The following is a 72,089-nucleotide window of genomic DNA, read 5'->3' as shown; positions in this document are numbered from 1 at the left end:
ACCATCCCTTCCTTCCCACCTCCACAAGTACGCTGCCCTGCCCCCACCCCGCCTAAATTGTAAAGTTCGTTTTTCAACGTACTGTCTTGTGCATCACATTGGTGCAATGGGTCATACTGTATCCTTATTTAAGCATTTTGTTTTTTTCCTTTTCCATACCCAAATTAGAGAAGTGTATATACAAGATGGAGGTACACCAACATCAGATACAGTGAAAACAGGGGTTTAACTGTGGGGGATGCACATATAAAAAAATCACATCGTACATTATAAATACATTAGAAACAACAGAAACAAATAAAAAACCACTTGTGTCCCTATCTTGGGGTTCATTTACCTTAACATCATCTTATCTAGTCATATGCACATGCCTTTGACCTTTTCTCTTTTTTTAATTGTGAAAATATCATACAGAGGAGTTACAATTACCTGGAAAAGGTAATGAGTACATTTCTTATCAAGTATTGTTGCCTCCTCCTTTTTTTCGCCTTACCATACCTTCTTTGTTTATCCCAGACATACATTAGTTATTGCAAATAAGGGATACCATAGGACCTATGCTTCTTTTTTTTATTGTGAAAATAGCATACAGAGGGGTTACAATTACATGGGCAAGATAATGAGTACATTTCTTATCAAGCATTGTTGGCTCCTCTTTGCTTCCCCTTCCCATCCCTTCCCATACTCCCACACTTCCCCCACCCGGTCCTCCTCCCCCCAAAGTTGTAAAGTTCATTTTTTTACATAATGACTTGTACATCTAATTGTTGCAATGGGTCCACCTGCATCCCTAGTTAAACGAATTGGTTTTTTTTCCCTTCCCCTCCGCAAATTATACCAACATCAAATGCAGTGAAACATGGGTTATACCTTGGGGGAGGGGCATACAAAGCAACATAGAAATCTTCTTATAAATATGTTAGAAAAATTGCATGAAAGGAAAAAAACAAAAAACAAAAAAAACATTTGAATACTTATCTTTGGGTTCATTCCCCTAACATCAACTTATCTGAACTTTTCTGCTTGTATCAGACACATACTAGTTATTGCAAATAAGGAAAGCATGGGATCTATGTTTCCTTGGGCCTGGCTTACTTCACTTCTTTGGGCCTGGCTTAATTTACTTAATATAATTTTTTCCAAGTCTTTCCATTTCCTAACAAACTGGGTGATGCCATTCTTTCTGATAGAGGCATAGAAATCCAGTATACACACACACACACACACACACACACACACATTTTCTTGATCCATTCCTTTAGTGTGGGGCATCGGGTTTGGTTATGTAGCTTAGCTATGGTAAATAATGCTGCAATGAACATAGATTTGCTAGTAGATTTAGTATGGTCTTGTTTGAGATCATTTGGGTGAATGCCCAAAATGAGATTGCTGGGTCTTAGGGGTGCTCTGTGTAGTCTTTTGAGGAACCTCCATACTACTTTCCAAAGCCTTTGAACAAGTTTAAACTCCCAACAACAATGCATTAAGGTTCCTTTCTGTCCACATCCCCTCCAGCATCTGTTCTTTTAAAAATCTGGAATGCTTCACGAACTTGCGTGTCATCCTCAGTCAGGGGCTATTCTTCTTTTTATTGTTCCAATGTTAGTGTATGTGCTACCGAATTGAGCACAGAACATTTTTTATATATAAAGTGTAATTGATTTTCTTAAACTTGACAATTCCACAAAAATTAAATTCAAAAGAATTGTCGTGAAATTTTAGAACAATGTATTTCTTACATAAGAACACTTTTAAGAATAAAGTCAAGATTGACATGTCAAAAACAAAATAATTCCAGTTATTTATTGTTCAACGGATGTGTAGGGGGAGGAATTCAATTATTCTGTACAAGGAACCTGTCATAATGAACACTATAGATAGTGTTAAGGTTTGTTAAAAGTTTTAATGTTTTCAATATGTTTAATTGTGGGAATTTGCTCATATATGCCAAAATTAAGACTATTTAGCAGATTGTAAAACATTTCCATAAAGCATTTAAGATTCATGGTAGCAGTCATATACTACTAAGTATGTACATTTCAGAGTTTATAGAAACTTTACTAATGAGAAGTTGCAAAGTGTTTGTGTAAAGAAGCAGAGTGAAGATTTAAGATATTAACTTCACAGTTTCTGTCAAAATTTAAGGGCTTCCTTACTTTATATGTTAGTGAGGAACAAATGATGGTAGAAGCCATATACAAATGATGAGATGAACCATAAATAATAATCTTATTGGATAACTTTAAACGCTACTCATAGCCTATAAAATTCTTGTTGAACATCATAGACTTAGACAGTTTTAAATGTACAGCAATATAAGAAAATAATAAATCGAATATGTAGTACATTTCAAATACTGGAAACAGTGGTAAATGTTTTGTTTTTTATTTTATTAATCATTAATATTTATGTATTGGTTTTCCTTATTTGTAGCATTGTTTTCCTTGTTGTAATATAATACAACTTTTTGTAAGCCATCATTAAGAAGTACTTTGAGAATGTTATTGAGATGGCCACATCGTTTTTTATAGATATATGTGAATTTACAATGAGCAAAATTAGTAAGAAAAAAATATTGATTAAAATTTTATCAATTAGAATCTGAATCAGGAGTGTTGATAAATGTCCACACCTAAAAGCATAGCCCTAGACTGAAGCACTAGTGTTACAATCTTGAGCACACAAAAGTGAGACTTTGTTTTGGTTTGTTTTTCTTTTGTTTTGTTGGTTGTGGGGCTTGAACTCTGGGTCCTGGTTGCTGTCTCTCAGCTCTTCAGCTCAAGGCTAGTGCTACTACTTGAGTCACAGCACCTCTTCCATCTTTTTCTGCTTATGTAGTGCTGAGGAATCAAACCCAGGACCTCATGCATGCAAGGCAACACTCTATACTGAACCACCTTCCCAGCACCTGAGAGACTGTTACAAAAAAATCATCTAAATAACATTTACTTTCTGCTTTGGGTTATATAATGAAATAAAGAATATCTTTTTATGTTTTCTGAATGGCCATACTTCTAAATTTATATTAAATTCAGCCACTTTTTCCTTTTCTTTTTTCTTTCTTTTTTCAATTTTTAAATTTTTTATTGTGAAAATACTGTACAGAGGGGTTACAATTACATGGGCAAGATAATGAGTACATTTCTTATCAAGCATTGCAGCCTCCTCCTTTGTTTCCCATTCCTATCCCTTCCACTTTATCCTTCTCAAAGTCATGTAATATCTCTGAGAGTTTGCTTCTGTAAATATTGTTTTTGCATTGATAATTTATTCTGAGTCATTTTTATTTTTTTTATCAAAATCACTTTATATTTTATGGTTTTTATTTTTTTTTAAGTGTGAAAATAACAAACAGAGGGGTTACAATTACATGGGCAAGGTAATGAGTACATTTCTTATCAAGCATTGTTGCCTACTCCTTTGTTTCTCCTTACTATCCCTTCCCATCTCACCCCGTTTACAACCCATTCCCCCTCCCCTTTCCCCAACCCGAAGTTGTAAAATTCGTTTTTCTACATAATGTCTTGTATATCTCATTGGTGCAATGGGTCCACCTGTATCCATATTTAAAAAAAAATTTTCCCTTCCCCTCCACAAATTATACGAACCTCAAATACAGTGAAAACAGGGGTTATACCATGCGGGAGGGACATACAAAGTAACAAAGAAATCATCTTATGAATATGTTAGAAATAATTGCAGGAAAGAAGAAAATTTTGAATTCTTATCTTGGGGTTCATTTCACCTAACATAAACTTATGTAACAATTTCTGCGTGTCTCAGACATACACTAGATATTGCAAATAAGGGAAACCATGTTTCTTTGGGCCTAGCTTACTTCACTTAATATGATTTATTCCAAGGTTTCCATTTCCTAACAAATGGGGCAATATCATTCTTTCAGATACAGACATAGAATTCCATTGTGTATATATACATTTTCTTGATCCATTCATCTACTGAAGGGCATCTGGGTTGGTTCCATATCTTAGCTATGGTAATGCTGCAATAAATATATTTGTGCTGGTAGCTTTAGTATGGTCTTGTTTGTGATCATTTGGGTAAATGCCCAAAAGTGGGATTGCTGGATCATAGGGAAGCTCTATGTGGAGTCTTTGTAGGAACATCCATACTACTTTCCAAAGTGGTTGAACAAGTTTACACTCCCACTAACCACGCATTAAGGTTCCTTTTTGTCCACATGCCCTCCAGCATCTGTTGTTATTAGAGTTCTTGATTATAGCCATTCTAACTTGGGTGAGGTGATATCTCAATGTTGATTGATTTGCATTTCTTTTATGGCTAGGGAGGTTGAGCATTTCTGCATGTGTTTTTGTTCACCCTCCTTTCCTCTTCAGAGAAGTTTCTCTTTATGTCTTAAGCCCACTTATTTATTGGGCAGTATTTTCTTTGAGTATTTGTGTTGGGGGATTTTGATTTCCAGGTCTCTTTTAGATATGAAACCTTTGTAGGTTGTATGGCTAGTGAAGATCATCTCGGATTCCCTGGGTTTTCTATTGATCCTGCTAGCTATGTCCTTTGCCATGCAGAAGCTCTGCAATTGCATGCAATCCCATTTGTCCAACCTTTCTTTCATTTGTTGTGTTTCTGGGTCTCTATTAAGAAAATTTCAGCCTGTGCCAAGGAGACCTATGGTTTCTCCTATTCCATCCTGTAATGTTTTCAGAATATCTGTTTTGACTCCGAGGTCTTTGATCCATTTGGAGTTGATCCTGGTACAGGGTGATATATAAGGATCTAGTCTTAATTTTCTACAAGTGATTAACCAATTTTGCCAGTGCCATTTACTGAACAGCCTGTCTTCCTTCGATTTTATATTTTTAGATCCTTTATCAAATATTAGATGATTATGGGTCTGTAGGTTCATTTCTGAGTTTTCAATTCTATTCCATTGTTCCTGAGTTCTTTTCTTGTGCCAGTACTAAACTGTTTTAATTACTATGGCTTTGTAGTAGAGTTTGAAATCTGATATTGATATTCCTCCAACAATATTCTTTCTGTTAAGGATGACTTTTTGCAAATGGGGGTCTTTTGTTGTTCCATATGAATTTTTGGATTGCCTCTTCTATTTCCTTGAAGAATGCGGTTGCAATATTGATAGGTATGGCATTGAACTTGTAGATAGCCTTGGGAAATATTGCCATTTTCACAATGTTCATCCTTCCTATTGAGGAGCATGGGAGGTTTTGATTTCCTTTTTCAGATTTTTAAAGTTTTCATCAGAGAAGTCCTTCACTTCTTTGGTTAAGTTAATTCTTAGGTATTTTATTTTTGTGGGGCTATTACAAATTGAAAAGCTTTCTTGATTTGAGCCATGCTTTTCTCATTGTTGGCATACAGAAAAGCCATTAATTTTTGAGGGTTAATTTTATACCCAGCTATTTTGCCAAAGTTTTGAATCAGCTTGAGTAATTTGGGAGTGGAATCTGTGGGATTTTTTAAGGACAAGATCATGTCATCTGCAAAGAGGGACAATTGTACTTCTTCTTTCCCTATTTGCATCCCTTTTATTTTGGCATATTGTGTTATTTCTGTAGCTAGGCATTCTAATATTAAATTGAAGAGAAGTGGAGAGAGTGGGCATCCTTGTCTTGTTCCTGAGTTAAGAGGAAATGGCTTTAGTTTTTCACCATTAATTATAATGCTGGCTGTAGGTTTTCCATATACAGCTTTTATTGTATTGAGGAATATTCCATGGATTCCTAATTTTTCCAGAACCTTCATCATAAAGGGGTGTTGGATTTGGTCCAATGCTTTTTCTGCATCTGTTGAGATAACCATGTGGTTTTAATTCTTGCTCTTGTTGATGTGATAAATTATATTAATAGATTTGTGTATATTGAACCAGGTTTGCATCCCTGAAATGAATCCTGTATGATAGTGGTGTATGATTTTTTGGATGAATAGTTGAAGTCGATTGGCCAAAATTTTGTTGAAAAGCTTTGTATCAATATTCATCAATGAAATGGGTCTATAGTTCTCTTTCTTTGATGATTCCCTGCCTGGTTTGGGCATGAAGGTTATGATGGCTTCATTGAATGAGGTCGGTAGTGAACTTTCTCTTTCAATTTCATTGAAGAGTTGGAGGAGTACTGGGTGTGAGCTCTGTTTTGAAGCTCTTGTACAATTCCGCTGTAAATCCATCTGGTCCTGGGATTTTCTTAGATGGGAGGTCTTTTATTGCTGTGTCTTGATATTGGCCCCTTAAGATGTTTTAACTCATCTTGGTTTAGTATTTGCATGTTGATAATTGCTAACAAAAGGTCCATTTCTGCCAAGTTTTCAAACTTATTAGCATAAAGGTTTGAAAATATTCCTTTATAATGTTCAGAATCTTGGTTGTTTCTGTTTCGATGTTTCCATTCTCACATCTGAGTTTATTTACTTGGGTGTGTTTCTTCTTTTTCTGATAAGATTTGCTAATTGTCTGTCAATTTTGTTAATTTTTGCAAAGAACCAAATCTTTGTTTTGTTGATTCATTCTGTTTTTTCGTTTATTCTAATTTGTTTAATTCTGATTTAATGTTAATTATTTCTTTACATCTATTGAATTGGGGTTTATCTTACTGCTTTTTGTCTAGGTGGTTCAGATGTCTCATTAAATTGTTGGTTTCAGATCTCTCTATTTTGTTGGTGTAGGAACTCAGAGCTATAAATTTGCCTCTGAGTACTGCCTTTGCAGTGTCCCAGAGGAGCTGGTAATTTGTGTGTTCATTTTTGTTGAATATCATGGACATTTGAATTTCCTTTCTAATCTCTTCCCTGAACCCCTGTTTATTTAACAGTGTGTTGTTCAGCCCCCATGTGAATCAAGACTTTTTTTTGGTGGCTTTTGGTGTTGAGTTCTAATTTTATTCCCTTGTGGTCTGAGAGAATGCAAGGTGTAACTTGGGCAAGTTTGCTTTGTGACCTAAAATGTGATCTCTTTTGGAAAATGTTCCATGTGCTGGAGAGTAAAACATGTATTTTGATGCTACTGGGTGAAATATTCATTCAATAGATGTCTGTTAAATCTATTTGCTCTAGGCAGTTGTTTAGATCTGTGGTTTCTCTGTTAATTTTTTGCCGATTTGATCTATATAGTGGGCATAGTGTTGTGTTAAAATCCTCAACACTTAATATCTTTGGATCTATGTGAGATCTGAGGGAAAATAGTGTCTCTTGGATAAATTTGGGCACTCCATTGTTTGGCGATTCCATATTTAGAATTGTAATATCCTTCTGAAGTAGAGAACCCAGAAGTCATATGTAGCGACCTTCTTTATCTCTTTACACTAATTTTAATTTGAAGCATATTTTATCTGAAATTATTATTGCAACTCCTTCCTGTTTATGGCAGCTGTTTGCTTGGTAGATTTTATTCCAGCCTTTCATTATCAAAATGTGTTTGTTTTTATGGGCAGGGTGTGACTCCTGAAAGCAGGAGATAGAGTTATCCTGCTTTTTAATTCAACTAGACAGACTATTTCGCTAAATTGGAGCTTTAAGTCCGTTAATGTTGAGAGGTAGGACTGAGAGGTGTTTGGTAGCTCCTGCCATGCTATCCATCTCCTTGGGGGTTGTGGAAACTTGGTTCTTCCTATGGTTCTTGGATTCTCAGTTTGGGTGGTTTCTTAGCCATTATTGTGGTCTTGTTGGTTTTCTGTTTGTAGGTCATCTTTAAGTATTTTTTATAGGGCTGGTTTGGTGGAGATATATTTTTCAGTTTTTCTTTGCAATGGAAAGTTTTTATTTGACCTTCGGTTATGAAGGATAGTTTAGCTGGGTACAGTATTCTTGGTTGAAACTTGTTTGTCTTTAAGGCATGGCATACAGCCTTCCAGGCTCTTCTTGCTTTAATTATCTCTGCTGAAAAATATAAGGTGATTCTAATTGGTTTTCCTTTATAGGTGATTGATCTTTTCTCCTTGACATCTTTTGGCAATTTTTGTTGGTCTGAATTGATCCTGTGTGGATTAGAATGTTCTGGTCTGGTCTATTTGGGGTTCTACAAGCATCTTGTATCTGAATAGGCCTATCTTTTTGTATGTTTGGGAAGTTCTCTGCTAGGATTCTATTAACCAAATTTCCTAGACAGTTAACTTCTATGTCTAGGTGTTCCTCTACACCAATTGTCCTCAGAATAGGCCTTCTGATTGTGTTTTCCAAATGTTGAATAGATCTATCATGTTTCTTGGATTTGTCTTGGAGAGTTGTATGTTCTTTCTCTATAATACCTAGGCTGTCTTCAATCCCTGAGATTCGATCTTCTGCATGGTCGAACCTACTGTTAAGTCCTTCTACTTGGTTTTTTATTTCTTTTCCTTCTAATTGGTCGGCTTTGATGGCTTCAAATTCTTTGTTGGAGCTTTGTTTTAGATCTTGTATGAACTTCTTTACTTCTTTAATTTGGTGTTCTCAAATCACTTAGTTGATTGGTTATGGTTTACTTGGACTTCCTTTCCTCCTGTCGTGCTCCATTCAGCATTCCCTTTGTGGTCTTTCTGAATCCTTTCAGCTGTTTATAGATCCATGAATGCCTCTATTGATCTTTGTTTATTCTCATACCACTTTCACAATTCCTGTGTTACTCTTTGATTAACTTCCTGTAGTTCTCTTTGACTTTTCTTAGCCTGCTCACACAATTCCTGTCTCTGTTTGTTCTCTGCCTGCTCACGCAATTCCTTTCTTTCTCTTTGACTCTTCTCAGCCTGTTCACGCAATTCCTTTATTTCTCTTTGTTCTCAACCTGTTCAAGCAATTACTGTATCAATCTTTGAGTAGTTTCCTCACAGTCACGAGATTTCTATATTAATGTTTGGTTTGCCTCCTCTCTCTCTCCCTATCACGTTCAAACTGAGTCCTTTTCTAGCTTTCATTCTTTTCATTCACCAGGTTTACCAGTAATGTTTGTAGTGCTTTGTGGGAACTCTCCTCTGGATTATTCATTAACTGTTGTGTCACTGGATTATCATAAATGAGAGTTGAGATAACCACACTTGCCATTTTTCTCGTGTTTTCCGGCTTGTTCTGCACACTTGATAAGAAAGTGAGACCAATTTTTTGCTAAAACACTATTTTAAGGCAAGAATCATCCAAAGTCCTGTAGTTGCACAGTCAAAATGGCTGCAGATACAACCTAGTTCAACAGATACCATCTATTCAACATCAAATAACTATGCATTATTGGGCTAAGAACACAAAGACGAATTTTTCAAATCAGAAATTATTATGTTTAGGGAGAAATGTGGGGAAAAATAGGATTAGAAGTATGTGGAGAGGTTAAAGTAAATTTAACCAAGTCCTAATCTCAGAGAGGGAAAGGGATTGGACAGAATGATAGGAGAGAAATTAAAAAGAAGAAAATCAAAAATGTAAAAATAAAAATTTAAATTTAAAAAGTGAAACACTTAAAAATTATGTAACTTTAAAGAAATGATATTGAGAGAAGAAAAGGATAGGATGACAGGAGGGGGATGATAGAAAGGAGACATGAAAAACTAAAAAATAAAAATTCTTAAACGTATTTACTTGAAAATTATGTGGTACAAAGATATAATACTTCTATTAAAAAGTTAAGCCTGGGGCCGGGGATTTAGCCCAGTGGAAGGGCGCCGGCCCGATGCACGCAAGGCCCTGGGTTCAGTCCTCAGCCCTGGGAAAATAAAAGACAAAAAAAGTTAAGCCTAAAAGTTTGTAAATTAAGTAATACATTTCTAGATTAATTATGTACACAATGGGGGATAAGTTCTAACAATCGTTGATGGGTATTTATCTGGGGATTAGGCAAAACAGCAATTAAGTCACGCAAAAAAAAAAGAAAAACAAAAAAATGAAAAGAATGAAAAAATTAAAAAAATTTTAAAAGGACCAAAAAGACAATAGTGATTTTTTTTAAAATAAGCAAACACACACACACACACACACACACACACACACACACACGCACACACATCTAAAATAAAAATTAGGAGAAGAAGAAAAAAAAAGATTAACAAAAAATTTTTTTAAAAATGGTACCAAAAAGAGTTCTTTAATTTTTTTTTGGTGAGGAGGGTGAGGAATGGGAAGATCCTGTATCTCCCCTCTGTCTGTAACCAGTCTCTTCGTGGAGTCAGTGGTCTGCTTGTGGTGTTTGGTTTTCCTGTGGCTTGATTGATTTCTTACATCAGTTTGTTTGAGCAGTCAATAAAATGCTCTGCTTTATCTAGGATTTTTTGATCCTCCTTCAGGCAGTTCAATGGGAGGGAGATCTGCTTTGAGTATCACGAAAGAGAAAGATGACTGTTTCCTCTAGTTTGGAAATGTTGTGATGAGGCTAAGTTCTGGGTAGGGTTGAGGCGCTTCAGCAAACAGTAGCTTTTCCCTGAGGGGCTAGCTCCTGAGACACTCCCAGACCCCAGCCTAGAGCCATTCACAAGGTTTATTTACTGAATTTCAATTGATTGCCTAGGCTGCTGTAGGTAGGGGCAGCCTCTGGTTCTGTTAACCCAGTGAAGATAGTCACTCCTCTGTGTGGCAGAACTCTCTCTGCTTGGCCTAGGTGACTTTCTCCTGGGTGGATCTGAGCCTGGAAGCTCAAGTCAGATTCCTATGACCTGCTAAATGACTCTTTTGTTTTCTTCCAAGACCCTGAGTTGGAGCTAGTTGCTCAGCCTGGCCTTTCTCAGTATCAAAGATGATGTCTGGTGGAGGGGAGGGGCAGCCTTCCCTCCTCTGCTCCATGAGAAGGAGTGAGGATGTCAGGATTCTACTCAGACAGGAGTCTTTGTTCCTGGGTATCTCTGGTCTGTGATCTGCAGGATAAATTTATCTGCTCCTTGTCAGTTCTTGTTGGTGTTGAGTAGAATCTGCTCACCCACTGCATATGACGCCTTTGTCCTGGACTCTCTGTTTTAGATATGGTGGTTATGGGTGCCGCAGCTGCTGCCCCAACCGTGGCTACTGGCAAGTGCTCAGATCTGTCTTCTTGCCTGGATCTTCCCTCTCTAGCCAAACTCTGTGTACAGTGATGGCACAATTGGTGTGATTATCTAGGCTAGTACTGTTCACTGGAACACTAAAACTGCTTTGTATGTGAGAGCTTGTTTAGCCTCCATGTTCTCCTCTACCATTTCCTCCGACCTCCATGAAACTCTATATTTTATGTTGATTGGTTATTATACAACAAATACCTTCAAATGTACATGTAGTATCTAAAGATAGCCATGTGAATATTCTCATACAGCTCTTATTTATCTGTTATGCACTTTCAGTATTATTATATTTCTCGCTCTCTTATGCTCTCTCTCATTCCCTCACTTTCTCTTTCATGCTTCATGTCTCCTACTTAGAATTTCTGGTGGTCTACTATTATCCTTCAGGATCCACTGGTTTGTGGGAACATGGTAATACAATCAGTTACCCTTGCCTTATTTAAGAGTTACAACTGTGATGTGTTATTATTATATGCCATTCTAAATAGTAAAACAACAGATCTAGGAATTCCTTTTCACTTTTATTACTATTATAAATTTTATCTCCCTAGGAATCATTGGGATGGATAAGATACTTTTAAGCTGTGACCTAAAAGTACTTTTTCTTTTACAAACAACCTTTTACTTTGAGTATCAGTGAGTAACTACATGTAATGAAACAAAGCTATCCTATGGAAAGTAGACTGAAGTTGTTCACAGGGATGAAAAACAAGATAATGGGGAAGTGAGTACATCATAGAGCACAGATCATCAGAGCAGTTTATCATGTATGCTTGTGAGAATGACAATATGTTAGGAACTATAGATTAAATCACTGAACACTTGATATATATATGCAAATATATTTATATATTTCTATTTGTTTATATATGCATATATGTATGTGCCCTTATATATGTACACATGTATGTTACTATCCTCACAAATACACACATACATATACTCAGGTATACATGTAAACATGGAGAAAGACACATAGTTACAGTCAACACAAATTTCACTAGTTGTTGAATATGACTTAGACGGAATGCTTGGAACCAAATATGTTGAAGATGCATTTGTCTCTAAGAGTTCTTTTACCATTCCTCTTACCTCTTAAAACTGGTACATTTTAACACATGAGATTCGACTTGCAAAATGCAGTACAAGTGATAGCAAGTCATTCGGAAATCTCAGTAACTAAAGGTCATATGGTGTCTCCCTGCTCCCTATGGAATGCTCGCTCTTGTAGACACTCTCAACAACCAAAGTAGCAGAAGAATATCCTATCAGAGTATATACTATCAGTGGGGGGTTGGAGGGAGGATTTGGGTGATGTGAAAGGAAGGGATGCTAGGGGAAAAACAAAGGATTGGGTAACAATGCTCAATAAGAAATGTACACATTACCTTCCCTATGTAACTGTAACCCCTGTGTACAGTGTCTTTACAATAAAAATATATATTAAAAAAGATACAAGGAAAACTTCTGTACTTATGTGAAGTTGTATTTATCACTCAATATCAGTAAGGTATTGGTTTTAGGACCACAGGCATAGTAAAATTTTGGATCCGCAAACATTTTACTTGAACACAGTATATTATTTACATTAGAATGTGTCCACAACCTAGTTCAGTGTAATTGCTATGAAACGTTTTACTACATTTTATGTTTGAAGTGGAAAATAAAAGTATATGCACTATCAACAGAAACAATTTTTTTCAATTTGTTTTGTCTTTTTGCCTGCATTTTGTGGATGGAATTGGGAGAAAAATTTTGAAAAGCTCAAATTTCATCACCAAGAGCTGTCTGCAAAATATAAAAGGATCTAATACAGCATATTGAATAATATGGAACTCTAAGGAGAAGTACTTGAATTGAGACATTATCAGAAAATCTAACCACGCAAGGACTTTTAGAAGTGTTGCTGCTAGATTTCTAATGGAGAGCTTTCATAACCCTTTGTGAAAAACAAGTCAGAATCTCATTGAATTGTAGATGGTTTTCCCTCACCTTTCTCTCAAGCTCAGTCATTATCAATCAACATATAGTTAATCTTGAATGATCCTCTAATAACAAAATGTTGATGGAATGGTCATATGCAGAAAACCTGGGAAGGCAAACTTTTTCCAGTTAAGACAATCTGTATTCTATGCTCCAGAAGAGAGAAAACTAGGTAAGCATCCATTTACAACCTTCTGAATAGTTCTGATTCTGCCCTCATCAGTTATTTATCCATACCTGTGATGGAGTGAGAGGATTTTAAAAGAATTTCATGATCTAAAATTTAAATTTAAATGTGGAATGAAATTAGTTCCAATACATTACATTAAGATATTTAGAAGCAAGTGAAAACCCTAAAGGTCTATAAGTTTTTATTGGAAGTATAAGGATATTGGAATTTGGTTCTCCATATTTTAAGCAATTTGCAAGAAGAATTGGCAAAATACAATTTACATTTGGAGTAGACTTGTCACACTTATTTTTGTATATTGAAAGGAGCAAAAGCCTCAACAATATGTCAATGCTATCCTCTTATTTATCTCTAAAGCTTTATGCACCTGATCCATTAACATTAAAATTTCAAAAAAATAATTTTTAGCTAGTTGTCCAAAGGGGTTTTGCTTCATCATGTCAGTGTTGAATAGAGTATATGTGCATTTCAATGTACAATGCATCTGGGTCATTGTCAACCTTTCCATTTTTCTTTCTTTCTTTACCCCAAACCAACATATCCCTTCAAGTTTCCTAATTATATTCTCACTTATGTATATTGAGTTATATGACTGTATTAGTCCACCATTTCACTCTCCATTCTTCTGCCCTACTCCCTATATGCTCAGCTCTCCCTTTTAAGACTTATTTCATCTTCATGGGATTTTGTTAAATATCTCTGCCCTTGGTATGTGGCTTTGGGTTTGCCATATGCTCTCTTCCACGTTTGACCTACATAAATGAGGATATTTCTCCATTTTTCTAACCTCTGAATGCCCGAAATAGGTCATTAATCAGGGTATCTATTTCATTTTTTAAATTTCAAATATAATATAAACTTTGTTTGGACTAGTCATTTTCTAAAAATGAGTGATATTCATCAACATTAATATTTTGGTACCTTTAAGTAAATTGAGACTGTAGTAACCTTGATGATAATAGTAACCAATCTATTTTAAGTAGATTGAGATGTAACTAAAGTATTTTCATTATATTTATTTCTTAGTGATCATTCCTGTAATGACTAAATGAGACTTTTCCATCCAGTTTAGGTTAAGAGCGTTAAGTAATGGACTAGATCGCAAGTAAATCCGAAACTGTTTTAGGCTACAAGGATTCAGGAAAAGGTAGGATCAACGCATACTACAGTATTTTTCCTGATAAGAGAATTTGAGGACAAGTTATTTTATAATGGTTCATGTTATGGAACCAATAACTTCAGAGGAAGAGTCAGAAAATTTGTGGGAATCAGGGCAATCTGAAACTCATTTCCAGAGTGCAAACTGATTAAACTAGAGCATTTTTCTTAAACATTAGAATTGGTCTATCATTAGGGTGAAAGTTAGGTTTCAGTTGCAGCTGTGGTTAGTGTTAGCATTAGGGCAATGGAAAGTTTAGGGTCAAACTGAAACTATCTTCGAATAACAAGTCATGTTAGAATTAGGATGAATGTGAAATAGGAAACTGCTAATTATATTAAGATTAGGATATGGTTAGTGTGAATGTTAGCCTCAATATTCCAGTTTAGGTTAGAGTTACAAAAATGGCAAGATAATGAGTAAAACTACAAACTTTTTTTAGAGAGATAAGTTGAATAAAGGTAGAATGAATAAATGTAATGTATTTGTATGGCTTTTAGAATCCAAAGGCTATTAGTTCTATGGTTAGGGGTACAGTTCTAGTTCAGGTTAGACTTAGGCTTAGGGAAGGGTAAGCTTTAAGGTAAAACTGAGTTTTCTGCTAACATTTTCAAGGAAAATAAGTGTGAAATTTACCAAAAACTACAGAGTTTTCCTAATATTCCTATTCAGGGTTCAATAAGGTTAAATTTAGAATTAGGTTTCTAGTAAGGTTTAGATTTATAGTTAGAGTTAGGAACTAGAGTATAATTTAAGTAAACCTGCAACTTATTTTTGGAGATAGAGGAGTTCAGTAAAAGTTAAGATTAGTGGAAACTATGATAGTTTTCATGATATGAACATTTGAGGTTAATATTCATAATAGGGAACGATTTCAGAGTCCAAGTCAGGGAATCTGTAGGATTTGGAACAAAGTGTAAATAAATCATTTCAAAGACAATGAGTACCTGTTAGTATATATTTTCCATTAATTTTAGGATTGGGTTAATATTATCATCAATGTTACTCTTAGGGTTCTGACCAGGATTAGAGTGAGGATTATGGAAATGGAAGGTTGAGAACTTGTGTGATTTACTTCCTTCGTGTATGTATATGTCCTATTCTAAGGCTTGAACTCAGCGCTTGGATTCTATCCCTGAATATTTTGCTGTAGGCTAGCATTCTACCATGTGAGCCATGATTCCACTTCCAGCGTTCTTTGGCAGTGAATTGGAGGTGAGAGTCAGTCTCACAGATTTTCCTATCCAAGCTGACATTGAATTGAGATCCTAAGATCTCTGCCTCCTGATTAATGGTAAGATTAAACTCACTTCTCTTCAATCTAGTATTAGCATGCCTAGCTACAGCAATAAGGCAAGATGCAAACATAAAGGGGATCAAGATGAGGAAAGAAGAAATAAAACAATCCCTCTTTGCAGATGACATGATCTTGTATTTAAAGAATCCCATAGACTCCACTGCCAAATTATTCTAGCTGATTCAAAACTTTGGCAAAGTAGCAGGGTATAAAATTAACACCCAAAAATCAATGGCTTTTCTGTATGCCAACAATGAGAAAAGTGTGGCTGAAATTAGGAAAGCAACTCCATTTGTAATAGCCCCACAAAAAATAAAATACCTAGGAATTAACTTAACCAAAGAAGTGAAGGACCTCTATGATGAAAACTTTAAAAACTTGAAAAAGGAAATCAAAACAGAACTTAGAAAATGGCAAAACCTCCCATGCTCCTGGATTGGAAACATTAACATCGTGAAAATGGCAATATTTCCCAAAGCTATCTACAAATTCACTGCAATACCTATCAAAATTCCAACCTCATTCTTCAAGGAAATAGAAGAGGCAATCCAAAAATTCATATGGAACAATAAAAACCCTGAATAGCACAAACGCTCCTCAACAGAAAGAAAACTGCTGGAGGAATATCACTACCAAATTTCAAATTCTATTATAAAGCCATAGTAGTCAAAACACCTTGGTACTGGCATAAGAACAGATGTCAGGACCAATGTAATAGAATTGAAATCTCAGAAATGAACCTACAGACCTATAGCCATCTAAACTTCAATAAGGGCGCTAAAAAAATAGAATGGAAGAAAGACAGCCTAATCAGTAAATGGTGCTGGCAAAATTGGTTAACTACTTGTAGAAAACTAAAGCTAGATCCTCATATATCACCCTGCACCAGAATCAACTCCAAATGGATCAAAGACCTCGGAGTCAAAGCAGACACTCTGAAAACAACACAGGATAGAATAGGAGAAACCCTAGGTCTCCTTGGCGCAGGCCGAAATTTTCTTAATAGAGACTCGGAAACACAACAAATCAAAGAAAGGTTGGACAAATGGGATTGCATGAAGTTGCAGAGCTTCTGCATGGCAAAGGACATAGCTAGCAAGATCAATAGAAAGCCCACGTATTGGGAGAAGATCTTCACTAGCCATACAACAGACAAGGGTCTCATAGCTAAAATATGCTAGGAACTCAAAAAATTAAACCCCCCAACAACAAATCCTCAAAGAAACAACTGCCCAATAAATAAGTGGGCGAAAGGCTTAAAGAGAAACTTCTCTGAAGAAGAAAGAAGGATGGCCAATAGACACATAAAGAAATGCTCAACCTCCCTAACCATAAAAAAAATGCAAATCCAAACAACATTGCAATACCACCTCACCCCAGTTAGAATGGCAAAAATCAAGCACTCTAATAACAACTGATGCTGGAGGGGATGTGGACAGAAGGGAATCTTACTTCGTTGTTGGTGGGAGTTTAAACTTGTTCAAACACTTTGGAAATCAGTATGGAGGTTCCTCAAAAGACTTCACATAGAGTTCCCCTAGACCCAGCAATTCCACTTTTGGGCATTTACCCAAATGTTTACAAACAAGACCACACTATAGCTACCAGCACAACTATGTTTATTGCAGCATTATTTAACATAGATAAGATATGGATCCAACCCAGATTCCCCTCAGTAGATGAATTGATCAAGAAAATGTGGTATAGTAGGTCTGGGAAATGGTGTAGGAGAAGCTGGAGTCTAAGTAAGCTCTCGCATAGAAAGCCGTTTTAGAGTTCCAGTGAACAGTCCTAAGCCAGAGAATTACACCAAGTGTGCCATCACAGGTCAGAGATTTAGGGCAGAGAAGGAAACCTAGGCAAGGAGACACTTCTGAGCTTTTGCCAGCATCTGCCGCAGCGGCGGCTGCTGTGGCCACGGTGGGCGAGCACAGAAGCCATACCTGAGCAACAGAGAGTCCGGAACGAAGGAGCCAGATGCAGCAGGCGAGCGGATTCTACTCAACACCAGCAAGAACCGACAATGAGCAGACATCTTCATCCTGCAGTTTGCAGACCACAGACGACCCAGGAACTAAGACTCGGTGTGAGTAGAAGGCTGACGTCCTCACTCCTTCTCAGGGAGCAGAGGAGGGAAGGTCACCCCTCCCCCCCCCCCAGCACCAGTTATCTCCATCTTGGATACCGACAAAGCTCGGAGGAGCTGCTAGCTCCAACTCAGGCCTTGGAATAAAACAAGTCATTTAGCAGGTCACAAGACCTTAACGGCGGCGTGACCTGCCAGACTCAGCTCCACCCAGGGAAAATCACACAGCTCGGGCGCCAGCCCTAGGAGTGGGTTTCTTCACTGGGTAATCAGAGCCAGAGGCTGCCCCTCCCTCTAGCGGCCTGGACAATCAATTGAAATCAGTAAACAGAAACCCTGAGAATGCCCCCAGGCTGGGCTCTGTGAGGTTTTCACAAACTAGCCCTGGAAAAGCTACTGTCTGTTGAAAGGCCTCAACTCTACCCAGAACCTAGTCTCATCACTGCATCCCCCTCTTTTGTGATACTCAAAGCAGATCTGCCTCCCAATGAACTAGCATGGGAGGAGGATCGCCAAATCCTGGGTAAAGCAGAGCATTTTTCTGCCTGTTCGAACAAACTGACTTAAGAAACCAACCAAGCCACAGAACCACAAGCAGACCAGAGACTACAAGAGGCTGGTTAGGGACACAAGGGAGATACAGGATTTTTCCCACTCCTCCCAAAAAAAATCAAAGTTTTTTTTTTTTTTTTATTCTCTTCTTCTTCTTCGTCTTCTTTTTTTTATTTATTTTTGGTACCATATATAAAATTTTTTTTTCTTTTCTAAAACTTCTTTTAATCTTAATCTTGGCCTTTTTTGAAAAAAAAATTGTTTTCCAGAAACTTTTTTTTTCCTCTTATAATTTTTATTTTAGAGATACGTGAGTGTGCGTTTTTCTTTCTTTTTTGGTCTTCTTTCACTTTTTTTTCTTTTTTTAATTATCTTTTTGTTTTTTGTTTAGCTCTACTGAACTTCTCATCTTTCTCTTCTTCCTTTCTTATCCTTTTCAACTTCTCCTCTCTTTCGTTCTTCTTTATGTGACTTAATTCTTGTCCTGCACATCCTCAGATAAACCCGTAGTTGAATATTAGACCCTATCCCCCATTGTGTACACATTTAACCCACAAATTTATTACTCAAGTCAAAACCTCTAAGACTTAAATCCCTTAATAGCAGTACTACCTCTTTATACCTATATAATATTTTGACAATTTTTATTTTAAAGTTTTTTCACATCTCCTATATATCCCTCCCCTTCTCTCAATAAATTCACCATCTTATCTAAATAGATGGTTATCAATCTACATAATTTTATTAATTTTTACCTTTCTATTTTTTCTGGTCTCTTTTCTTTTCCCGTTCCCTTTCTTCTTTTTTTCTCTCTCTCTACTTTCATCCTATCCAACCTATTTCCTGCTTTGAAATTAGGACTAAGTTAACTCTCCCTGAGCCTCCCCACATCACTCTATTCCTATTTTTTTTTTACCAACATCTCTCCCTAACCCTAATAATTTCTGGTCTTCCAAATTCTTCTTTGTGGTTCGTAGCCCATTAACGTATAGTTGTTTGATGTTGAATAGATGTATCTGTTGAACTAGATTGTATCTGTAGACTATTGACTGTGCAAATTCAGACTTCGGTTGATGCTTGCCTTAAGATAGTGGTCTAGCACATAACTTATGCTATTTTCATCTCAAATGGGCAGAGTAAGCCGGAAAAAGAAAAAGAAAAACGGCAAATCCGAGTATCTCAACTCCCAATCTTGATATTCAGTGGACAGAACAGATAGTGAATAATCCAGAGGAGAATTCCCAAATAGCTCTACAAACACTGCTGGCAAACATGATAAATCGAAGATTGAAAACATACAAAGGACTCTGTATGAGCGTGATAGAGAGAGAGAGGAGACAATCCAAAAGTTTATACAAGAATATCATAAGTGTGAGGAACCTACTCAAAAACTGATACAGGATTTGCATGAGCAGCTTGAGAATACTCAAAGAGAAAGGCAGGAATGGCGTGAACAGGCTGAGAACACTCAAAGAGAACTACAGGAATCCTATGAACGGGAGGAAGCTAATCAAAGAGTAATACAGGAATTGAGAGAGCAGGAAGAGAATACACAAAGATCACTAAAGGCATTCATGAGATCCATTAACAAAGAGCAGAAGGAAGTCAGGGAGACCACAAAGGGAATGCTTAATAGAACCCAAGAGAAGGAAGGGGAGTCCAAGGAAACCATAACCAATCAAATAAGTGATCTGAGAATAATCACTGAACCTCAAATTAAGGAAGTAAAGAAGTTCATACAAGATCGAAAACAAAGCTTCCACAAAGAATTTGAAGCCATCAAAGCTGAACAATTAGAAGGAAAAGAGATAAAAAACAAAGTAGAAAGTCTTGAATGCAGGTTAGACCATGCAGAAGATCAAATCTCAGGTATTGAAGACAGCCTAGATGTTATAGAGAAAGAACATACAACCATCCAAGACAAGTCCAAGAAATATGATAGATCTATCCAACACTTGGAAGACACTATCAGAAGGCCTAATCTAAGGATAATGGGTGTAGAGGAGCACCTAGAAACAGAAGTTAATGCCCTAGGAAAATTAGTTAACAGGATCCTACCAGAGAACTTCCCAAACATGCAAAAAGATAGGCCTATTCAGACACAAGAAGCTTTTAGAACTCCAAACAGACCAGACCAGAATAGGACATCCCACTGTCACATTATAATCCACACAGGATCAACTCAAACCAAGGAAAAGATCCTTAAAGCTGTCAAGGAGAAAAGATTAATCACCTATAAAGGGAAACCAATTAGAATCACCTCAGATTTCTCAGCAGAGACAATCAAAGCAAGAAGAACCTGGAATGATGTATGCCATGCCCTAAAAACAAACAACTATCAACCAAGAATACTGTACCCAGCTAAACTCTCCTTCATAACTGAAGGCCAAATAAAAACCTTCCATAGCAAAGAAAAATTGAAACAGTACATCTCCACCAAACCTGCCCTACAAAAGATTCTTAAAGATGTCCAACACGTAGAAAACCAACAAGGCCAAAATAAAGGCCAAGAAACTGCACCCAAACTGAGAATCCAAGAAACATAGGAAGAACCCAGTTTTTGCAGCCCCCAAGAAGGTGGATAACATGGCAGGAACTCCAAAATACCTCTCAGTCCTTTCTCTTAACGTTAACGGACTTAACTCTCCAATTAAGCGAAATAAACTGTCTCGTTGGATTAAAAAACAAGACCCCTCTATCTGCGGTCTTCAGGAGTCACATCTTGCCCGTAAAACCAGCAAGGCTGGTTCAATATACGGAAATCAATTAATATTATTCATCACATCAACAGGAGCAAGAATAAGAACCACATGGTTATCTCAATAGATGCAGAAAAAGCGTTCGACAAGATCCAACATCCCTTTATGATGAAGGTTTTGGAAAAATTAGGAATCCATGGAATATTCCTCAATACAATAAAGGCTGTATATGGCAATCCTACCTCCGGCATTATATTTAATGGTGAAAAACTAAAGCCATTTCCTCTTAACTCAGGAACAAGGCAAGGATGTCCACTCTCTCCACATCTCTTCAACCTAGAGTTAGAATGCATAGCTACAGCAATAAGACAAGATGCAGACATAAAGGGGATCCAAATAGGGAAAGAAGAAATAAAACTCTCCCTCTTTGCAGATGACATGATCTTGTATTTAAAGAATCCCATAGAGTCAACTCCCAAATTACTCAACCTGATTCAAAACTTTGGCAAAGTAGCAGGGTATAAAATTAACCCCAAAAAATCATGGCTTTTCTGTATGCCAACAATGAGAAAAGTGGGGCTAAAATTAGGAAAGCACCTGCATTTGTAATAGTTCCACAAAAAATGAAATACCTAGGAATTAACTTAAGCAAAGAAGTGAAGGATCACTATGATGAAAACTTTAAAAACTTGAAAAAGGAAATCAAAACAGAACTTAGAAAATGGCAAAACCTCCCATTCTCCTGGATTGGAAAGAATAACATCGTAAAAATGGCAATACTTCCCAAGGCTATCTACAAATTCAATGCAATACCTATCAAAATTCCAACCTCATTTTTCAAGTAAATAAAAGTGGCAATCCAAAAATTCATATGGAGCAATAAAAGACCCCGAATAGCAACAATGCTCCTCAACGGAAAGAACACTGCTGGAGGAATATCAATACCAAATTTCAAATTCTACTATAAAGCCATAGTAATCAAAACAGCTTGGTATTCGCATAAGAACAGACCTCAGGAGCAATGGAATAGAATTGAAAACCCAGAAATGAACGTACAGACCTATAGCCATCTAATCTTTGAAAAGGGAGCTAAAACAATAGAATGGAAGAAAGACAGCCTCTTCAGTAAATGGTGCTGGCAAAATTGGTTAACTACTTGTAGAAAACTAAAGCTAGACCCTTATATATCACCCTACACCAGAGTCAACTCCAAATGCATCAACGACCTCGAAGTCAAAGCAGACACTCTGAAAACTTTACAGGATGGAATAGGAGAAACCCTAGGTCTCCTTGGCTCAGGCAGAAATTTTCTGAATAGAGGCCCGGAAACACAACAAATCAAAGAAAGGTTGGACAAATGGGATTGCATGAAGTTGCAGAGCTTCTGCATGGCAAAGGACATAGCTAGCAAGATCAATAGAAAGCCCACGTATTGGGAGAAGATCTTCACTAGCCTTACGACAGACAAGGGTCTCATATCTAAAATATACTTGGAACTCAAAAAATTAAATCCCCCAACAACAAATCCTCAAAGAAACAACTGCCCAATAAATAAGTGGTCTAAAGACTTAAAGAGAAACTTCTCTGAAGAAGAAAGAAGGATGGCCAATAGACACATGAAGACATGCTCAACATCCCTAACCATAAAAGAAATGCAAATCAAAACAACATTGAGATACCACCTCACTCCAGTTAGGATGGCAAAAATCAATTACTCTAACAGCAACAGATGCTGGAGGGGATGTGAACAGAAGGGAACCTTACTTCATTGTTGGTGGGAATGTCAACTTGTTCAACCACTTTGGAAAGCAGTATGGAGGTTCCTCAAAAGACTTCACATAGAGCTCCCGTATGGTTCAGCAGCTTCTGTTATTATTACTTTTCTTCATAATGTTCATCAAACTGGGGGGAGGTGGAATCTCAATGTTGCTTTTATTTGTATTTCTATGGCTAGAAATGTTGCATATTTCTTCATGTTTCAATTGGCCACTCATATTTCTTCTTCAGAGAGGTCTCTCTAAATGTTTAGCCCACTTATTAAGAGGGTTGTTTCTTTGAAGATTTGTATTTGGGGGCAGTTAACTTTTGGGGCTCTAAATATATTTGAGTTGTATGGCCATTGCCTGTTGCAGAGTAAGTAACAAACTTCTCCCATTCTGTGGACTTTCTATTTATCTTTCTATCTATGTAAGTTCTCTTCTTAGATTTGGTAAGGGTTTGTCAAGTTTGTTAATTTATTGAAACAACCAATTCTGTTTTGTTGATCTTTTTATGTTTTAGTTTGTCTTTATTTAGTTATTTCTGATTTATTTATTTTTATTTATTTCTGTCTTCTGCTTTGGGTTTGACCTTGTTCCTGTTTTCAAGAATTTTCAGGTATACAATTAATATACAGACTTCAGATTTCCCCAATTGCTTGATATAGGCACTTAGAGCTATAAATTTTCCTCTAAATACTGCACTTACTGTTTCCCAGAGGAGTTGGTATTTGGTGTGTTCAATTTGTTAATTTTCAGGAACTTTCTGATTTTCATTCTAATGTATTCAGTGCCTCACTGGTCATTCAGCAATGTGTTGTTCAGTCTTCATGAGTTTGGGATTTTTTTTTGCTTTAGCTTTTTAATTCTAAGTTTATTCTGCTGTGGTCTGACAAGATATGGGAATTCAAATATTTTTTCTTTCAATTTGGATAGAATTTCTATGTGACATAGGATATGTTCTATTTTGGAGACGCTTCCATGAGCTGCTGGGAAGAATGTGTATACTGATGCTGAATGTATATTCTGTAGATGTCTGTGAGGGCTAGGCGTTCAATGTATTTATTTAGGTCTTCAGTTTCTTGGTTGAGTTTTTCCTGGATGAGCTATCCATGAATTTCAATGATGTGTTGAGATTTGTTTTTAGGCTAAGTAGTTTTGGGTTGATGAAGTGGGGTGCTCCAGGCATTGATACTTAGACTTGATATGGAGATGTACCTTTATCAATATATAATGTCTCGTCCTAGTAATTTTATTTTGAATTCTATTTTATCTTATGTTAGTAATTTTACTGTGGCCTGTTTATGGTGTTCTTTGCTTGAAAATTTTCCTTCCAGCCTTTCAGTGTGAGTATGTGTTTGTTTTTGTCAATAAAATGTGTCTCTTGTAGATACTACATGCATGCATCTTGTTTTATTATACTATTATTTAGTCTGTTTTCTAATTGGAAAGTTAAGTCCATTAATATTGAGAGTTAAGTCTGTGAAATATCTCATAAGTCCTGCTATGTTATTCACCTGCTGTTAGGCTCTGTGTCTCATCTACTCTCAATATATTTACCTTGTTCACTGGTAGGGAGCATTTTATATAACCAGTACCTGTTCTTCATGATCTTCTCTATGTAGGATATATTTGATTAACTTCTATCCTGCTGATTTGGTGGAGATATATTGTTTCAAGATTTCTTTGTCATGAAATATTTTTATATATACTTTTAATGTAAAGGAGAGTTTGGGTTGGGACCATATTCACAGTTGGTAGTTGTTTGCCTTTAATGTTTGTCATATATAATGCGAGGCTCCCCTTTTTACCATATCAGCTAAGAAATTTGTATTTATTCTGACTGTATATCCTTTATAAATGATCAGTCTTTTCTCCTGACAGATTTAAGAATCCCTTCATTGATGTCTAATGATCCTGTAATGGATTATGATGTGATGGTGGTTTGTTCTGTTCTGGTATACTCTGTTTGGTGTTCTAAAGGCTTCTCTTATCTGAATGAGCCTATCTCTGTGATTTCCCTGTCTTACAATTGGTTATTGTTTTAGGGCTTCTATCTCTTTAATAAAGCTTTATTTTAGGTCTTGTATACCTTCCACGCCCCCACCCAATAAACAGATGGGTGGGGACTTGGGAGGTATGTGTTTTAGCTGTGTCTTCTCTCATATCTTTAATCTAGGCATCCATTTTTCCATTGGACTCTCTTGCCTTCTCAGAATTTGTTTTTCTTTGTGTTTGGAGTCTCCATGAATTATTTTACTGATCTTTGCTTGGTCTTATCTTGTTCACAAATTTCCTTGTAGAGGTTTTGTATCTTTTCATTAATCACATTTTTCAGCAGTATTTGTAATGTATTTTGAAAACTATCTTCTAGGTAACTGGTTGTTCTAATGCCTGTTTATTTACTGTGTGAGTTGTATTACCTTGGCATGACTTTTCTCATATTTTTCTGATTTGTTCTGCTCATTTGAAGTATTTCTTGGCTTTCATTTGGGGGATATATGATCTTAATAGGTGACTATCTATGTTCTTGGATGATTTGCCAGGTGTTGCTTTGGTCTTCTGTTGTGATTTGTTTCTCTGTAATTAGGTTTTTGTCTAGACCATTAAGTGTAGGTAGAAGAGATCAGTTGTGAGAGATGTTTTCAAATTAATACTTGTGGTTCCAACGACAATTCCGATTATCCAGTGGTAAGGTGAATTGTGTCTATGTTTATATGTGACTGTCTCTGTTCATGATTTTTTTTTCCCATGTGGCCCTTTCATTTCCACACTGCAGTTGTGTTTTTGAATATGTTGGCCAACAGAGTCACAGCAGTCACCTTCCTGGTTGGGTAACTTCATAGATTTCTGTTTTCTTGTGAAGACAGTATAAAATATTCTTTTGAATTGAATATCTATATATAATTATACCTAACTTGGTGTGACACTCTAGAAATGGATTACCTTCTAGGACTCTAAATCTCTGTTTCATTTGAGAAATCTAGGGTAATTTTCTGTTGTTATTCTGCCACTGTTTTTCCTCTTCCTCTGGTTCATTTATTATATTGTGGATTTTTTTTCACATAATTTAGGATTTGTGATGGTTGTATCAAGTTATTTTTGTTTTTCTGTTTGTGTTACTTTGAAATAGTGATTTCAGGCTTGTATGAATAGACAGTAATAATATAAAATGTGAAGAGCTTAAAGCATAATGAGGCACAATGAAGTCCTAAGTAACTTCATTACAAGCTAGCAACCATCTTGTGAGGTATGAATTATGAAAATAACCATGGGTTGGACCCAGAAATGACACAAAAAGAAAATCAATTCCTGAACAACCGAGACATAAACAATCCTTGGGAAAGCCACAGGAATTTTCTCCATATGCATTGACCAAACATTGGGTGGCCATGCAGGACACGGTGACCCAGTGGCCAGACACTTCCTGTCAATAACACCTCAATGATATTAGCCAATCATATATGTATAGCTTAGTTTGCTTAAAACGTTAATCAATCATGTACTTTCTCATGTAAAACTTCCTTAAAGTTGTTTGTTCAATACTATAAAAACTGTGCTGATTCTATGCTAGGGGTCTCTTAGTGTCATGGGTTACCGATTGCACAGAGCTTTGTTTTTATTTGCAGCCTGGAACTTGCAAATAAAAGACGCCTTTGTTATTTGCATTGGTTGAGGTCTCTGGTGGTCTTCGGGGGATTGGAGTTTAGGTAAAACAAATGTAAGTTATTACATTGAAAGAAAGAGTGTAGACATTTTAACCTATTTGCTACAAGTAAATTAATATTAAGCAAAGCTAATTAACTCTTATTTATTCTTCAGAGGATGAGTATAGTACTCTTGGATATCTTGGAGGAAAAGACTTTAGACTGATTACCGCTGATGCCTTTCACTGAAATTACTGGCTAAACATTCTTCTTCAGAAAGGCAAATGATCCATTTTCTTTGTATTAGTATTATGAAATCATAACATCTGCATGTTGAATTGTTTTCCTCTGCTATTTTCAATACCATTCTTCATCCATTAGGTATCTAGGGCTTGGAATGACCCATTCCTTAAAATACCTATATTGCTTATATTGTGATATAAATCTCAGTAATATTAATATGAATTTATCTCTGAGTCTCATCTTGAGCTACATTCATATGTAATTTATGCAGTCTCAAGCAAGAAACCTATTTTACTCTTTTTTATTCTTTAAACAATAAATCTATTATCTTTAGAAATACGTTCTAAAGAAAATATGTTCTTTTATATTGTTCCAGTAAACATCATTTATTTCTAGTACTTTTACTGAAATAAATATAAAGTATGGAACATGGAGACAACCCCCCCCCCCCCCTTATCACTTTAAAGTATATCCTTAGGGACTATTTTATATATAAAAATAAAAAAGTGCAATGCACATGTTTATACATGAATCATCTAATGGTTAAGTCAATTAGACACAAGAACTATCAAAACCACATCAAGTCTCAATTTACTTAAAGGCGCCAACATATTAGTGTTCATGAATATCACTCATCTTTAGAAAATGACTAGTCATAACAAAGTTTATATTTCAAATTTAAAAAATAAAAATTACACCCAGATTTGATGTGAATATCCTGTTTTCAGGAATATATTTATTCAGCAAACAGGGAAACAAAAAATAAGGACTTGTCATATAGAAAGGAAGATGTAAAATCATACTGTCTTTTTTTAAGATGATACATGCAAATCGTGTCATTTATTCAAAGGTACTATAAAAATTCATGAGCGGATTTGTGATCAGAAGTGATAGGTAAGCAAAGTAACTGGAAAACTGTACTTGTAAATAGTGATTTCAATATATAATGACGTTTTCAATAAATAAGCCTATAGATGATGATTTTGTATCTGTAATACACATCCAGTATTCTCCATTTTAGACATTCTCCCATTCTCTTACCTCAGTTCTTGATCAATATTCTTCTACTTTCATGATGTCAATTGCTACTATAGTAACAAGGTGGGTGTTCTCTTGGTTTCTACATCCAATAAATTTTAGTATTTTGCAACGGTGTATAAATTCATGGAGTTTGACTTGGATGTGAAGTTTGAAGATACTGTATTGAGGGTATTAATTGGCCTGAAGCAGCCAGGAATCTATTGTGAATACACAGACACACAGTATACTAAGAATTAGGGACCTGATCTCGGGGAAAGATAAAGGTCCAGGGAAGTTCTTGAAGCTGAGATAAAGCAATGCAGCAAACATCAATCAACTATCATTACAAGGGAATGGAACATATCTCTGATGTGTCTGGGTGGCAGCGGTGTGTGTGTGTGTTGTTTGTGTGTGTGTGTGTGTTTGTGTGTGTGTGTGTGTAGAGAGAGAGAGAGAATTTTAGTGTGGCTTCTATATTTCCAGTCCATAGAGCATTACTTGTTAAGGAGAAGGTGCCCTTAATAGAGCTCTGATACCACTGTCATCACTTTCTACTGCAAAAACACACTTGCTTAATCTCTAATTAAAAAGGGAAAAATAGACTTCCGGACCAAGATGGCGATGGGGCAGTAGGGAAACGCCACAGCTCTCTCCAACCAAAAAGAGAGTTCGAGTTCCAACGTTTAATCTCCCCAAGAGACCGACAACAACAAAAAGACGAACACTCAGAGAAAAACCAGAGGTGGAAAATAACAAAAAAGAAAGAGAGGAAAAGAAGAAACTCAGAACAGAGACGAGCGAAGACCCCTCCCCCAACCTTTACTGGCCGCGCGGCAGTGCGTCAAGCCGCCGGCCAGCCGGCCCGGCGGGGGCTGCCGGAGCCACAGAGACACAGGGGGCTGCTTGCAGATCACTAGGTACTGGATTGCAGAACAGCGGATCGCCAGGAACAGAGAAACCTACCAGCCGGGAGTCTCCACGAGGATCCCACCCCCACCCCTCACTCTCCACCGGAGCGGAGAGGCTCCATCCCTCCAAAGCCGCCCGGCAACAGCAGCGCGACAAAGGGACCTGTCGGCAGACCACCCGCCCAATCGCGATCGCAACTACTACTGGCCGTCCAACCCAGCCCGCAACCACCCCAACTGAACTCGGATTGCAACAACAACTGACGACCTACAGGGTGAGTACCCCACAGGGGATAGTGAATCCATCAAGGGAGACCAGAGCTGGAGGGAATCCCCAGACCCTGACCTAGACTCCCTACCCCAACACCCGGACCACAGGACCCACTAAAACTGGGAACTGTTCGAGAGCTCCACCAGCCGGTGGAGCACACTCTGCTGGCCAGGCCAGAGCAAGAGTGCCCCTGGAAGGGAGCTTAAATGCCCAAGCCAGGAACAGCGCCCCTGGGTCAAGACTACCAACAGTAGAAGAAATTTGAACTGTGTCCTCCAGGCTGCATAACCTAGGTGGTATACACATTAGCACAGGCCTAACGAGCACGCTCCAGGCTGGGGCCAGAACCAGGCCTGGGGACCGGCGCCTGAACAAAGCAAAAAGGGTCAGAAGTGGTGCTGTGGCTCAAATGGTAGGGTGCCAGCCTTGAGCTGAAGAGCTGAGGGACAGCACCCAAACCTAGAGTTCAAGCCCACAACCAGCCCAAAACAAACAAACAAAAACACATCAGGAGCCCATAGCAGACTCCAGTATTTGGGAGAGTGCATCCAGAGCATCTGATCTTCCCAAGAGCACCCGCAGGAGCAAACACAAGCAGTCTAGGCTGCTCAACCCTTCCAAAGGCGGGAATTGCCAGCAATCTACAGCAGAGAGCTGAGAATCCTAAGTAAGTCAGAATAGCAGCTGGAAATGGGCTCCCAACAGAATCCAGATCAGGCACAGACTCTCTCTACCAATACAGAATCAGCAACCAAGTAAAGACAGACACACCAAAACAAGATTGAAGAGCAGTCTCCTGAACCCCCATGCAAAAATCACAGAGAAAAATCACAAGGTTTACCACTACCCAGGACAGCAAGTTCACCTCAAAAGCCAGCAGCCAAGCAGGGGAGAGCCCCAGTGGGAGCAAAGCAGGAATGGAAGACAAAAGCTACATCCAAGGGTTGCTGGAGGCAGTGACTCAAGAAATAAAGCGAGAAATGTATCAGAAATTGAAAGAGCACAAGGATGAACTATCAAAAGATATACAGGATATCAAACAAAAGTTGGATGCAAAAATAGAAGCTGCACAAACCTCAGTAAGAAGTGAGATAAACGCCAAATTAGAGGTAATGCATACTGATCTCACCTCACTGAGAGGTGAGATCAGTACTCTGAGAACCAACATTGAATCCATAAAGGGATCCATTTCCACCATGCAAACCACAATAGAAGCCACGGTCAACAGAGTGAATGAAATGGAAGGTAGAGTGTCAGATACAGAAGACAGAATACACCAACTGGACTAAAAAGTGACAGATATGGAAAAATCACTCAAATTAAACCAAAGGGAAATTCAAGAGCAAGCAGATAATGCTAAAAAATTTAACCTTCGCATAATCGGAGTGGACGAAGGTGAGGAATTCCAGAACAAGGGAATGCAACACCTATTTAACAAGATAGTCAATGAAAATTTTCCCCACCTCAAAAACGACCATCTTAACTACATCACAAAAGCTTATCGAACACCCAACAAGCAAGATCCCAGGAGAAACACTTCTAGACACATTATAGTAAAAATGATGGATCTGAATAATAAGGAAACAATCCTGCATGCAGCAAAAATGAAGAAGGAGCTATACTACAATGGGAAAAAAATTAGAATCACTGCAGATCTCTCCACACAAACAATGAATGCAAGAAAAGCCTGGGAAAGCACCATACGAGCCCTGAGAGCCAATAACTGCCAACCCAGACTGATATACCCGGCAAAGCTAGCATTCACATTCGATGGAGAACTGAAAACTTTTAATAGCAAAGAAAAACTAAATGAATACATAAACATTAAGCCAGCATTACAAAGAATTCTAAGAAGGGGGACACAACCTGAAGAAAGCAACCAGGAACTGGGACCTGCCCCAAACAGGCATTACTCAAAGTCTAACTGAGCAAGCACAGGAGGAAAGGAAAGAAGAAAAACTTAGGAAAACGGAATGGCAGGGACAACAATGCATCTCTCTATACTTTCTCTTAATATAAATGGGCTGAATTCGCCAATTAAAAGAAAACGAACTGAGGACTGGATCAGAAAACAAGACCCATCCATCTGTTGCCTTCAGGAGACCCACCTCTCAGCCAAACATACAAACAAACTCAGAGTGAAGGGGTGGAAAAGGATCTACCAATCAAATGCCTCCAATAAGAAAGCAGGTGTAGCTATCCTGATATCTGACAAAATAAACTTTTCATTAAAATCAGTACAGAAAGACAAGGATGGACACTACATATTAATAAAGGGAACAATCCAAGAGGAGGATATAACCATCATCAACTTATATGCCCCAAATATTGGTGCACCCAGATATGTTAAACAAATGCTCTCAAACTTACAGAATAAAATAGATCCCAATACGATAATACTAGGAGACTTTAACACGCCACTCTCACCAAAGGACAGGTCTACCAACCAGAGGAGTGGCAAAGAAGCTACCGAATTAAGTGAGGCCATACTTCAAGCGGAATTAACTGACATCTACCGAGTATTTCACCCTAAAACAACACAGTACACATTCTTCTCAGCAGCTCATGGAACTTTCTCCAAAATAGACCATATCATAGTTCATGCAAGGAACTTAAGCAAATACAAAGGGATCGACATAATCCCCTGTATGCTATCTGACCACAGGGGAATCAAGCTAGCTCTCAATAACAAAGCATACCGCAGAAATTTCTCTAATACATGGAAATTGAACAGCACACTCCTTAACAAGGCCTGGGTAACAGAAGAGATCAGAGAAGAAATAAAGCATTTCCTACAACTCAATGAAAATGAAAACACCTCACAAAGAAACTTGTGGGACACAGCAAAAGCAGTCCTGAGGGGCAAATTTATTGCCCTCAGTGCCCACATCAAGAGAATGGAGACAGACCAAGTAAATAATCTCATGTTGCAACTAAAACAGCTAGAAAAACAAGAAAAAATGGGACCTAAAGCTACTAGACGAAGCCAGATAACCAAATTGAGAGCAGAGATTAACCAATTAGAAAATCAGAAAACCATAACCAAAATAAACCAAACAAAAAGCTGGTTCTTTGAAAAAATAAACAAAATTGATGGCCCGTTGGCAAGATTAATTAAAAAAAGAAGAGAGGAAACCCATATTAATAGGATTAGGGACGCCACGGGAAACATCACAACACATACCCAAGATATCCAAACAATTCTAACAGACTACTTTTAAAAGCTATACTCTCTAAAGGAAGAAAATCTGGCAGAAATGGATGCATTTTTAGAGAAATACAAGTTACCCAAACTGAGCAAAGAAGAAGTTAACCTATTAAATAAGTCAATATCCTATAATGAGATACAGGAAGCTATCAAAAGTCTTCCAACAAAAGAAAGCCCAGGACCAGATGGATTCACAGCAGAATTCTATAAGACCTTTAAAGAAGAATTAATACCCATACTCCTCAAGCTCTTCAGAGAAACAGAGAAGGAGGGAGCTATCCCAAACTCATTCTACGAAGCCAATATCACACTCATTCCCAAACCAGGCAAAGACCCAACCAAAAAGGAGAATTGCAGGCCAATCTCCTTGATGAACACAGATGCAAAGATCCTTAACAAGATTCTAGCTAACAGAATCCAGAAACACATAAAAAAAATAATACACTATGATCAGGTAGGCTTCATCCCAGAGACACAGGGATGGTTTAACATACGTAAGTCAATAAATGTAATCCAGCATATCAACAGAGCCAAGGTCAAGAATCACATGATTATCGCCACAGATGCAGAAAAGGCCTTTGATAAAATTCAACATTCATTCATGATAAAAGCTCTGGAGAAAATAGGAATAGAAGGAACATTTCTAAAAACAATAAAAGCCATTTATGACAGACCAATAGCCAATATTATACTTAATGGGGAAAAGCTACAACCAATCCTCCTAAAAACAGGAACAAGGCAAGGATGCCCACTGTCTCCACTCCTCTTCAACATAGTCCTAGAACCCTTAGCCAGGGCAATAAGGCAAGAAAAAGACATTAAAGGAATCCGCATAGGGAAAGAAGAAGTTAAACTATCCCTTTTTGCAGACGAAATGATACTATACCTCCACGATCCCAAAAACTCCATCCCCAAACTTTTAGAAATCATAAGTCACTTCGGCAAAATAGCAGGATACAAAATAAACCCACAAAAATCAGTTGCCTTCCTATACACTGATAACGCACAGGAAGAGAGGGAAATAAAGGGAGCAACCCCATTCACAATAACCTCCCAAAAAATAAAATATTTAGGAATTAACCTAACCAAAGATGTAAAAGAACTATTTAATGAGAACTATAAAAAGTTAAAGAAAGAAATTGCAGAAGACACTAGGAAATGGAAAGACCTCCCATGCTCCTGGATAGGTCGACTTAATATAGTAAAGATGGTGATACTTCCAAAACTAATATACAAATTCAATACAATTCCTATTAAAATCCCAATGACGTACATCACTGAAATACAGAAAACAGTCCAAAAATTTATATGGAACAACAAAAGACCTAGAATAGCCAAAACAATTCTAGGGGATAAAGACAATATGGGAGGGCTATCCATGCCGAACTTCAAACTCTACTACAGAGCTATAATAACAAAGACAGCATGGTACTGGCACAAAAACAGACCTGAAGACCAATGGAACAGAATAGAAGATCCAGATATAAATCCACAGGCCTACAGCCAGCTGATATTCGACAAAGGAGCCAAAGACATACAATGGAAGAAACACAGCCTCTTCAACCGCTGGTGCTGGGAAAACTGGGCAGCCACATGCAGAAAACTAAAAGTGGACCCCAGCCTATCACCATGCACCAACATCAACTCAAAATGGATTAAAGACCTTAACATTAAACCTGAATCTCTGAAACTACTGCAGGACAGAGTAGGAGAGACACTTGAGCTAATAGGCACAGGAAGGAACTTCCTGAACAGAGTCCCAGGCTCACAACAAGTTGGAGAGAGACTCGACAAATGGGACTACCTTAAAATAAAAAGCTTCTGCACAGCTAAATCTATCGCAACTAAGCTAGAAAGACAACCAACTAATTGGGAAAAAAATATTTACCAGCAATATATCAGACAAGGGGTTAACATCCTGTATATACAGGGAACTCAAGAAACTAATCCCTCCCAAACCTAACAAACCAATTACTAAATGGGCAAGGGAACTAAAGAGGGACTTCTCAAATGAAGAAATAAAAATGGCAAAGAAACACATGAGGAAATGTTCATCATCCCTGGTGGTGAAGGAAATGCAAATAAAGACAACCCTAAGATACCACCTTACCCCAGTCAGAATGTCCCACATCCACAAATCAGCCAACGACAAATGCTGGAGGGGATGTGGAGAAAGAGGAACCCTATTACACTGCTGGTGGGAATGTACACTTATACAACCACTTTGGAAAGCAGTCTGGAGGGTCCTTAGAAAGCTAAAGATTGACCTCCCTTACGACCCAGTCATACCACTTCTAGGCATCTACCCTGAACAACAGGAACCAATATACAAGGACAAATGCACCTCCATGTTTATTGCAGCACTGTTCGCAATAGCTAGGATATGGAAACAACCTAGATGCCCCACCACAGATGAATGGATCCAAAAATTGTGGTATCTATACACAATGGAATATTATGCAGCCATTAGAAATGACAAAATAATGGCATTTGCAGGGAAATGGATGGAGCTAGAAGGAATCATGTTGAGCAAGGTAAGCCAAGAACGAAGAGACAAACGGTACATGGTCTCCCTGATAAGTGGATGCTAAATCCAAAAGGTTAGGTGATTCGACAAAACTAACAGGACTTAAGAAACAAAGAACTCCTGCTCATCTGGTTGAACCACTACTAAATATCCCCATGCTGCTGATCACAAATATGGTATATAACATGTGAACACTGTTATATATTACAGACTGTGGTAGACAATTTGCTCCAGGGAAGTTAGAATGAACTTGTGACTTTGAAATTATGTAATCATTTAATCACAATCAAAAAAAAAAAAAAAAAGAACCTCGGGGAAGGATGGTAGGGGGAAAACAATGGAGGGGGTAACAATGTTCAAGAGGAAGTGTACTCATTGCCTCATTCATGTAACTGTAACCCTCTGTATAGTAGCTTTACAATAAAAAAAAAAGAAAAAAAAATAAATAAAAAGGGAAAAATAAACTAACATCTTACATGATTGTTTTGAAAATTAATTGGCACATTGAAGGCCAAAGGGAGAAATTGGAGATTAATATAATCTTTTTCCTCACTTCAGATTATTAAACTGCAATAGCTGTGATTTTCAGGAATCTCCTGTAATGTACTTACTGCTCAATTACTAATATATTTAATAATATGAAACATATGATAGAGAAATAGATCAGCCAGCAATCACAAAGAACTAGTGATAAGATCCAGCTTTTGAACAGGGTTGCCACATCTTTTAGTAATGCAATTCCTTCATATGAATTTCAAATTTTAATGTCTTTTCCTGTGTGATTAAAAGGTAAGAAAGTACTGTAGAAACAAAAATTCCTGTTCAGCCAAGTAGAAAGTGCTCATGTTCCCATCCTCATGTTGCAAATTTCCACTCCATAGATTCTTTGTTAGAGTGCTTTCATTTAATATACTTTAGCACATCATCCTTCCCTGTTGGAGACAGGAAAAAAAAGATAATTTTGTTTGAATATTTTCTTTCGTAAGTTAGTGTGTATTGGCATGATTTGTATAATTACAGAAGTTTGTATAAATATAAGTAGGGATCATGTCACAACTATAACATATAATTAAAATCACATAAGACTAGAAGTCACAGAATTTTGTGCATGAAAACATATATTAGATTAGTTGCAGAATTTCTATTTTGAGACAGACTTTATTTTAAAGTATAAAGCACTTTACTAAGGGTTGAAACATTTTATTGAAAAAAATATTTCCTAGAGATATTTTTGCTTCATATTTTAAGAAGAAAAATGGTCCCAAAGTAATTATTTTTTAAAAAATTATCTTCCTCTTTCCATGTGCTTAACCTCCAAATTAGAAATCCAGATATTTAATTTAATTTAAATTAACCAAAATATTTATTGAGTATAAGAACCTTCTGCGCTCTACATTCTTCACACTAACTTTACCAAACATGATGAGTCTGAAATAATTAGTCTCTTTGTGATCCGTGTTGATATTATTTACAATGTGAACAAAATGTTTAAAAAGTAGTATTTAGTTTAGCTTAATTGCTCTGAAGATATAATAAATGATATAATCAAAGTCTAAAAATGATTAGATTTAAAATTTAGAATTCAGGAAATGTTTTTGACCACACTGGTTACTGGAGCCTTTGTAACAACCTCATGAGATAATTTATATTGATGAAGCAAAAATCCCACTGGTTAGACATTTACGAATACAAAAATCGTGTCACCCTGAATATGTAGAGCTACGTAACAAACATCGAAATTTTAGCTTTTAAATACCTGAACATACTAATACATTTAATTGCAGGGTAAATACTTCTAAAAGGAGATAAAATTGCATTTATTTTGAAAAGTAAACCTAAGTATTCATTTGAATGAAAGACAATATTTAAACATCACTCATTAAAGAAACAATATGTACATTAGTCGTTTTTCATGCAAATTATGTTCTCTAAAATAACTAGATTAGTAAACCTAAATCATTGCTTCATAGGGAAATAGAAATTTAGTTTCCTAAAATTCATGAATATAACTTTTTCTCAAACAATTGCTAAAACAGTGTTTTATGTTTTTTTCATGGAATCTCATTTGATATATTCTTATTCATTAAGTTAAGTAATTGACCAATAACAATATAAAATATGCATGAACAAAGTTTATCTAACACAAGTATTTTATTCACAAGACATATCATGGCTCTCTTAAAAATACTAAACGGCAGTGTGTTCTTTATTAATTTTTAGTTATTTTGTTAATGGTTATTAATAGTCAGAAGTGGCAATTCCATAATATGTTTAAAGCATTTGATTATACTCCCTCCTTCTATTTTCTTTTCATTACTTCTTCTTCCAAAGATCTTCTGTATTTCACATAAAGTTATGTCTTTATATATGCACATATAATCTAACTTGGAGAAAAAATTAAACTAAACTGCAATTTATTTCAAGTTGTATAGTGGATTAACAGCATGAATAAAAACTTGAATATTTTTGTTAACTTCTGAATTTAGCTATCATTTTTATTATGGTTAGGTTTAGGATCCCAGACAGAATTAGAATTAGGGTTAGTGAAATAGGTTCAATACAGGATGACCCATTGCAACAATGATACTCAGAAGACCCTATGTTCAAAATGAACTTTACACCCATGGCGAGGGAGGAGTAAGGGAGGTGGGGTAGTAGGAGAACAACAAAGAAGAGTGTAACAATGCTCAACAAAGAAATATACCCATTACCTTACTCGTGTAACTAATCTGTCTTTAAAGCATCTTTACAATAAAATAAAATTTAAAAACATGATGAAGATGGGCGTTAGTGGCTCACGCTTTTAATCCTAGCTACTCAGGAGGATGATGTCTGAGGATCAGAGTTCAAAGCAGCCCAGGCAGGAAAGTCTTTGAGTCTCATATCTCCAATAAACCACTATAGAACCATAAGTGGCGCTGTGGCTCAAGTGGCAGAGTGCTCGCCTTGATCTGAAGAGTGGGGGACAAAGTCTAATGCCAGAATTTAGGCCCCATGACCGACCAAAAAAAAAAGAAAGAAAGAAAAAACGAAAAAGAAAACCTGACAGGAAATAGAAAGGCACTTAAAAAATGTAGGCTCAAAATGCAAGTAAAATTTAGACCTACACGCTGGGCAAGAGAATAAAAGTGCAATAGAGTCTTGCTATTAACATTATGATTCGGTTACATGTAGGTTTAGGATTAGGCAAGGTGTTCCAGTTAGAGCTGGGTTTAGCATGAGAAAAAGATGTAAGATATAAAAAGGTGTAAAACTGCAACATATTTTAAGAAGAATGAATGGCATCAAGGTTAGAATGAATGAAAACCAGTGTCTGTGTTACTTTAAACATTCAGACATAATTTGGCTTAAAGGGTGAATTACATTTTGTTCTCATTAGGTTTAGGGAAGGATAAGCTTTAGTATAAAATTTAGTTTTCCAATAAGAAGTAGAAGCAAAAAAATGTGTGGTTGACTAGAATCTAGACAATTTTCCTTACAGTAACTATTTGGTGTTAAATCAGATTGTGATTAGGATTAGGTTTCTGGTTAAAGAGGGTTGAGAATAGGATAAAGAAATTGGTTAAACTAGTTTCTCATGCCTATTATCTAAGCTAGTCAGGAAGCTGATTTCTGAGAATCGCAGTTCAAAGCCTGCCGGGGCAGAAAGTCCATGAGACATTTATCTCTAATTAACCACCAGAAAACCCAAAAGTGGTGCGGTGGCCATGTGGTAAAGTGCACACCTATAGCTAAAGAGCTGAGGGCTCATGACCTAGAGCTCAGGGATCATGCCCAGGCCCAGAGTTAAAGCCCCACATTGGACAAAAAGAAAAAGAAAAGAAATGTGTTAAATGTTAAGTAAATCTGAACTTATTTTAGGTTCTAGGAATTCAGGAAAAGCTTGGATATTGGAAGTACAATGTATTTCATAATATCAGGATTTGAGATCAATGGACATAATGATTCCTGTTAAGGAACAAGATAGATTCAGAGTTAAGAGTGAAAAAATGTATAGGGTTTAGGAAAACCTGCAATTTATTTCAAGAATTACAGGTGGAATTTCAGTAAAGAATGACACAAAACAAGCATTTTTCATAAATTTTAGAAGTGAGATACCATTAGTGTCAAGGATATGGTTAGGATTCTAGCCATGATTGGGTTTAGAGTGAAGGAAAAAAAATGAGAGTCAAATTGAAGGTAAATTTTAGAATAAGCCTGGCAGGAATTAGAATGAATGTGAACTAGAGTATTGCTATTAATATTAGAATCTACTTGCATTTAGGGTTATGGTTATTCTCAATGTTCCAGGTAAGATTAAGTTTAGGGTTAGAAAATGACTAAGATATTGGAAAAAAAGTTGAAACCAATTTTTGGAAGGCTTATTTGAATCAAGTTAGGATGAGTGAAAACTAGTGTACTTGTGTTAGTGTTAGTATTGATATATAATTTGGATTACCATTAGGGTCAGTATTTTGTTCTGATTATGAATAGTGTTATGAATAGGAAAGTTTTTAGTATAATATTCAGTTTTCACTAACAAGTGGAAGCAAAAATATGAGTTTGAACAGTAACTAGACCATTATCATTATATTTATTTCTCAGTGATCATTCTTGTAATGATTAATGAGAGTTTTCCAGCCAGGTTTAGGTTGAGAGTTAAAGTTAATTAATGGAATTGATGGAAAGTAAATCTGATATTGTTTTAGGGCACAGGGGTTCAGGAAAAGGTAGAATCATTGGAAACTTCAGTATTTTTCCTGATAAGACAATGTGAGGAAAAATAATATAATGGTTCATGTTAGGGAATAAGATAACTTCAGAGGAAGAGTCAGAAAATTTGTGGGAATTAGGACAAACAAACTCATTTCCAGAGTGCAAACTGGAGTATTCATTAGAATGAATAAAAACTAGAGTATTTTTCTTAAACATTAGAATTGGACTATCATTAGGGTGAAAGTTAGGTTTCAGTTCCAGCTGGAGTTAGTGTTAGCATTAGGGAAATGGAATGTTTAGGGTCAAACTGAAAGTAAATCTTCGAATAACAAGTCTAGTTAGAATTAGGATGAATGTGAAATAAGAAACTGCTAATAATACTAAGATTAGGGTATGGTCAGTGTGAGGGTTAGCCTCAATATTCCAGTTAGGGTTAAGGTTACAAAAATGGCTAGATAATGAATAAAACTGCAAACTATTTTGAGAGAGATGAGTTGAATCAAAGTTAGGATGAATAAAAAGTAATGTATTTGTATGGCTTTTAGAATCCAAAGGCTATTAGTTCTAGGGCTAGGGTTGCTTTTCTAGTTCAGGTTAGACTTAGGCTTAGGGAAGGGTAAGCTTTAAGGTAAAACTGAGATTTCTGCTAACACTTTTAAGTAAAATAAGTGTGAAATTTACCAAAAACTACAGAGTTTTCCTAATATTCCTATTCAGGGTTCAATAGGGTTAAATTTAGAATTAGGTTTCTAGTAGGGTTTAGATCTATAGTTAGGGTTAGGAACGATAGTAGATTTGAAGTAAACCTGCAACTTCTTTTTGGAGATAGAGGAGTTCAGTAAAAGTTAAGATCAGTGGAAACTACGGTAGTTTTCATGATATGAAGATTTGAGGTTACTGATTCATAATAGGGAACGATTTCAGAATCCAAGTCAGGGAATCTGTAGGATTTGGAGCACACTGCAAATCATTTCAAAGACAATGTGTATCTGTTAGGATATATTTTTCATTAATTTTAGGATTGGGTTACTATTATCATCAAGGTTGCTCTTAGGGTTCTGTCCAAGATTTCAGTTAGGATTAGGGAAATGGAAGATTGAGAACTTGAGTGATTTACTTCCTTTGTGTATGTATATGCACGATTCTAAGGCTTGAATTCAAGGATTGGGTTCTGCCCCTGAGCTTTTTGCTGTAGGCTAGCATTCTACCACTTGAGCTATGATTCCACTTCCAGCTTTCTTTGGCAGTGAATTGGAGATGAGAGTCTCACAGATGTTCTTATCTAAGCTGACATTGTACTGAGCTCCCCAGATCTCTGCCTTCTGATTAAAAGTAGGATTAAACTCATGAACTACCAGTGCCCAGGAAAGTGCCTGAATTTTACTGATTGTTTTTACTTTTGTTCGAGATTGAGACTTCAATTCATTATCTGACAGCTTTGCTCACTAAGTAGCACTCTGCCACTTGAGCTATATCTCCAAAAATGATTATTTAAATAGCTAAAAATCATTAAATTTTCTTCAGGTGATATGTATCATTAGTGTTGTTCTAAAACTTATCCTAACAAAAAAGACTTATAGACCCTGGAGTTGATCTGAGCAAATTCTATTCTTTGTTTCTAATTGCATAACAGTTCAGGGACATGAATTTTTACTTTTTATTTTAAGTAGCATAGGAATTATCATTAAACAAAGCATTTTATGCGTACAATATACCTTGATCAATGCCAGCCCTTTCAATATTCTAATTTTCCCTGCTCTATGCACTTCTTCCTTCACTCTTCTTAATATTGTAGGATATTTATTGGATTCCACTCTGCATTTCCCCCCTTTTCTCCTGTTCATTCTTCTACCTTTTAACCCTTCACCCCTCTTTTGACTACCCACTTCCATATGATCCAGCAACTCTTCTCCTGGGCATTTACCTGAAAGATTACAAACCAGGATATAGTAAAGGTTTCAGCCCAACCATTCTTATTGAAACTGCCCAGATAACCTTCAAGAGAAAAATTAATCAAGAAATTGTAATACACACACACACAAGAAATTCTACTTAACCATCAGAAAGAATATTTTAACATTTGTATCTCTCATTTCTCAATTCATCTGCCTGGTATCCCACTGTTGTCATACTGTACCTGTACTGCAGTAACTGAAACATGCAAACTGATTTAAAGATTTTCAGGTTTATGGGCTAGCCATAATTTCCTGAATATGAGTTCTCTGCTCATTCTCTTTGTCTATTCATGCATTTAAGTAGTGATTATACAGATTCATTTGTAACATTGGCTACACAGAAAAGAGATGAACCATTTATATGTATGTGTGTATATATATATATATATATATATACATATATACATACATACATGGATATACATACTTACATGGATATATGCACACATATGGATATATATTAAATACTTGAGTACATTTTATGTTTTCAAGAATTATAGAGCTAACAAAAATCACATGCATTTTCCTTTTCAATTTTTTCAAAACTTAAAAAACTTTGTCTCTTTTGAATAGCTAATTTTAAAGAGAATGTCATCATCTCGGATCTGTCAGTCGCCTTAAAATTAGATGTTCAAATAGGATAAAGTTATTTAGGCTTTTTGGTGGAAGGGTTCTATTCAGGGGTTCTCTGCTTGCTAGACAGGACTCTGGTTGTATAGCATCAAGAAGCTCAACTACTTTTACCATACTTCTAGTCAATTTAATTACTTGAGGTCTTGAACGTTTTGCCCAGATCTGATGTTAGATTGACTGAGACTTTGCTACCTATGCCTCCCACATAATTAGCTAGGATTACAGATGTGAACCATTATGGAAATCTCATTTGTTGAGATGGCTGTCTTGGCAGTTTTTTTCTATGACATGGCCTCAGACTATGATCCTTGTCATCTCTGCTTCCCAATCAGCTAGAATTACACATGTGGGCTACTATAATTGGTGTACATGACACTTTCTATTTTATAAAAGGTTTTTACTGTAAAAATATGGTATAGAGGTGTTATAGTTACATGAGCAAGGTAATGTGTACATTTTCTATGAGACATTGTTACCTCCTTTGTTTTCCCCCTACCCTTTCTTCCCTCCCACCTCCACAACTACACTCCCCTTCTCCTCCCTTCCCTGCTTCCCTGCTCATATTGTAAAGTTCCTTTTTTAACATAGTGTCGTGTGCATCTCATTGCTACAATGGGTCAACCTGCCCATTTAAACATTTTGTTTTTTCCCTTGCCCTCCCCAAACTAGAGAAACGCTGTATACAAGATGTAGGCCACCGACCTTAAATACAGTGAAAACAGGAGTTATACCTTGTGGGGGGGGGAATAAAAACAAAAAAATCACATGGTAAATTGTAAACCCTATCTTGGGATTCACTTCGCTTAACATCATCTTATCTGGTGGTATGACATAGCTTTTGAACTCTTATGCTTGTCCCAGATATACACTAGTTATTCCAAATAAGGGAAACCATAGGACCTATGTTTCTTTTGTCTGACTTACTTTACTTAATATAATTTTTTCCAAGACTTCACTTAGAGCTCCCCTATAACCCAGTAATCCCACTTTTGGGCATTTACCAAATGATCACACACAAGACCATACTAAGCTGCCAACACAACTATGTTTGTTGCAGCATTATTTACCATAGCTAAGATATGGAACCAACCCAGATGCCTCTCAGTAGATGAATGAATCAAGAAAATGTGATACACACACACACACACACACACACACACACACACACACACACACACACAATGGAATTCTAGGCCTCCATCAGAGAGAATGACATCGCCCCATTTGCTAGGAGATGGAAAGATGCAGAAACAATTTTATTAAGTGAAATAAGCGAGGCTCAAATAACCATAGTTCCCATGGTTAACCTCCTTGCACTAAGTAATGCATGGTACCATATAACCTTATAAGAGAATGTTATGTGAAATGAACCCCAAGATAGGGACACAAATTTTTTTTTTTTATTCCATGAGATTCTTATCTCTATATTATCCCCCAAATAAAATTCCAAGGGGAGCTGTGGTTGAAATACAGAGCACTACCCTTGAGGGAAAAAAGCTTAATTGAGAAGGTAAGGCCCTGAGTTTAAACCATAATATCAGCACTAAAAAAAGTGATTTCTTTTCCTTGAGGTTTTTATTAAATTCTAAGCATATAATCAACGTTATATTTATGTTTAGCATTACTATCAAAATCATGCTTTATTTATTGATGTTATTCTTTATTTTCTTAAATTTTATTACACATTAATATCCAATAATGATAAGACATGATTACTGTTTCACAAGTTTTTATGGCAGTTGAATATATGGATGAGAGGTGCATACAAGGAATTTAGACTGAAAACAGATGTTTTAAAGCTCTTCACATAAATAAATGATGGCAGAAGAAGCTGTGGACATTTATGAAATAAATTAAATAAACCAGGAAGTAAAGATAAGGTATTATTCTGGAAAGCACACAATTTTGGAAGAAAAAAAAAGCACAAGGAAAATATGTAACTTTTGGTAAGAACTTTGTAACCCACCTACACATTTGATTCCTTATTTCTAGTGGAAGTCATTTCAGTTAACTTTATTTTACAAAGTTAAACATGATTGACATTTAATATTAACTGGCCTCTATATCAGGTCTGCAAAAAGTCAGGTGCCAGGGGCTCATTGCCTATAATCCTAGCTACTCAGAGGGCTGAGATCTCTAGATCCTAGTTCAAAGCCAGGTTGGAGAGGAAAGTTGGTGAAACTTTTCTGTTCAACTAACCATGAGAAAACTGGAAGAGGCATGTGGCTCAAAGCGGCAACCCCAATCTTGAGTAGTAAATCTCATAGACAGAACCCAGGCCCTGAGTTCAAGCTCTCTGAAATTATTCTTAAAATACTGATTAGGATTTCTTTAACTTGTCTAGAAGAATGTTTTAAACTTAGGGATTTTTTATTTCATGTTGTCAGCATTGATTTTCAAGATGTGCAGAGAAAAATTATTTATACGCAGAAATGGTTTGTATTGCTTCGTATTACACATTGCCTCTACACACAGAGATCAGCTGGAAAGCAGATGGCCATATCCTGGCTGTTGGCAATGAAGATTGATATGTATTTCTTTTAGCAAAGAAAAAACTTATGAATTGGTAGCCTTTATATATAACACCTTAATAGTAACAATAAATTTAATATTATTACTATTATTATTTTTGTCAGTTGTGGTGCTTGAACTCTAAGTCTGGGCATTATACCTCAACTCTTCAACTCAAGACTAGCACTCTACCACTTGAGCAACAGTGCCACTTCACATTTTCTGAAACTTTAGTTGGATATAAAGTTGTCACAGACTTTCCTGCCTTGGCTGGATTTGAACAGTTCTCAGTCTTCTTAGTAGTTAGGCCTGGCAGTAAAACTATTTTGAAAAAGAAAAAAACCCACGATTGTATACTTAAAAAAAATCACAATCTGGCAAGTGTATCTGTAACATTGTTGTATCAAGTAACGATAGGCAGCAATCATTTTTATATCTCACTGTGTCCTTTCCAATGCCAGATAACATTTCATTAATTTATTTTAATTTTTCCTAACAAAGTTCATTATGAATTCCCAAAAGCACAATTTTCCAGTGAGTACAAAAATTCTTCAACATATTTATTTCAACAAACAGCATTTTGCACTTGTTTTTTTTTTTTAATTTTGCCAGAGCTGGCGCTTGAAATCAGGGCCTGTGCACTCTCTCTGAATTTCTTTTGCTCAAGGCTAGCACACTACCAATTGAGCTACAGCACCACTTCCAGTTTTTCTGCTTAGGTCATACTGAGGAATCAAATCAAGTGCTTCTTGCATGTAAGGCCAGCACTCTACCACTAAACACATTCCCAGTCATTGGGTCTTTTGTTGTTGTTGTTGTTACTGAGTGAAGCCAATTATAGTAGGCATGCCTGTACTCCCAGTACCCAGGAGGATTGTAAGTTTAGGAGCAGCCTGTGCTACAGGAAGTCCCTTTTAAAACAAAACAAATCAGGTGAGCTTGGAAGAGGGAATATATTGCTAAGCAGGGTGATAGGAACACACCAAATTTAGTGTGTGTGTGTGTGTGTGTGTGTGTGTGTGTGTGTGTGTGTGTGTGTGTGTGTGTGTGCTGGTCCTAGGGCTTGAATTCAGGGCCTAAGAAGTGTTCCTGAGGCTTATGCTCCAGTCTAGCACTCTACCACTTGAACCAAACTCTACCTCAAGCTTTTTTAGAGATCATTGGAGATGAGTCTGATCCAGTTTCCTGTCCAGACTTAAAACCTTGATCCTCTTTTCTCAGCCACTTTTGTAAGTAGGATTATAGGTATGTTGTATTACTGTAAAGTAATATAGTAAACATCATGCCAGTTTATACTCCTTCCAGCAGTGTTTGAATGTTGCACACACACCTAAGATAAAACCCGCTCCATGTTTGATGACAACCAGATCTCATAATCCCGTGAGATATGTATTGTTATGCTCACTTTACCTGAAAAGAATTTGAGATCCAGAGAATTTCATTAATTTTGAGTCCCTATCTAGTATATAGTGGAGCATGTATTCAAGCCCAATTAGTTCTGTTTATTTCAGAAAACATGGAGACATCATGTGGTCTAGTAAACATGTGTTCTAGTGAGTACTGCTCTCTGCAAGTACAGTACAGTACTGTGCCTGACAGATTACCTTTCTCTTTCTTTAACTGCACCCCCTTTTATAAGCTAGGGAAAGCACAAGTGATGAGAAGAGCCATTTTTGAAGGAGAAATTGATAAGGGGTTTGACCTTGATATCACATACATATTAGTCTGACTTCCCATTTGAGTTATGGCTCCAGCACTAAATTTCTGTTTTTTCTCTTGCATGATTATTATATATGTGAATTACACAGAGGTTACAGTCATATAAGTTAGATACAGATATATTCTTTTTTGAAAGGTCAGTCCTTCCCTTGTTCTCTCAATTTTTCTCACTGGTTTGTTTTTTTTCCACTTCCTTCTTCTTCTTTATCATCTTCTTCTTTTATTATTATTATTATTGTTATTATTATTATTGTGCTGTAGAGGGTTTAGTTACAATTGTGTGGTAATGATTACATTTCTTTTTTCTTTGTTTTTGTTTTAGTAATGAGGTTTGAACCCAGGGCCTGGACACTCTCTCTGAGCTCTTTTGCTAAATAATGGCACTCATATTGAGCCACAACTCTAATTCCCTGAGTGCATTTTTATCTCTTTTTCTGTTTTCCCGTTCTTCCCCAAAAACAAATCGCATAGGTCATTTTCAATATAATACCAATTGAATACCAGTGTACCAGTGTTGCTCATGTTCATTCTTTGCGCCTCCTTTTCTATGACCCCTTTAGCTTCTGAAAGAGAGCTAAATGTAAAAATAAATGACAAAAATGAAATAAAATAAATATCATCTTGTTTCTGTTTCCTGGTCACTGGTTATTTTTGAGATTGTGTGTGTGTGTGTGTGTGTGTGTGTGTGTGTGTGTGTGAGTGTGTGTGTGTGTGTTTGTGTGTGAATACTGGGGCTTGAATTCAAGGAGCTGACCTTTAGCTTTTTTTAATCAATGGTAACAGTCTACGATTTAAACCAAACTTCCATGTCTTGATTTTGAATGGTTAATTGGAGATCAAAGTTTCACTGGTTTTTCCTAAGTAGTCTAACTTCAATTTACTTTCCTCAGTTCTCATATTTCTAAATAGCTAGAGTTACAAGTGTAACCCACCAGTGGTGCTTGGCCTACCTTCTTTTTGTTAAGTAGTTGAAATGTAAAAGATAGTTGCAACCATAGTAAAAAAAGAAATCAATTTAACTTTCCCAGCTTCATTAACTTTTAATATTTTGTCACATTTGATGCATACAGAAAAACATTTTTTGTAAATGCTCCTCAATTTGGTTTTCATTTCGGTTTTTTCCTCATGATGAACTTGATTTTATAGCTTTTTACCTCCTAAATATTGATTGTTGGGAGCCAAAAGTTAAGTCTCTCAACATAATAGGCTTAACTATCTCATTGGAACTTCTTGAGGCTGAGTTTACAGAATCCCACCTTTTCACCATGCCCTACGTAAACACCCTGCAGCTACTAAAGACCACCTTTTCAGCACGCCCTAAGTCCAAGCATATAAATACCCTTGTGTGAAAAATAAAAATTGGCAGCTTGATCAGAATCCTTGTCTTGCTGTCATTCTTCGTGTCTCTTGTCCCTTCATTCCTTCTTGCTTAGGTTCATTGTCCTGGTTGAAGTCCTGTGGGTCGGGACAATAGGCTCCCAACGTGGGGCATGAGGCTCTGACTAAGGAAGGAACACTGTCCTCCGGGCAAACTTGGCCAAGTACAGTCCGAGATCTCGAGATCACCTCGACAGACCCCGCGGAAAGACAGATCCAGGAGGAGAGTGGGGATGGCGCATGGTGAGTGACCCACTATGGGACGAGCAATATTGTCATATGATCTATTTTTGTCAGACCTCAAGGAGACCTTCAAGACACGGGGAACGTGGGTTAAGAAAAAGGATTTAGAATTATTTTTCTCATTCATAGAGGATGTGTGTCTTTGGTTCTCCTTTGAAGGAATCATAGATGCAAAAAGATGGCAAAGAGTAGGAGATTGTTTAAAAGATTATTATGAAATCTTTGGTTCGGAAAAGGTTCCTGCTACCACGTTTTCCTATTGGAATTTGATTAACGAAGTTTTAAAATGTTCTCTATTTGATAGTGGAATTTTAAATCTTGTAAAAACTGGAGAGGAGGTTCTCCAACATGCCTCTAGGCCCCCCCTCGTCTTGCCCATCAGTTGTATTAGATATGACTGCTGGTCAATTTACTGAAAATCCCTTCCTTTTGTGGCCCGGCCCTTCAAGGGCCCACTGCCCCTCCAGATCCAGATGTTTATTCTCCCCCCCCCCCTTTACCTAACCTGGCCCCTTTACAAGAGACCCTTCAACATAGGCGAGAACACCTTCAACTTTTAAAAGAACTGCGGTCCCTTGATTATGAACTCCGCACACTGGCCTTGGCGGATACGCCAAAACTGCCTAATAAAATTAAGGTTAGATCAGGAGATTAATCAGTTCTCACCTTTCCAGTAACTCGGAGCCAGACAGATAGGACCTCAGAGGGTGAGGAGGATGAATCAGAAGAGGAGGAAAAGGAAGATGAGGAACAGGATACAGGGGATGAAGAGGAACAACCCACCCAGGGAAAAGGCCAACAAGAGTATAAGAGGCTTAGCCTCCGGTTTGTCGAAAAGCTTAAAAATGCATGTGCCCAATATGGCCCGACTCCCTCTTATAGGTTAGCCTTGTTAGAAAACCAAAGTGTGCCCTGGCTCACCCCTAATGATTGGAAGTTCCTGGCCCACGCCACCCTTAGTGAGGGTGATTTTGTTTTATGGAATGCGGACTTTAAGGAACAATGTAGAGAGACCGCGCAAAAAAAAAAATTGGCTAAAACATCTTAAAAAACCTGGACCTATACTAAACTTTTGGGTAATGTGCCCTTTGATACCAATGGTAAACAGGTGAGCTTTCCTACCGGATTTTTGGTGCAAATTCAAAATGCTGGCCTTTATATTTGGAAGCGTCTCCCTCAAAAGGGATCGGCTACTACTTCCCTGGCAAAACTTAGACAGGGGCGAGATGAACCCTACAGTGACTTTGTCTCCTGGCTTAACTTGGCTGTGGAAAGGCTTCTTGGGCCTAGTGAAAGTGAAAGTGCCTTTGTTAAACATCTTGCCTTTGAAAATGCTAACCCTGCATGACAAGATGTCCTCCGGCCACATAAAAACAAGGGTGACCTATCTGAGTTCCTCAGGCTTTTTGCTGGAGTAGGAACCGCCCATGCCATGGGCGCCATGGGCGCTGCTTTTACCAAGGCTTTTCAAAGGTCAGTCCTTGGCTCTAGGCTCCCATACTTGTTTTACTTGTAAACAACCTGGTCACTTTGCAAGTGAATGTCCCTTCGGCAAACAAAGCCAAGGGGCAATGCCCTCCCAAGCTTTAGGTAGACCACTCCCTGCCACTCATTGTCTTTTAGATCAAGAACCAGTGGCTTTTCATGTTTTCGTTTCTTTCATGCATGTGTTTCTAACACATTTATAAGATTATTTCTTTGTTGCTTTGTATGTCCCTCCCCCACAGTTAACCCCCGCTTTCACTATATTTGATGTCAGTATAACATGTGGAGGAGATGGGGACAAACAAGTCGTTTAAGGATTCAGGTGGACCTGTTGCAACAATGAGAAGTACAAAATATCATGTCAAAACCAGCTTTACAATGTCGGTATGGGGGGGAGGGGGGGTATGATTGGGTGGGGGGGAGGGGGGAGGCTGGGAAGGGAGGTGAAGGGTAAACAAAGGAGGAGGCTGCAATACTTGGTAAGAAATGTATGCATTATCCTGCCCATGTAATTGTAACCCCTCTGCACAGTATGTTCTCAAATAAAATAAAATAAAATTTAAAAAAAAAAGAAAAAAGACTCCTTCTATGTTCTACAAAAAATGTACTTATTACCTTACTCATGTAATTGAAACCCCTTTGTACAGCATCTTTATAATAAAAATAACATTTAAAATTAAAAAAAAAAAAAAAAAAAGAACAAGCGGCCCCAAGGTGGCTGCCAGAAGGCTTGATAAAACAAGTGAATAGCTTACCACAACCCGGGGTAAATCTTCCCCCCCCCCCCCCGAGGATGATGCCTTTTCTCTTACAGGTGCAGCTAGAACTCCAGACGTGGACCTTCCTGTTTGAATTTATTAAATAACAGATTAGTCTCTTGGCTTCTAAGCCCATATAAGTTCATCACCATCGCCTTGATATGGCAGACCATGGTATTGAGATCTAGGATTTACCCCAGGCTTTTAATTAGTGTTTTGCCATGTGGGAAACACTCCCCCCTTCCTTTTTCTTATTTAGAAAACCCTTCCATAACTCCTGACCATTCAACGGGCAAGACCTATTGCGCCCTTGCCATAAGGGATAGGTTCGCCCCTCCTCCTATAGGCCCCTCCGCTTGGGGGAGGATGCACCTATGGGAGGAAGAAAAAATGCTCAAATCAAGGGTGCAGGTAAGACTGCAGGGGGATGGATCTGCGAGATCCCAAAACCCAAGACCCCTGAGTGGCAAGCTCTGGTGCATGACGGTTGGCATGCATACCCACAAGCCGTCTCCTCAAAAAACATGCCAAGGCCTGTAAAACTCCCCTCCCTGAGTGAGGACGCTCGCTCGGGAGTGGAGAAAAACCCTGGGCCCTTAGAGGAACAGAGCCTCTGTCACCCCTTTAAAAAAGCAGTCAACAGTTGATGGTCAATTTTCTAAATAAGAAAGGGGGAGATGTTGGGAGCCAAAAGTTAAGTCTCTCAATGTAATAGGCTTAACTATCTCATTGGAACTTCTTGAGGCTTTTGACCATGCCCTACGTAAACACCCTGCAGCTACTAACGACCACCTTTTCACCACGCCCTAAGTCCAAGCATATAAATACCCTTGTGTGAAAAATAAAAATTGGCAGCTTGATCAGAATCCTTGTCTTGCTGTCATTCTTCGTGTCTCTTGTCCCGTCATTCCTTCTTGCTTAGGTTCATTGCCCTGGTTGAAGTCCTGCGGGTCGGGACAATTGATGAGAATATGTTCAGAAGGCATTGATGACCTTTTGTTGGCTTTCATACGGAAATGTTGTAAGCTAACAAGATAAATTTGTGTGCAAGACTGCAATGATATATCCACATTCTTAGCCAGAAGACAGTAGTGCCTGTTACAAATCATCTAGATCTGACAAAACCCTGACTCAGGCCTTGTTACCATTTTCATGAATGTCCTCTTAGTGTGCAATCCTGACTCTCCAATGACCATGACAGAGCCCTGCTACATGTTCTCATGACACAGCCAAGGTCACCAGTCAGGCGCGGCACCTAGAGTGTGATGGGAGATTGGTGACTGTGCCTATGATGGAAAGACACAGGAAATGTTAGGTCCTTAAGCTGTCATCAGTCCCGAGGGCTCCTCATGAGCATTCAATCCTAAGATTTAAGGAGACATCAAACTCTCTCTTCCTTGTGCAAGTTGTAGATCTGTTTTTCTTCTGGGGCTGTCATCTTCTGTTGAAAGATATGATCTGAGCTCTATAAGCCATTTTGCTTATTCTAGGCCCTTAGGGTAAGTCTGACATTTATACTTAGACAAAAAGAAATGTAGTGATAAAAAATAGGAGACAACATTTTTCCTAGTCTATTTATTACTCAAATATGTTTTCAGATTTTACCATTTATTCTTATTAGTAAGAAGCACTATCTCAAAAATAATCAGTGACCAGGAAACAGAAACAAGATGATATTTATTTTCTTTCATTTTTGTCATTTTTTTTACATTTATCTCTATTTCAGAAGTTAAAGGGGTCATTGAAAAGGAGGGACAAAAAATGAACATGTGCAACACTGAAACTTTGATCTCCAATTAACCATTCAAAATCAAGACATGGAAGTTTGGTTCAAGTCGTAGACTGTTACCTTTGATTTAAAAAAGGTAAAGGTCAGCTCCCTAGTTCAAGCCCCAGTATTCACACACACACACACACACACACACACACACACACACACACACACACACACACACACACACACACACTAGTCCTTAGTGCTCAAGAGCCTTACATGGAGATCAGCCTTCTCCAGCTCAATTTATCCTAGCTTCTGGTCAGGACAGCTCTTCAAGCTGAAGTTTGGTGGCTAGTAGCCATTCCCTCTCATTCTTTGTGCCTGTTGGTGTAGTTGGGTTCACTTCAGGGCAAAATCAGTGTCTAACACCTATTTGCTGCCATGGCAAAGTTGGCTGTGACATCCTAGAAGTTATGGCCATTTTATTGTGAAGCTGTGTGAGGACACCCGACCCCACACAATTTTCCCAAGATATGTGTCTCCTTTGACCAGAAGTGCATTCAACAATTCAGCAACCAAAATATCATCCAGTTCCTGATAAACTCAGAGTATGTTTCTATTGCCTTAAAAAAAATTCAAGACATGCCTTTGATGATTTGTCATTGAATTAGTGAAACAGAGTATATAATTTTATGTATTTGTAAGTCTTTGTCCATCTTTCTTGAGCTCTTGTCATATTTCTATGTGTTTACAGCTTGCGAAGGGAAAAAAGATTTAATTCAATATAGTCAGACTATCGTTCAGAAGGATCTTTTTAGAACCTTTTGGAGGGAATGCCAATTTTCCATCTGGTGTTCTACAGATGGCCTTCTTGGTACAGGAACTGAGTACACAGTCAAGATCAGAAGCTTGTCCTGATTTCTACTGACTTTCCTCTGGAGTCAGGGAGTGTGATCCCATGGCATATGTGTCTGTTTGCTACACTGAAGGGGCCATGCCTCCTCTGAAAAATCTAAGGCTTGGGGATAAGAGATACTAAAACTCAAAACCCAGCTTCCTACAACAGTAGGATTACAGGTCTGAGTCTCATGGACTCAACTTTTTTATACATACTATAATCAGTTTCATTATATTCACTTTCATTATATTCACTTCATAGACAGATATATACAAATATATGCATATAATATTTATTTATAATCAGTGTTATATTTAGAAACACACAAATATATAGTCATATAATTATAATCAAATTATATCACTACTTTCTCCAATGATATTTACACTAATGTTTTGGGCAAAAAACACTCAATTCTAAAATTTTAAATGCCTTTTTAGTTTGAAAAATCATATTGAATCTTATATATTATATAATATACTATATATAACATAAAGAATATAACATGTATTTACATATAACTGATTTAATTGTGGAAACTTTTCCTGATTTTGTGTTTGTTCATCTATGTATGCCTTCTTTCTTCTATTGATGATGGATTTTACTGTCCAGCATACATATCTCCTATATATTTTGTCAAATATTTTCAGCCCAAAGTAGACTTTTTATATTATTGGAGCCAAACTTTTCTGCCATATTTGCCCAAAGCAAATGAATACAATGAAAATGTATACAGATTTAAACTCATTGTTGTTGGAAGAGAGTCCCAGTTACCACTATAAGTATTGTGGTATTTGTCCCAATTGACAGAATAGCTTTCTAGGACATCTGATCTGCTATGTCCTAGACCTTTTGTAGCCACCTTATCACTCCATGCAGGCATGGCCTGGCTTCCTTGCCACTCTTTTTGCATTTAACAGCTCCCATTATATCCAGTAGGCTCTTTTCTACAGCCCCCTGTCACTCTGCTTCCCCACCACCAGAATAGGTATGCATGGTGCTTCAGATTGTAGGTTTAAAAAGAAATATATTTAGGATTCATGAATTCTAGAATATGTCAAAAACATTGACATTTTAATAAAGTTAGAAAAATAAATAGAATGAACCTTTTACAAAAATCAGGACAAAAAGAAAAATAAGGATTTTCTCAGGAAGGGGAGAAGGAATCTCAAAATCTAGATTGGCCTCTAAGTTACCTTCAGGCAGAAATTCTGCCTCAGATTCTTCAAAGGGATCAGGATTTTCTTCCTGAGTCCAGGGAGGGACAGATTCTAATTTATCAATTGGAAATTGGAACCCTTGCAAGTGGAGAGATTGGTCTGGGTATTCTGTGAGGACAGATTCCCTTTCCTCAACTGAATCTAGATTTTGGACCTCACTTATTGGTTTTCCTAAACATAGACTGGGGTCTTTTTCCATTAGCACACATTTACCCTGCACACCAATACGTGTTTGTTTGTTTGTTTGTTTTTCTGATTGATTTAGAGCTGATTTAGCTGGATAGTGAATATCAATGGAAGACATTCTGTATCGTCTTCTTCCTTGGTGGTATGTGTAGATACACCTGCATCACATGTGGGGTTCAGAATCAGTGGGATGTCCACAGGACTCTAAACCTACTTGGGCCTTTCTACAAATTGAAAAAACCCTTCTACCTTCACATGATTTCTGGAGATCAGCAATGGCTTCCCTTCTCCATCAGTCACCATAGACTACATCACTGATGGGTTCTTTATCTGGAGTTCTGCAGGAGCTTCTCTACGGTGATGCAAACCTGAGAATGAAAATAGGTACAGGAGTCTTTGAGTAGACCATAGTATTTAAGGTGTCACTAAACTTCCAAGACGATCTAATGGGAGAAGCAGTAGAATTTGAGTTGGGACTGAACACTGATGTGGAGGTAGGCTGTTTCTAACGAGTGGCTACTTCCAAGTTCTTTCAAAAGGAAAACAGACATTACCTGGCAAAGAATATCCATAAAAGGACATTTTGCCAAGCTGGGGAGTCTAAGGGCTCTTGGCCAATCCCTAGAGACTCAGGTTCCATCCCTACTCACAAGCTCTGAGGCATCTAAACAAGGACTTCTTACTCTTTTTCTTGGTCTCATGGGTTCCTCCAGCTGGTCCAGAAAAATATGTAAGCGGAAGAGCAGGTCTGAAGAGGGCATGTTGAGCTTGACATACTGTGTAAGTTCTTTCAGGGTGTCATTGTTCTTGGGCTCATAGAAATTCATGAGGGTAGAGGTCCATCCACATAGGGAGGATGAAACAAACAAGGCTGTGGGCAGATTGATGACAAGGAAAATGAGAGCCAACCTTCCCCATCCCATGTTGGGAAGTGGGAAGAGACTCCTGCAAGGAGGATGTTCCTCACAACGCACTTCTAGTAATTTCTCAAATATAATCCTCTAAAATTCTCCCTGTAATAGGAAGACAAATTTGTTTCCCCACTGGATCTGACTTGCTATACACAGCCCTCCCTGTCATCATGAGAGTCCAAAAGCACAACCACAATCACAACTGTGTAATCTGTTATCCACTGAAGTGCCAAGCCTCAACCCCCTGGTGAAAATCACAACTGGTGTGCAAAGAAGAAAGTTGAGTTTGATTCAGAAACCTCAAAGATACCAAGTTTTCAAGGATAGAACTTCTCTTTGTGCTAGCGTCCACTTACTTCTTCACTTGTTCATCTTCCTCCCAGTTATGGTAGAAGGATTTGTACCAATGGGAGGAGAGAAGGAAGTTAAATCTATGCTTCTCCTTTTCTGAACTAATGGGACACACATGGAACTTGCTAAGTCTCACATGGTAATGTAAACATGACAGACAAAATTGGAGATATGTCTATACAACCTCATGGTAACTCTGTGAAGATGTTTATGTGCATCTGTCCAAAAAATGCACAATGGGTCATGCCTCTAATCCTACTAATCAGGAGGGTGAGATCTGAGAATCACAGTTTGAACCCAGGCTAGTTTGTAAAAATCTAAATACACTTTTCTTCAATTAACCAGCCAAAGACCAGAATTTTACCTGGGGCTCAATTGGTAGTGTGTTAGAAATGGGACAGCACTCAAGCCTCCAAATAAAGTTAAAGTTGCCTCCTTTCTTCTGTCTATATTCCTTCAAAGGCCTCCAAGATAGTGATTTCCTAGGTGAGCGTGGATGTTGGGTGCCACTGGCTCCTTCCTTAAATACTAGTCTCTCAGCAAGCAAATTGCTAAGGCTCCATTAGCTTATGAGGCAAATAAAATGTTCTGGCAGCCCAATCCTAAGGAATTAGCCAAGGACTGCACTTCATTGTCTCAAGCCAAGCTCCTTTGATAAGACCCCAGTGAAACTGTCTCAGAGATGTACTAAGTATTCCAATACTCTGCCACGGGGTCTCATCAGCCCTGGGTTTGAAGGAGGAACACTTACTTTTTTTTTGTTGGTCATGGGGCTTGAACTCTGGGCTTGGGTGCTATCCCTCAGCCCTTCAGCTCAAGGGGAGCACTCTACCGCTTGCGCCACAGCACCATTTCTGGTTTTCTAGTGGTTTACTGGAGATAAGAGTATTATGAACTTTCCTGCCAGGGCTGGCTTTGAACCATGAACCTCAGATCTCTGCCTCCTGAGTATCTAGGATTATAGGCACGAATTATTGTTGCCTGGCTTAGGAACACTCACTTTTTTTGTGTGTGTCCGGTCATGGGACTTGAACTCTGGGGCTGGCCCCTGTCCCTCAGCTCTTCAGCTCAATGCTAGCACTCTACAACTTGAGCCACAGCACCACTTCTGGCTTGTTTTCTGCTTATGTGGTGGTCAGGAATCGAACCCAGGGCCTCATGCATGCAAGGCAAGCTCTCTACCACTGAGGCACCTTTCCACCCAAGGACACTCACTTTTTAAACAGAATATCCAGCAACTGCTCCATTGTCCTCCACTCTGTGTAGTCGTGGAGTAAGTTTCCAACATAGAAGGGATCAGCTTTCTGGAAGGCAGGGACCAGGTCCATTACCAGAATTTCCAGAAAGCCTGAGTCCAGGCTCCATATATTATAAGGCACATTCAGGGTTTGGGCTGACTCATTGTCACACTAAGGTGGTAAAAAAGAATGGATCTATGAAACATGGAAATGGGAGTACACTTCAAACTGAGTAATTGTAATAGAGTGGATTGAAAAGTGCACTGCCTACACATATAAGAGCACATACGAAAAAGTTTCTAGTGTGGTCTAGGATGAGATTAAATAGGTTTCTGTCATAGTTATACCTGGCCTGAATTTCCTTGTGATTTCCTTGGTTTCTTCTTATAAAAAATCCTGAGACATTGGATTCGTGGTTTGGAACTGATCCAATGTCTGCAGCATCGAGTGAGGCATTCACACCTCTCATGCCTGAGACCTGAGTCTCTTGACTTTGAAAAGAACACAGGAACATCTTTCTTGTTCCTGAGCCACAGGCCAAGTGAGCTGGCTTGAGCTGACTGTAGGTTACAGTTGCGTGGCTCTCAGAGCCCAATGATCTAAGCTGCTTGCTCACATAAGACGATCCCAAAGACAAACTGAAGGATGAAATCTCCCCTCCCACATCACTTTATACACATGTGGACATTGTCAAATCCCTATATCCTCAGCTAGGCCAAGATACAGTCATGACTCAGCCTCAAAGAGCCCTTCCTAGGTCAGATCCAGGCCTTATTTGTCACTATTCCTCTCATCCTGCACAAATCATTTTGCCTTTCAGGGCCCCCTCGGCCTGCCTTGTGCTTCTTGCATCTATTTTTGACGTCTACTCCCTAAGACATTGTTAGGTTTTTGTTTCCTAATCTTGTTTGCCATTGAAGTCCCAGTGTGCTGTCATCTGGAAAAAAGGCAAGTTCTTAGCGGTGGGAAAATCAAACCAGTATTGGAAAACAAACATTACAATATAGTCAGACATTTTTACAGATGTACATTCTTGTAAGATAAAAGAGTATTTTTGAATCTTTTGTCATATTTTATGAGAGAGGCGAAGGGGAGAAGGGAAGAGGTGCTGCATTGTTTTCTAATAATTCAATGATTATTTTTTAAAAATAGTATAGTTGAAGGAATGTAATATTTGAAGATAAAAACTGTGCTCCTGTTCTTTTTACAAGCTAGTCATTTATAAAGTATTCCTCACTAAAGTCTTGTCGTCTGTGTCCCATGAACTATCCTCCTCCATCAAAATAATCAAGGAAAAAACCTTCACAAATAAGTAGGCTGTTGTCCAATCTCTGGATAAGAATTTAAGATACAACATTGCCTGGGACATTGTGCGTGCACATGTGTGTGGGAGTGTGTGTGTCTGTGTGTATGAATGTGTGTCTGTGCATATTTGTGTTTTAGGGCTTGAACTCGGGGGCTACATGACAATCCCAAGCATCTTGACCTTAGTGCTCTACTAATTGCACTACAGTTCAGCTGCAAGCTTTTTTTAGTGAACTGGAGAGGAAAGACTCATAAAATTTCCTGCTCAGGCTGTCTGAACTAAATATCAGGTATCAACCTCCTGATCAGCTAGAGTTATAATTATGAGCCTCCAGAACCTGGTGATAAAACATTGTTCCTGGAGGCAGTGGGGTTGCAAGTTTCAGTCCGGCTTCACAACACTTTATATCATAAAACAACAACAGCAAATCCTTATATCAAAATACAATAATAAGATGCATTTAGTGATATAGTCTGCTAGCATAACTTTCAGGAAACCTTGGTTTTAATGATTTAGCAACACAAAACCAAACAAAATGAGCTAATTTTAGGAGACTCTACGAATTTTTTAATTCCATCTTAATAATTTCAAAACATTATAAGAAACAAGAAAAAATTCATACTTATGAGAATGTAAAAAGATAAAAAAAATGGCAGATTATGAAATGGAAAATTCTACACTGCAGGAAAATTGTTGTCATGGTGAATATATGGGGGTATTGTTATGGTGAATATATGATAATGTTCTTCAGAGCAGCAATAGATAAATATATATTCACTACACATAGTCTAACTTGTCTCTATCTATTAACATGCAGTGTTCTAGTGCAAGTTATCAATGTATTCATGTTTATGGTATATTCGAAAAAATGACTAGCAGAGTGAGGAAGTTACCAAAATACATAAGCTGCAATGTTTTAGGAGATAAACTTGCTAATTATATTGACTATTCTATATATTAAACATGTAGTGTGTTATCATTTTATCTTTAAGTATGTACAAACACTACTTCAAAGTGAAACGGAATACAACAAGGTTTTGAAGGCATATGCCTGTAAAGCTAGCTATTTGGGACATCATTTCAAGACCAGTGAAGTTTTACCTGCAATGATCCCCAACCCCTGGCTGTGCATGATGGAATCACCCTGGTCCATAGGGAGGTGAAAGCGGGAGGATTTCAATTACATGCCATACAAGTCAATAACTTCCACATGGCTCCCTCTCAACCAAAGAAGGTTCAATACTGGCTAGCACCTATCTCCCCCACCTAGGTAAAAATAAAAAAAGAGCATTGTAGTATAAGAAACAAACAATACTAAAACATGCCAATGCAAAGCATCATGAACAACACACACTCAGTGTTTGTTTTTCATACCTTTATTGCTAACTATAGCTTGGATCATATATGTTAGCCAGAGGTACTAAGCAGTTCATCATTATAAAATGACTATTTGAGTGTCTGCTTTACAATGTTGGTGCAGGGGGGTGGGAAGCGGGGAGGATTGGGTGGGGGGTTTGGGGGGGAGGCTGGGAAGGGATGTGAAGAGTAAACAAAGGAGAAGCCTGCAATGTTTGATAAGAAATGTACGCATTAACCTGCCCATGTAATTGTAACCCCTCTGTACAGTGTGTTCACAAAAAATAAAAAATAAAATAAAATAAAAATAAAAAAATAAAAAAAAGAAGGTCAACAACCAAAAAAAAAAAAAAAAACCAGAAGCTGGTCTGGTGGGAATATAGCCGAAAAGGAATGTTACTACATTATTGGTTGAAAAGTAAACTTGTTCAAATACTACATAAAGATGTATACAGGTTCCTCAGAAGGTCTCCCCTATGACCCTGCAATCCCACTACTGGTCATTTACCCAAATGACCACAAACAAGGCCACACTAAAGTTACCATCACAGCTCTGTCAATTTTGCATTATTTATCATAGCTAAGATATGGAACCAACACAGATGCCCCTCAGTAGATGAATCAATCAATCAAATGTCATATATATTCACAACTAAATTCTATGCTTCAGTTAGAAAGAATGGCATTCCCCCATTTGTAAGGAAATGGAAAGACTTGGAAAACATAATACGTCAAACAAGCCACACCCAAAGAATCATAGGCTACATGTTTTCACTCATTTAAAAAAACTAGAATATGTCTAGGATATTCTTATAAAAGATCACAACAGCTCAATAGGTATATGCATGTCACCATAGAAAATGATGCTTATTGAAATGAGCTCCAAGAAGTGGATACAAGGTAATTGTATAGTGAATTGACTTTAGTTATTTATATTTGCTTTTTCCTTTTGGTTTATTCCCTGTAGTCACTGTTTTTGATATCTGTACCCTTTGTCTTAAACAAAAGTTTATCTGATTTGGGGAAGGGAAGGGAAATCACAGAAATGGTCTGACAAAGATTAACCAAAGCAACAGTGATATACACTAAACCCAATGTTAGAAATGAACTTTACAACTTTGGGAAAATGGGATATCAGAGTTGGGAGAAGCAGGAAAAAATGAGGAAGTGGTAACACTGTAAAAAAAAAGTACTTATTACTTATGTAACTGTAACTCACCCCTTGGAATATCATCTTCATAATAAAAAAAAATAATAGAGCTGGCAGGAAGCTCGGCCTGACTTCTCTGTCATTCTCCCTAGGACAATGGGTGCTATTCTGTCCACTTCTTGTGGTGGGAAGTCCACTTCTTGTCAGTCGTAGGGCTTGAACTCTGGGCCTGGGCACTGTCCCCGAGCTCCTCAGATCAAGGCTAGCGCTCTACCACTTGAGTCACAGCACCACTTCCAGTATTCTGGTGAATATTTGGAGATAAGAGTCTCACAGATGTTCCTGCCCAAGCTGTCTATAAACCATGGTCCTCATAACTCAGCCCCCTGTGTCCTTAGGATTATAGGCCTGAGCCACCAGCACCTGGCTTAAATGTAATTCTGAAGCTATTTCTCTCTTTCTCTCTCAAACTTATTTAATGGGTGCTGGAGGAGGTGGCCCAGCATCCCCATGTGGCTGGAACCAATGTGGCCCTCTCATTCTGGAGGTGGGCTGTGGGTAGGAGTTATCTTGCTCAGTCTGTTTTTCCAGCTCCATGAGGTAAGCCCCTCTGTGTTCTGGCTAGACTGTGACAGTTATTCATTGTCCATCTATCTTTACTGGACTCAGTATTGTGTTCAATATCCTTTTCTAGCAAAAATTTCTGGCTAAAATTATGATACGTAGTTACGGAATGAAAAAGTAATGCCATCTTAAGAAAGTCATTTAGGGCTCTGGGAATGTAGCTTTACAGTACGGTGATTGATTAGCATGCATGAAAACTTCGGTTCAATTCCTCAGTACCATATAAACAGAAAATCACTGAAAATGATGCTGTGTTTCAAGTGGTAGAGGGTTAGCCTTGAACAACAACAACAAAAATAGTTGAGGAATAATTCCCTATCCCTGAGTTTAAGCCCCAGGACTGGCAAAACAACAATAACAACAACAAACATTTAGTTTGTAAATGCAAAATAAACAACTCATACTTGGAATATATAACTGCTCCTTCCATACTGATAACTGACAATAATCCCTAATTCATGTACTTTACCTATATTAGTATACAATTTTGAAAACAAAAAACAAAAAATTTGTTCATTAAGTCACGGCAATTAATACCAGGAATTTGCTTAGATGTCAGGTGAAGATTAATTCTGGAAATTCAAAGATTCCAGGCTTTTGAGTGGTCACTGCTAATCAGAAGAGTAACATAAGTGAGATTTGGAAATCTTTTTGATAAGTCATGGCACTAAAAAGGCAGAGGCTAATTAATAGTTTTTACAGAAGAGAAGGAATAACTCCAGATGGAAGGAATAAATGGTAATAACTAAGTTATACCACAAAATGTTTTAGGGAACCATTTTTGGTTATTAAAGAACTAGTCATCAACTAGGCTTATTCCTCATTGCCTTTAGCATTATATTAATTAGGATAATTCTTAATGTCTGTGTGATAAGTTGTATATCCTTCTATGCTGTACTTTCACACCTGAACTCCTTTGTTTTCTAAAAATCTCAGTCTTTTATATTTCTCTATGAACAATTTCTGATACTAAGTCGACAAATGCAGACAGCAGAGGATGCTAATGTAAGAGTCTCATAACACATGAATCATTAATGTAACAACATGGAAAAGGAGGACAAATTTATTGCTACCTCGATTTTTCTGAAAAGTTGCAATGTCATCATTTGATTCAAATTTCCATTCTTTGTCTACATAGTGTCAATAAGTGCACATAAATGCAAATATAAGATGGATGCTGGTGGCTCACACCTGTAATCCTAGCTACTCAGAAAGTTGAGACCACAGGATTGTGGTTCAAAACCAGCCTGGTCAGGAAAGTCCATGAGACTCTTATCTTTAATTAACCACATTAAACCCAGAAGTGGTGCTGTACCAAAAGTGGTAGAGTGCTCAACTTGAGATGAAGAACTGAGGGACAGAATCCAGTATCAGAGTTAAAGACACATGAGCAACAAAAAAGTGCAAATATGACTTTAAGTTTCCCCAAAAGGAATGACAAAGTCAATAGTAATCTTCACAAGTAGAAAAAATAATTCCAAAATGATTCAGTGCACCTACTTTTGTTGTTATTTAAGTTATGGTTTCTTTGCTTGACATATTCTCTTCGTTTAAAAAATGTCAAATATTAGATTTATAATAAACTTCATCTAATATTTCTTGGTTCCAAAGAGAAATCCGAGGGGAAACAAAGGAGGAGGCTACAATGCTTGTTAATAAATGTACTCATTATCTTGCCCATCTAATTGTAATCCCTCTATACAGTATTTTCACAATAAAAAATAAATAAAAGTTAAAAAAAATAGATGTCCATACAGTTGAAGTCACTTGGATTTATTATTATCTCAGTTCAAAGCCAACCCAGGCAGGACAGTCTAACTCTTATCTGTAATTAAACACTAAAAAAGCCAGAAGTGGAATTTAGGCTCAACCAATATAGTACTAGCTTTAGGGGCAGGTGGACAGGAAAGACAACTGTACAGGGACAGGGTCCACCCTCTGGGTTCAAACCCCAAAACCAGCACAAACTAAACAAACAAACAAGCAAATGAAAAACACCATGTTTCTTTGTGACCATCATTAAAGCACTGGTTTGAGAAGAGGCTCCTTTTGCTGATCATACTCTCTGGATCCTGCTTTTTGGAGTCCTTATTGCTATGGAGACCACAGAATGAGCCTAAAGCATTGGGTAACTGACTCCTGCAACAGGAGAATCATCTCAGGAGTGAAATATCCGTGCAAAAGTCTCTTTAAACCCCCCATATCTTTGTTTCTTTGCAGGAGAACACTTTTAAAACAAAGTTATTTCCATTTATTATATGCTGGCCTTCAAATGGCATATTGTTTCCTTTTGTTATACTCTCAACTAGAAGTTTACAGAAAAGTTATATATAAGTAAAGGACACACTTGAAAAAGTCAGGGACAGTTTCCTTCAGGCCTTGGATTCTTTTCTTGTACCGTATAAAGGACAGCACAAATTACCTTGAACTTTGTCATTTTTCTATGTTCAATTCCTCTCTTGGGCTCAGTTTCCACTTGCAATAAAAGTTCCTTCCACTTACTTCCAGTAACAATCTATGGTGCTACTCCAGGTAAAATGAATGTTTTCTGGCTTCATTGAAATAGCACAAGTATATCTTTGGACATGAGGTAACATGTGTTTCAGAGATAACTTCATAATGAGAAAATATGGAATTTGCATGGCTTATCAAACCTTATTCATGTACATATGGCCATATAAGATGATGTTAAGTGAAATGGAACCGAAGATAGGGACACAACTTGCTTTTTCTTTCTTGCTATTTTTTAATGTATCTAACATGTAGTATGTGATTTTTTTGTTTCTCTTCTATTTTCTTCCTCCATGGTATATAACCCCTGTTTTCACTATATTTATTGTCAGCTACCTGCATCTTGCATATACATTTTTCTAATGCGGGGAGGGGAAGGGAAATAACAAAATGATTTAACAAGTATACAATATGGCCTATGTAACAATGAGTTGTACAAGGCACTATGTAGAAAATTAGCTTTACAACTTGAGGAGGGGAGAAGGGAGTTGGGTTGGTGGGGAGGAAAAGGATTGTAGAAGAAATACAAAAGAGGAGGTAACAATGCTTGATAAATAATGTTCTCATTAACTTTCTTATGTAACTCTAACCCATCTTTAAACCATTTTTACAATAAAAAACATGAAAAAACCATCCTGGACTACTTTAAGCTCAAATTTCCTAAGTGCTCTGTTATTAAGACCAATTTTATGTGGGAAGAATGTTCTCTGAAACATTTTTTGTGAGTGTGTGTGTTGTGCATTATTTCCCAACTGTACATAAGTTAGCAGTAGGAGAAACAATAGGAATAATAGGAGAAAAAGAAGTTTTGTGCTTAAGTATAATGGTTCACTACACTATAGAAGACTCTTCAAACAAGACAACTTTGAAACAATAAATCCAAGGCCAGTATGTAGATCTACGGGAGTGATATAGAGAAACATTACTACTAAGTGGAACATGAAGGATGAGGCCACTCTTGTTTTCTACTAGATCTAAATCATGGTAGTTAATCATGAAAATTTGTAAAAAGTAGAACAGAAGAGTAATTCTGGTTCCAAAACAAGTCAGATATAAGAGCATGGACAACTGTGAAAAAAGTCCATGTTGAGAGAGCAGGAAATATAGCAGCAATGAACTGGTGGATAAGATCACATTTCTTTTTCTTTTTTAGTTAGTTTGTTTGTTTGTTTGTTTTTTGATGGCTGTGGGTTTTGAACTCTGGGCCTGGGTGATGTCCCTCCCCTCTTCAGCTCAAGGCTAGAGCTCTACTATTTGAGCCACAGTGCCAATTCCAGTTTTCTGGTGGTTAATTGGAGATAAGTGCCTCAGAAAACTTTCATACTGGTGCTTGATCTGAACTCCAATCCTCAGATCTCAACCTCCTGGGAAATTAGGATTATAGTTTTGAGCCAGCAGTACCAGACTTAAGATCACATTTCTAGCAGTGTACACTCAGGATATGTAATGTGTATGTTCATCTATCTTTGTATGAATTCTTGAGTTAAAATCTAGGCTACAGGTTAGACTTTACATTCACAAAAATGTTTGTAGTTTAAAACCATACTCCTGGAAAAAATTAAAACTAAGAATGTAAAAGAGTCTGGAAAGTTCAGTTTGCATCCAGCCTCGGCAGAACAGTCTTTGCAAAACTACCTATAATTAACCAGCCAAAAGCTGCATTGGACGAATTGCTCAAGTGATGGGATACTAGTTATGAGCAAGAGTGCTGAATAATAGCCTGAGGTGTTCGCATACATACATACAAACATTTACATACATATAGAAGTACTTATATGTGTGAACACACATATGAAACAACTCTCACAATGTGTAAAATAGTTAGAAAATAATAGAAAATATATCCTGAGTAAGACTATAATCAAGTGATAATTTTTAATATTAGAAAGTCGTCAAGTGAACTTTCAACCCAAAAGCTTGAGACTATTACATAGGTAGAGACCAGAGATAGAAAAAGAGCCAAGTAATAATTATTAAAGGGATTGGATCCATGGAAAAATGAATCAGAGACCCCTGCTGGTGCATCTGAAAATGTTCTTATCCTGTGTCAAATGTTAGAACATCTTTGAAAATTGTACAGAAACAGTTTGAGCAGTCAGTCGTGGATAAGATCATCGGAGAAGTTCAGAATTACTAGTATGTTTCTCGATTAAATAAACCAACAATCTATGGCAGGACAATGTGATACAAGTCTGGAATTCTAGCACTCAGACTAATACAGGAGATTAGAGAGTGGATTAAATAGTAATATCTTCCCTGGACTAGGTAGTATAATTTTGCCTCCATAAAACAAACCAAAGAACAAGAAAGGAATTGACAGTTGGAAGTTTGGGCTAATTTTGTCATTATGTTTTGAGAAGTCAAGTTTCCTATTGAAATGCAACTCATATATCATCCTCAGAAATGTTTTAAATGCTCTCTTCATTACAGAATACTTCTAGATGCAAAATAAGTCAGGATTCTGAACCAAAAATTTGAAAAATTTAGCATCATTCTGTTGGATTCCAAAGAAATAATGGAAGGATTACAAAAGCTTAAGTCTGGACAAACAGCAAAGTTATCTAATGTAGGACTTTGTAGACCTTACTAAATTATCATTTAGATTTATATCTTTTGCTTGTAATTTCATATTCTATAGGATACTACAAAATACTTTTTAAGTAGAAGTTTTCATTTGCAAATTCACAAATGATTCTAGCATTCTATTTGTCTAGAATATTCTTTCAAGAGAGTTGAAATTAAGACTTAATTAATAGATAATTCCAACAATTCATGTAATGTGTATAATATAGAAAGAGTTGAGAATCAATGGATGCTATTAATTTATAAATTTAGAAAAAGAGCAATGTTTTGAGACTTTCGTGTAAAATGGTGTGAAGAGAGTTATTGTTTGAAAACTTTTTTTCTTCTACCTGTACATAACATAGGAAGAAATTTCCTTAATTATATATCTCTGTGTACAATGAGAAAAATTCTAGGTTTGGGGTTTGTTTTCATTTTGTTTTTGTTGTTTTGTTTGTCCTAGGGCTTGACGTCTGGGCCTCGGCACTGTGCCTGAGCCTGTATTTTGCTCAAGGATACTGTTCTACCACTTGAACCTCAGTGCTACTTGTGTCTGGCTTTTCCTGAGCAGTTTATTGGAGATAAGAATCTAAGGAACCTTCTTACCTTGGTGGGCTTTGAGCCATAATATACAGATCTTTGCCTCCTGAATATCTATGGTAGACAAAAAAATATGTATAAATAATATTTTCAGGTTTTCTGATCTGAAGAATACCACTAGAGGGAAAATGATGCAGAAAAGTTTAGTGTAGTGTTCTTTCAACAATAGAAAGCGCATAACATTAGCAGAAGTGTAGAATTTTTTCACAATAGTGATAAGCTAGTCATGCTGTGAATTTAGGGAATATTAAGGTGCACCTTACAAGGTGGAAACTGTTGGGCTAGAATGACTTTATTGCATAAAATGTTGGGATTGATTGTCATTGAAATAATAGCTTACTATGATGAACAAATGTTTACTCTATAAGAATTAATTATTATAGATAGTTCATAGTTTTATCTTCTACCAGAACGTGGCTAGTTTCTCTGTTGACCTTTAAATATGTAATGCCCTATTGGAAACTGCATCTATTGCAGAATTAAATTAAATGCATACAGGCACTGCTTTAAATGTCTCTGGTATGGCATGCTCAAAATTTGAAATTTAGTAGTTAGTAGAACACATATATTCTGTCCTCTTAACAAATATTCAGTTTTAAAAATTAGGAGTTTCCAGAGAATGGAACTATTTTCTATTTAGTATGAGACAATACTAAAATAATGTTTTTTTTAAAATAATGGCAAGTATATTCTGAAAATTTTGTATAGTTTGATAGCATTCAAGTTGATGACCCTCTGAAAAAGAAAGGGGCAATTAATTCAAATTAGAAGCCAAATATAGTTCATTTGTTTAAAAATGTAATACATAGAATATTATTTACCATAGAAATACAGTGAAATTACATTTTATGTAGCTTACTTTTAAATTTAATTTTATTGTCAAGGAGATATATAGAAGGGATTGTAGTAATTGTAAGGTAGTGAATATCTAACAAGTCGAACTTTTTATGCCCTCCCTCATTTTTCTCACACTTTTACTTCACACCAATAACCCTCACAAGTTGTAATGTGAATATCCTACATGTTGTTTTGTGAGTATTGCTATTGCATTGGTTTGCCCTTTGTTCTTTGTCTCACCATTTTGTTGTTCCTCTTCCGTTGCCAAATTAAGATAAATGTGTATATAATACACAGGATACTGACATCAAATACAGCAGGGAATAAACCATAGGGGAAAACACAAAAGAAAAATGAAATCACATAGTACAGTAAAAACAACAACCACAAAGACAAACCTCTGTTTCCATGTCTAGGAGTTCATTTTGCTCAGCATCCTCTTATATGTATGTATACACACACACACACACACACACACACACACACACACACACACACACACACACAAATAGCTATTGAGCCATTCTGCTCATCTTCTAGGACTATCTTAGATATTACCTAATTATTACACGTGAAGAAAACCAATGAATCTGTTTCTTTGTGTCTTGCTTATTTTTCTTAGTAGAATTTTTCCAAGTCTTTCCATTTCCTCATGAATTGGAACCATATAATTCCACCCTGTGTGTGTTTAATGGATTCGTTCATCTTCTGAGTGGCATATTGGTTTAAATCATGATTGCATGTAAGTATCATTAGGGTCATTCAAAAATGACAGATGCCACCTCCCAAATATACTAAAATCATGATTTCTAAGTAAGATAGTTTTTTATGGTGGTACAAGTGTTGAGATACCTGGATAAGTCTAATGTATTTCTTGCACTGAGTTAGGCAGGAAAACATCATATAGGATAAAAATGGTAGTGACAAAATATTCCCTTGAGAAAGATTTAGGAGGCTTCCAGAAATATGAAGAAATTCAGATAATTTTTAAGAATTTAGAAATGCAAGCTCAAGTACGTCTCTTTAAATAAAAAAATTTGTAAGTGGAAGGGCAAAAGAAGAAATACCTGACAGCAGATCATTATTCCAAGTTAGAGTATAAAAAGACATTATCTATAACTTCCCAGTTAAAAAGTGACGAACATAATACGTCCCACTTAATTTAGGTACCTGAAAAATATTTACTTGGCTTTTTCCTATTTTAATGCTCCAAATAAATGAAGACTTATAAGAAAAGTTATGTGATTCCCATTACTTCAAACAGAACACTAACTGTGATGAGTCCTCTTTTTCGCACTTTGCACTTGGAAAATAGTCCTTAAGTTGATGATGTTGTGGCTCATTAGAGTCAGAGTTAGGGGCTTCTACGTGTAGAATTATCCCAAAATAGTTTAAAGCAGTTTTTTCCACAAGATATCCAACTGCATTGTCTGAAGGTGTACTTTGAACACACCCTCAAACATGAGTACGTAATTTGAAATTATACTTCAGCATTTCCTTGGCACATTCAACTGTGTGCCTTTGTCTTTTTTGCACATTCCTTTTGAGTTCATAGTTGCTCTATGTCAATTTCATCTTTATAAACTACTAAGAACATTGTTCAACTACCACTTCTTGTTTGCACACACCCAGTGTCTGTATCAAGGTACTTTGTCTATGTTAAACAATAGGGTAGTACTCACTCTCTGAGGAGAAAAGTTCCACAGTATAACCCTATGCCCACATTAGAGGGTGTAGAATTTAAAGCATTTTGAGACAAACAGTGATATTAGAAGTGAAAGCCTCCTTAGGGACATTTGCTTGGAGCTCATTAGTTTTCCCAGGAGAAATATAAATATCCACAAAATTTGGAGCTAATTAGTAAGTAACCAAATTAACACTAGATCCTAGAAGTTGTGTTAATTCAAGTCACCATTGTATTATTGTTATATCAGAATTCTTCCCTATTTGACAATGTGTATGAGAAAATGAAAGATTTGGATTAAATGGTGAGGGTAATGTCTGAACTCTTCCATTCAATAAAAGCTTGAAGTTTACTATGGCACTTCCTACATATAAGAATTTGTGGCAGGTTGATTGACAGGGATATTCAAGCATGGAGATATTTCTAACAAGAATTAGATTTCAATAGAGTATATGGCAGTTATGATTTGTTAATGTCTACTGAAGCATTTTCTGTTCTAAAGAAGAATCAATTCAAGAACCAATTCAGTCACATCAGTAAAGCTGTATGTTTAACCTAATACTTGGTGTTACTTGTCCTACATTTGGGATGATTAGGCTGATAAGATATACAAACAAATCTGAACGTATTGCAATAAAATCCCAAACTGATGTGGATACATGAGTAATTCATTGGAACTGTAGGACAAATTAGGCTTGTCTGTGCTGTAGTTCAATCTCTAATGTCCTGTCTAAACAGTCTTGAAAAATATTCACAAAATACCTCTAAGGAAAGTTCATGACGGTTATATCCGTATAATTCTTCTAAGGTCAGGATAAAAGCATTTGCTCCCAGCATTTAAAATCAACAGGATCTGTTGAATTCATGGATCCAGAATTTTATAGCTTCACATTCCTACCACAAAATTTTATCAATATGACTTTCACCGAAACACTGTTCTTATTGAACTTGTCTATGTCCTTTTACTTTTCAAATCCAAATATCATATTTTCTTCAATATATACCTGCAAATTCTTTCCTTTACTTGTGTAAATCTGTGTTTATTACTTGTTTGTTTCCTTATTTGTCTCTCTCTTCAAGTCTTGTCCACACTGGTGCTCACATTGCTCACACTTGTGTCAGAATTTTTCTTTTCCTCCTCCCTTTAATAATGCCCCCGATTTTATATTCTTTTGCATATTCAAGGTCATGGATATTTTGATGATGTCTAAACAGACCTATATTCGCATCTCTTTAACATAAACCTTAGAACTGAGAGTCTTTTCCTTTAAGTCCATATTTTCCACCTGTAGTCCTTTTCACCAAGAATATAACTAACAGTTGCCAACCAGAGATGTGGATGCATTTTAGATTTCTTCTTACCTTTCTTCTTAGTTTTCTTCTTACCTTTCTTACCCTCCCCTTAGATAAGATGAATGATTAAGATTTTCTCAGTTTCTGTCACTAATACAATTTCTATGTACTCCTTTTTATGTCCATGACACCAGCCTGTTTCAAGTATTCATCACTGGTAACCTAGTCCTAAAACAACCGTTTACAAAGTATGCTTTTTTCCCCATAGTCTTTTCATATTGGTCCTCTCCATCACTTTGTAAGCACACAGAGTGAAGAGCTCAGACAAAAATTCTAGTAACATTATGTACTCACTACATTGACTGTTGGCCTTACATTTCTCATCTGTAAATGGATGTAATCTACCAGAACTATTGAAGAATATTTGTTGACTTCTAGAACAAGAAAAAAAAGTGGAGAGTCCTTACATTTTCCACTTTAGCTTACAAATAAGGAAAGAGTCAAATTCAGTTTGTTGGTATAAAGTCACAAGTTATTTCATGCAGAAATAAAAATAAATTTTAACTCCTGGTGGTGCTCATGGTTTCCAGTCCCGTCAGTCATACAGTCCAAAAATCAATAAACAGTACAAACAAAACACATGCAGGCCTGACAGTTATCACAAAAAGCTTACAAAGTGGAGATTTCACAAATTGGTCCACTGACTCCTTTCATGGCGGGTTTCCACACCCATGCCCCACAGCAGAAGGTGCAGAGCCCCAGTGGGCAAGTTTAGGCCTCGGTTAGGAGGCCCTCTTGGTCAATTCCGACCCAACACGGAAACGACCCCCTTCCCAAAATTCACATGGTGGTGTTCCAAGAACCCCCTCCCCACCGGCCCACCCCACACAGTGGGGTTACAACTCCCTCCCCACATGGCAAGGTTCCAAGGACCCCCTCCCCACAAGAGGATCTGGGACTTCTCCCAGTTCCTTCAGGGTTGTTGTGCAAGTGCCTCAGCTTTGACAACCATTTAGGAATCAGAGCAGCCATCCTCACAAAGGAAAATGAAAGTCAAACAGACAAACGACAGGACAAGACAAATTAACAAAGATAGTGCTGTTTTACCTTTGGAGTCTGAGATCTCGGGCGTCTTTGGGGGAATCCCGGAGGACCCCCACTAATGTTATACCCAGGTTGCAGGATCCCCACCAAGAAGACCATCGAGAGTCAGACTTTACAGTTGTTTTAAAATTTTATTTAAACAGGCTGTAGCTTGGGTCTCGTCCTACACTCCAACACAGCAGAGCCTAGGAGGAGAACCCTGAGCTAAAGATTAGCAGGGTTTATAAAAGCACACAACCAACCAGGTGTTTGGATTACCACCATGTGTTGCTCTGCTAGAAACAAGCAACAAATATTCACTGCCTCAAAACTTTAACCCTTCACATGAAGATGCTACTAGTGTGTTATAGACATTTAAGGTTGGAGACACAAAGCACTCAAAATTATTAAATCATTTTATAGGCAAAAGGAACGATTCAGACTCTATGAGGATCGCTCCTTATATCCTGAGACAGTAAATTCACAGCAGCTCAATACTAAGTGACAGAACTGGCATGTACTGTGGATATTTGCTCCCAAATCCTGTGACACTCATTTCTCACTTTTGGCCTCAAACCTGTGACCAGAGGTTAAGATGAGGAGAGAAAATCCTTCTCAGAGAAAGCACCTATAAAGAACATTGGGTAGATTACATATAAATTC

The 72,089-nt window shown here is 37.2% G+C and overlaps 1 non-coding gene across 1 annotated transcript; it reads right to left on the bottom strand.

Annotated features, from left to right (window-relative positions):
* Positions 1–1,528: 1,528 nt before the first annotated feature.
* LOC122109895 lies at positions 1,529–1,630 on the bottom strand. Its single transcript, XR_006147770.1, has one exon. It is a non-coding gene; the product is annotated as a U6 spliceosomal RNA (small nuclear RNA).
* Positions 1,631–72,089: the final 70,459 nt, after the last annotated feature.

This window comes from Dipodomys spectabilis, unplaced genomic scaffold, assembly GCF_019054845.1.
Source record: "Dipodomys spectabilis isolate Male_0828 unplaced genomic scaffold, ASM1905484v1 ptg000070l, whole genome shotgun sequence".
Classification (NCBI taxonomy): domain Eukaryota; kingdom Metazoa; phylum Chordata; class Mammalia; order Rodentia; family Heteromyidae; genus Dipodomys; species Dipodomys spectabilis.
This window is presented reverse-complemented; position numbering and strand designations above follow the sequence as displayed.